Here is a 72,089-nt window from a genome sequence, read left to right as displayed (position 1 = left end):
ATTGAAGTATAAAAGAAATACTAACTATTGTCAGTGGGGAAAAATTACTTTTTGCAGCCACCAGATCCTATTCCCAATTACTTTGAACATTTTGCTTTACATTTGAGTTTCACAGTCCTTTGTGGGCAAGAGCCCTCTGTCTGTAGAGAAACAAAAGGCGTATTGCCACGTGGCTGTGGAAATATTCTCCTCTTCCAGGCCTATTTTTTGCTTCAATGAGAAGGCCAAGCACATTCATAGCTAGACTATTGCTAATGGCTTGTCCTTGTCAGTATGAGCTACTAGTAGAATTTCTAGATAAAATAATACTCTCTTGTCTGTCTGTCTGAAATAACGACACTTTTATATCTCTTAAATAGATGAGTCTCCTCTGGCTAGATAATCTAAATGGGCATTGCAGAAGGCCAATGAGGTCAGTTGCTAGCAAATATTATTTTTGAATGTTACAATAATTTCCTTTTGTCTAACTTCTGTTTTGAGTACTGAAATAGTTCCACAAATCATCTACCATCAAAATCAAAGAAAACCAAATTTCAGAGAAAATGAAGCAGCTGACCTTGATAGCTAAGTGATAGCTGCAAATGAAATTGTCCTCATCAGTTACTCTTTTCAATAACATCCCTTTAGGATGCCACTAAAAATATATATGTGATCTGATCTAATACTTCATCCTTCACATTTCTAAACACAATTTTTGTCTGCTATGTAACTCCGTTACAGACACACAAGTACACTGTGATTCAGCAATTGAATTTGGCTGGCCTACCAGTTTTCTGTTCAACATTCAATTTATTTTGTACTCTTGAACAAACGCCTGACCTGTTGGATTTGGCACTGGACTGCAAGAGGTAAACACAAGCTCCTTTTTTCATTATATTTAAACACAGTATGTTACAGATTTTCAAAAGGACTCCTGAAAAAGTAATAGCAACAAAAAGTTTTATCTCTTTTGAAGCAATTTCTTTTTTTCCTGGTAGAATTTAGTTTTCTTTTATTGAAATAAAGCCTTAATAGAGTTTCGTACTCTATTCCTGGTCCTTTCGGCTAAGAAGAAAATGGGAAGCACTGAATTGTGTAACTTGTTGATATGTTTAATGTGTCCCCTGAAAACAACAACTTTCATTCTTAATTATTTTTCATCATGCTGAATTTGTTCAGTTTAATTTTAACTGCAAGTATTTTAAGACAGGACATTTGTCTTTTTCTTTGTCAGTACAGAGCTTTAAAGAAGTTTGATCATTTTATTACAATCTCTCTATAGCCAAATATCTAACTACCTATAAATCTATAAGCAAAATGAGAAAATCCCTTGTTTAAAAACTGAATGCTGTTTTTAACCCTCTAAGTTATTACTATATTGCTAAACTATGATTTTCAAAAGTTAAAAATCATCATCGATAAATAGCATATCAAAAGACATTTTTAAGATGAATTCATAATTTTGGAAGTCTCAACTTTGTTTTAACATTCTTAAAGACAGCAATTATGAGTCAAGAGTGTGCAATGTTAACTCACCAATTACAAATCCAAAAGCTGAATGTTTGGCTTTTGACTGTTTATTCTTACAAAAATCCCATTTCAACTTAAGGTAATTCTGAGCTACAAAATATTTAAATGTTAATTTTAAAGACCTGAAAATTTTGGTCATGGAAATTGAAATGCTAGGAAGAAATATCTCTCTTACTATAGTCTTCTTTTATCTTATCTTCTAAAAATTTACTCTGTATTTCTTACTTTGTCATATAATTATGAAAGCACTGTATCAAAAGCATAAACTTTAGTGAAAGTTCTGATCTGAATAGGTTCACAACTACTATACTCCTTTTATGTGTTTGAAACACGTTTTTGTTATACCTAGACTAATTAACGCAATTCCCTGCATGTGATACACAGCCTGATTTTTTTACTGCTTTAAAAAAAAAAAAAAAAACCAGCCCCAATAACAGCTTACGCAACTCCAAGCTGATTAGTAGCTGCATTTAAAACAGCTGTTCCAAAATAACCCTAGAAAACTATAAAGTGTTTTAGTAAGACTAATCTATCCAACATGTCGGAGGTATACAAGAGCTTGTCTTCAGCTTTACGGATCTCAAACTTCAAAGTGATTTTCTTCTGGCTAATAAGTGCCCAGAATATGCATGTAATCCCTCCAAGAGTTTAGCTAATTGGGTCAGTCTTTGTGACTTTAAGTTGACCCTATATAGTGTTATACCGTAAGTTTTCCTGACATTAGTCAAGTTTATAAGGCAACCATGTTAACTAAGTAGAGTGAATTACATCAAAATCAACAGTCTATCTTTGTATAAAGTTCCCAGCACCAGTTAAACGATATTTTAAATGATAAATTGCTTATATTTCAGGGATCAAGAAAGCTTGTAAAAGACAATTACTATGAAGCATCTTTCCAATCATTAAGTTATAATAAAGCAATATACTAGGTCCAGTTCATTCACTGCAGAGTAAACTCAAGTCACCTGAATATCCAATGAGTCCTCAGAGGCTGGGCAAAATATTTGCAATGCTATTAGAATTTCCCAGAGCTGATAGGGAAGACTAGTGAGATGCACACTGTATTAGTGCATACTGTAATCAAACTGCAGATATTTGTCACAGGGTCTTTATAACGTATCTGTGTTAACGCATTTCCTAGTGAAAATACTAGGATCTTAGTATACTGTACTTATCTAGTGCAAAAACTGTTACTGGGAGAATTGTTGATGCTATAGAAGTTGCTTCTAATTCAGAGAGCACAACTAAACTGTTTTCATTAATTTTAATCAGAAGTATAATTAATATATTCATTAAAGAAGCTTTTAATTTTTTATGTCTCTTCAGAAAAGAATGAATGAAAAACCTCAGCAACCCAATCCTCCTCTTGTGAAGCCTTCATCTGCACAGCATCATACACAGAGCAAATACACACTTTCAAAGACGGAGAATATTTTCTTTCGAACGTATAGAAGTTATTTCCACCAAGCACGGTACATTTTTACCAAAATTATTATTATGTATCTGTTAAATAGTTTTCTGTTACTACTGAGTTATATTCTAGTATTACCTGAGATGCTTTCTATGATAGTTTAATAATTTAAAAAAGAAAACATAGGTAATTGAATTTATAGTATGGAAGACACAAGGTAAAAAGATTAATGGAAATGCTTGGAGGTTAAATTCTGAACCCCAAACTAGACATTTGAGCTCCTCATGTAATGCACAATATGAATTAAGAACATATGAAGACATCATAAGCTGATAAACAGCTGTGATTGAAAGGTAGCAAAGAGTAAGGTTTAGTTACGTAGCCTGACTGGAAATAACTACTTCCCTTCGGTTGTCGTTTTCATCAAAAATATCCTGAATCTGGTTTCCTAATGGTGGTCATCTGTTTAGAAGGTCTTTCTTTACGAGACAGGAACTATGAAGAACTCCCCAAATCACACAACTAGAGAACTTGCCTGGATGGAGAACAACAGGTTCAATGCTGCATTCTGTATAACGCCAAGCAGTAACTTGAACTGCTACCCTAGGCAGAAGCCTGGCTACCAATTTACTGAAGGGAAAAGGTTCTTAGTGTCTCCTACTGACAATACCACAATTTATAAACAATTAAATGATCCTCAAGATACAGGATGAACATATGAATGATCATATATCCCAGCTCACCCAGGATGCTGGAAAGCAACTGCATCATCTAGTTAATATATCTTAATTCTTTCTACTTTTATTTCTATTTCTTCTGACAAAAGTATCATTATTCTGGATGCGAAGAGTGGATCCTTTAGAAAAGCTCCTTTGTACTAAGAACACGAAGCAGGTCTCACACTCTTACAAGACAGTGTTTTACAGGCAACATCAGGACTAAATATAATTATGCAAAAGCCTAACAATTATTCATACGATGTTTTTCCTCAGGCATGTGGACTCTGGCTTTAATAAAATACAACAGGCTTGTCACCTTTTATTCTGCCAGGGGTTTTTAATGTCTTTTACATGTTTTTACCTCATTCTGAGCCTTTCTTCATGGTTCTTATTCTTGCTTTCTAATTGAATAATTAGAAATACCTTTTGTAAGGAAATATCAACAAAAAATATTACACTGTGAAAGGGACTGCAAAAACCCAACATCTACTTTACTTTATAATCTTGCGAGCAACTAATTTATATATAAATCAGAACATCAATATATGTATTTGTCTATTTATATATTCTGAACATGAAAAGATTACCTTATTAAAATGAAAACTCAATGATCTAGAAAATACTTTATATTCTATATCTTTATAGTCTATTTCTTAATTTGATTAAAACTTTTCTAATGGTCAGGGCTTTGACAATTGCAAAATGTTGTACAGACATTCATTGCTGACTAATAATAGTTAAAGGACATATTTATTATTAGGCCCACTTTGCCACGATAGAAATAGAGACAAGATGTGCTGTCAATATTTCAGTGAGAGTCTTGGACTATTTGTTTTCTGACCTATGACAAGTACTACATACCAAGGTGAGACAGAGTAAGAGAGGGAATCTATTAATTTACTTTTCCTATTTGTTGAAAAAGACTTTCTTACCTATAATGATGGACAAATAAAACTTACATACAATGTCTTACCTATAACTAGAGCAATATAATATATCTTTGTAAGCAAAATGTCACACATGTACAGGCAAAAGTACACGTTATAGATGGGAAAACACATCTTCCTATTATGCCCCTTCAGCCTTCTTGTTTTGTTTTCTTTGTTTTCTTTTCTTTGCTTTTTTGAGTGACAGCTGATATGTGGCACATGAATAATCTATTTACTTTCCAGTAATAATTTTTGAGCTGGAGTTATCTCAAGAATTGCTAAACAAGCATTATCCAGAGAGAACACAGAAATTGTTTTCTTGGAAATTAAGCCAGAAGTATTATGACAATCTTCTCTGACAGAACATTAAGAAATTATCCAAAGCTGCACATGGAGCTAGCAGTAAGAGTTAATTTATTTTTAAAGTGCATAGTTCCCAAGCCACATTGATTCATTAGGCAATGCTGCCTATCAACACTGTTTTTAATGAAGATTTAACATGGGCGGTATATCAGCAAAATACATTTTTGTTACCCTGAAAAAAATCAAATAACTACAGTAAAAAGCATTAAAGATGTCAAATAAACACATTACGCTTTTAAAAGGCTGTGTATGAGTCATATTCTATATGTACAAATCTTTGTTGCCAAAGGAATTAGAAAAAAATAGAGAAAGCAGCATATTACTCCCAAACAGTTGAATATGGCTGAGAAGAATATCTGATTTGAGCATATCTTTGGGCAAACATCCTGATTTTAAACAGATGGCTTGCACAAACAAATTGTATGTATCTTTCAGTATCCCATTACAGGTCACAATATGTCTGGATCTTAATTGATTGCTTTACCAGATAAAGATTAAGTTCTTACAAACAGTGTGTGTTCCATGTGCCTAAAACATTAGTAGGTTAGACAGTTGGATGTAAAGTGAGCTCTTAAATAACGAAAAATGGTTATAATTACAATAATGATACAATGCATTTATTATACTTTTCTTTACCAAACAAGCCTATAAAAATAAAAACAAAAACCAGATGGTGACATTTTACATTAAATCATAAATCTACATGAAAACTTGTATCTTTCACTTCTAAATATACTCTGCAAACGAAAATAAAATAAAGTCTTCTTTCATGATAAAATCTCACACTGAATGTCACACATTTGTCTAGCATCAGTCTGTATCTCTTCTCAAATAGTGCCTAGACCAGAAATGTTTGTATATGGAAATAGATGTACAGACAGATATAAATAGGACAGCTTATATAGGACCTTGCAATAATATGTTCTCTTTACTTTGCACTTTCATAAGTGTTAGAGTTTACAAATAGTGTATTGTAGTATTTTTGAAAGAATATTTCTAACTATTGTTATGTTAATGAAAACATAACTCAGTAGTAAGCAACTTGATTTAAATTTGGAGCAGATCTTAAAATATGCTTTAGAGACCTCAAAATTATTACTGATCACATATTAAACCCTTGGAGTGTTCATATGTAAAGACTTCCTTCAGAACCAATGTTTCATCTGGTCTAGGTAGTAATTTCTCACAAGTCTTAAACATTATTATATTAATACACTTCTTAAGTACATGTGCTCATGTCTCCCTCTAGTGTCTATATCTGTTCTGTGCATTTTTAACTGGAATTTAGAGGTTCCAGTCACTGCAGAAACTAAAGTTTGGTAAGGAAGGTCAAATTATTCAAGCAAGGAGAAATAGGTTTGAAGTGAGCTATTTGCTATGTGCCTATAAGTAGTTACTAGGGTGTTGTGGGTTTTTTTTATGGGAGTGGGTTAGGTAAGAGACAATTAAAGCAAACACAAACTTAATTCTCAAAGGGAGAGTTTAGCCTTGATGATTCTTTTGATCTCTCCTGTCTTTATTTTAGATTTACTTCTTTCTTCGATGCAAAAACATGCTATTACACTCTTTTATCTAAATCCTTTCAGTGTGCAAAAATACTATGTTACCATAAAATGTAAAGATGACTTGAAAAGTTCATGTTTGGATTTAACTCAAAAACTTGGTTTTGGTAGACTTTCCAAACAAGCGGCCTCCTGCAAAGGGACACGTGCAAGGATGGAAAGAAGTTTACAAGGAAACAGCTTTTTCCCTATTCCCTTTCATGACAATTTAAGATGGGAAAATAGGTAACCATGGTTGCAGTACATCATATCAGTCATATCTAAAGCTTACTGTTATCAGATACCACAGGTTCTCATTATCACTGTTCAATGTTGTATTATAAGACAACAGGAATTGGACAAATAAATTCCTTTGAATTAGACTGAAAAATCCTTTCAATATTCACTTTCTTCCAGTAAACTGCATTTGCAAATGTAACTGGATGCAGTTTCAGAACTTTTTTGTGTTCAAACACTGAAACATAAAAGAGTTCATGACTTGTACAGCCAGCATGGAATCACTTGTACTCTGACATCTTTTGTATTGAAAATGTTAGTATGCAGCTCATAATACTAGATCATTTTATCTCTGTGTCAGAATAAATAAAAGTGTATATGACTTCTGAATGTATGAATGTTCATTTTCTGAAGTTGTTTACCTCATCCAATAAAAGACGCTTCTTTTGTACCAGTTTTGAACTCTGCAGGACACTCTCTCCTAGATTTCATGCACAGAAAACCATCCTGTTTAGCAGTATCATTAAATCTTACTTTGTATACTTAAGAGTAAATAGAATTAGGTTAATTGTATTGGCTATTAATTCTGTTAAATTAAGTTGAAAACTGTTAAGTTCTTACTAGTCAAACATGAGGTAATACTTTTTAACCATATTTTGCGAGGTATATCTAAATCTGAAAAAGCCAGGATCTTCTGCTAGTTAACACTTCGCCCATTATTCCTTTGTTAGTCAGAGTAATTTTACAGTCTATACTCAACCTATTTACTTTATATGTCTACAAAATAAAATTACCAGACAGTATATTAGAAACCTAGGTACAAAACTGCCATGTAAACACAGGGAATGTCTAGGCATTCAAAGTCCTATCAAGTTTCCCACCCAGTGAGATGAGCAAATCTATTTTATTTGGAAAATATTTCTAATGTAACCTTCTGACTAGTTATTTTCCCATCAATGTCTTGTGGTTTGGATGAATTTTGGTCAGTTACAATTATGTACTTTTTCGTGTTCACTTTTGGAGAAGATTTGCATAAGCCATCTCTCAGGTAGAAACTAATTTCATGGAGTTGTCATCACTATTCCTATCAGAAGATATTAAATGAATCTGCACAGCGTCATTGGTGAGAACATGCAAGCATTCATCAAGTAAGGAAACCAGGACAGTTCCAATAGTGTGTAAATAATATTCAATATTTGTAGAGCTTCATGATTTTGAACTAAATGGAATAAATCAAGAGGAAAATACCATAAGTGGCTTTAAATGCAATACGATAAATAAGACTCTATAAAATTCCCATGCTTTTCATTACAGTTAGATCTACATATAAAGTTAATATCTTGGTTTTAAAAAACAGCTTCCCTATTTTTTAACGCAAGGTACATTTTAAATTGAAATACAGATATATGTGAATACAAGCAACAGAAGTAGCCTTATTTGGGACATTACTCAAAGCCTCTGTTTGCTAGGAAATGGGCAAGAGAACCTGAAGATTTATTACTCTATTGTCCAAATGAAGGTGTCTGTGCACTGTTAACAATCTCTGTGTCCTTCTGTCTCCAAACAGTTTGAGGACATGTGCTTTTGTGCCTGGAAGACCAAAAATATAAGAACTTAGTACAAAATTTGCTATGTTAAATAAGTGAACGTACAAAGATATTTCTGGCTAAAACTAGTCTATCATGATAAGAAAGCAACAATAGTACAAAGAATATTTGTATTCTGATGTTTCAGAATATCATACTTCATTGCTGAGAAACAGAAAGATAAATATTTTTATATTATTACCATCTCCTTCTCTCCAGTCATTCTTTCACCCTTCTTTCCCCTTTCACTTTAATGTAGGTTTTTCATTCTTTCATTTTTTATTCTTAGAAATAATCTAGAGGTATCCTCTGATTGAAATTCTGCCTCAGACTACATATCCAGTCAGTATGTATGTATACAAATTAATCTCAGCCATGAAAGCTAGGGAAAGGGCTGTTACATTATTCATTTCATTTCTCAACCAGAAAGATGATGCTTTGAAGAAAACTCCGTGGATGCTGAGAGTGTGCTAAATACGATGCGCAGTAACATGCTCTCGCGAGTCCAATACGACATTATTAGGGAAGTTAAAGTGGAGTGTTAGTTTAAGTGCCTTTTATATAGTAAAATCTATTTTTCACAATATGAAAATGGCTTCTTAGAATAAAGCTTCCAGGAGCAGGGGAGTTCTTATATCAAAATATTTCCATCAGGAATATGCATACTGACAAGCGAAATAGTGAGATGCAAGTCTCTATGCAGGAAGCCTTGTGTGTCTATGGGCTCTTTGAAGAGCTGGAAGTCTCTTCTGAGAGCCTTTCCCACTCAGAAGAATACAAAGAAAATTCAAAACTAGTATCCCCTCTGTGGGAGTAGCTGCTCAGATGTCCAGTTATGCTCTCATCACCTACAACAATCAAGCTCATAAGAACATTGGCAACCACACACTTCTCTGTATTTATTATTGGCCTTCCTTTGTTCACTTAATTCAGTTCTCTGCTTCCATCTGAGCTTCAAACAAAGGTTTGGGAAACAAGAACGAAAGCCAAAACCAAACTGAGTCCAAAGGGATAATCTCTCTTTCTTCATGTTAACTCTGATGGATGCGACAAAGGTCCTTCCTCAGCCCTCACGAAGTCAATAAAAGATTCCACTGACTAGAACTAATCAAACTTTACTAAAAAATCGTCAGTTAATTAGACCCTGAGTTTTTCTTCTAGTTCAAACTGGTTTTGCATTTTATTACAAAGAAGTCAGAAGATACAAGGCCAATTGTGCTTAACCACTGAAAGAAGGAAGAGGCTGATGTATCTCTGTCAATATGTTTCTTTGTTACTGGGTAATTAAAACCCCTGAAAGACATTATTATGACACTTGCTGCTCAGTTTATCAGCTCTTACACAGGCATTGGTAATCAGCCCTTAATTAGTACTTCCTTGGCATTCTCAAACATTTTTCTGGAAGTGGATATGCAGGCCGCATATTTGAATGCATACACACTGCATAAATGTGATCCTGACCTCACTATGATGTTGATTTGAGGTAATACTAGTCATATAAAGCAGACTTTGCCTATGTATTTGTTCCGTAAAAGAAAAAAAATGGTATTTTCCTCCCATGGAAATCAATCATCTTGCTTTCTGTTGCAAATTAGTATATGTAGGTGAGGATCTTAATAAACAAATCAGTGTAAATCTATGCCCAGACCTCCTTAGCACAGACATTATTTCCTTTAAGAATATTTATATTTAATTAGAAAAGCAAATCTTACTAGTAACCTTTTATTTTATATTGTATTGTTTAGAAAGGCCTAATTGTGTATATAAAATCACGTAACTCACACACACAGAACTTAGCTGTAGTTGCAGCACATTTATTTGTAGAATGGAAAGTTTTCTACCTGTTCTAATGTATATTTTGCTAAATCTTTAGAGATCACACTTAGAGTAAGCTTTTAAAAAAGCCCAGCAGATGAAAATCAGCTGTTCTCTTTTAAAATGTTTATTTTTCTGAATGAAGCATAATTTTCATGTCCAGTACAATGTGACATGCACCAAGGCAGGTATGTTTCTGAAGGTATTCACATGAGCTTAATGCTTTCCAACATGTAAGAAAGCAAACAAAAGGAACTACCTAATTTCACTTCATTTTGAAATATGGCCTTTAAAGACAGAGTAATCTGGGATTTTTTTAGACCTTTTGCCCAGCTTGGGTTGGCTGCAAGTAACTGTCAAAAAATGAAGGTTGTCTTCTACAGAACGTACTCTTTTGCTACTTTAGTTCTGGAATGTTTTTTCCTTGTGCTATTGGAGAAATGCTATGACCTTTTATTGACTGTGCTTACGGAGATAAAGAGAATGCTTAAGGAGATGTATGAAAGTGTTAGTTCTTATATTTAATTTAATTACAAAGAAAGTGATGTATTATTCAGGATCAAAATTGACATGACATGTTAGATAGTAAGAAACCATCTTCAATACATTTAGCTCCTAAGCAAGAAGAAATAATTTCAAGAGAAATGTTTTTCATGTTTCAGCTGCAGTCTTGCAAAATAAAGAATACCTGGATTGGGATATTGGATCATTGGAATGACAGCATGGAACACCAGATCAAAAGCAGGTTCTGTTACTATTAGTAAGTAACCATACTTTATAGATAATCTTATTGCCTCCACAAGTAGAATATTACTTTCAATGAATGAGCTTATTAGCAATATGACCTTTCATCAAGTGGAATATTCATTATTCTTCTTCCTCTATTTCCATGCTTGAGGCTGAGGTTTTGATACTTGCTAGCCAACGTACTTGGAGATTTAAACAATAGCAAGTAACCTACTCCGTACAAACCAGTGGGGTAGTCCCACACAACAGGAAAGGGAAAGCACAGGAGAAATTGTCATTCTGAATCATAATTCGTCTCCTGATGTGTTCATGGGCTGTGAAGCTTCTCATTATCCCCTTGCACAGGGAGTACCAGAGAAACACAATTCAGACAACAAATATTAGATCTTAAAATGTTATCGAATGAGTGCAGTGGCAGTCAGCTCTAACTGAAACAAATACAGCCTTCTGCATACAAATTTAAAGTCCATTCTTTGAACTCGACATAAGAAAATCCTACAAACATTTGCTTTAATTTTTTCTAAACCATCAAATTAAAAACACCTGGTGGAAGCACTTGACAAACTTCTGTCAGAATCATGTTTGTTCAGAAACCTCTGGTTTCCAATCAAAGTTATACAAATTTTTCTCCATTAGCCCTTACCACAAAAATCCCTAGGTTTCCTAAATTCATGGATTCAGAGAAGCCCATTTGTGGACTACATGGCAAGACAAAAGTGAAGTCTTCCAGTGTCCTGAAGAATCTACAGGAGCACACAATGTAAATTAAAGGTGAGAGCATTTGGGCTTTTTGGTCCTGCATTTCTTAAGTATGACTCCAGGAACTCTAAAATGACTGATTTTTTGTCCCACAGGAGGGGTCTGGGGTTTTTTACTAATAATTTAGATAGTTTCATTTGGGACTAGAAGTATATCAAATTTTGAAATCTCAAGCAAATGCAATTACATTTCTCTAAACAAAACAAAATTCTTATTTTAGAAAGACTTTTTTATTAGTGGGCAGTGAGTAGTTATGAAATTGCACACCCTGCTGATATGTTTCTAATAAGGAATTATGCCCTTCAGTTGAAAGCAGATAACTGCTAGATTGAAAGTGGTTTACATGGATGAGACAGGTATTAAAATTGTTCCAAATTATTTAATTTTTTAAATAGGAAAAAGTTTAGTAAGTAGTCTTAAAGGTTTCAACTTCAGCATTTCCTAAGAAATAAAACATGTTTAAAGCATCTTTTTAGCTGGATCAGATTTGACTGTGGTTGAATAACCAAAGAATAAAGACAAAATTACTGCAAAATATCCACTTACAATAAAACAATATTATCGTAATAAATTATGCTGTCAAGTGTTTTTCATTTTACCTACTATTCTGTCACAGATGATTGTAACTGGAAGATATCTATTAAGTTGTAAATGACACTTTACTACAAAGTTTTGAGCAAGGAGGAAATATAGGTGTTAGTTAAAGAGAACCAGCACGTGTTTTTTTCAATTATTAAGTGAAAGTCAAGTTAAAATAGTTTGGCTGGTAAGACAGCAGTACATAAGTTATCATAATCAAAGCAGAATTCTATTCAAAGTTCAGCGTTATTAGGATATAATAAAAAATAACTTGTGTGGGTTTTTTATGTCATCATTGTACCCTAGTGTAGAAAGGATCCCAGAAGACAGTTGTACACTATCATAGTAAAATAGTACATATGAAAAGACAAGATCAGGCCAGACAAGAAAACTCATCAGGCAAGCAAAGGTATAAAGTCATGCTGGACATGGTGCAATTTTAGCTCTACAAGTCCCAGGAAACTGTTATGGAATTCCAGATTGTAGAGGCCAGACAGTCAATCTTCCTAAAGGACACAGGATATCTTATTTCTGTACTGCATGAGATTCAAAAAAACCTTGCAATGTTAAATGCAAGCTGTCATATTCTAATGCAGGATCAGGCAAAAAAGAGAAGACATGCAGCGTATTCTTACACAGGATTATCATCAGGTACGTAGAGGAGCAAGGGCATTTCAGCCCTGTCTTCACAGTTCTCTCCTGCTTGTTGCACCAGTTCTCCATGTCATTTGATGCTGTAGTTCCTTCTCAAATATTAACACGTGAAGTAGATCATAAACTAAGACAGCTTGGATTGAAAATTCTCCTTGACATACAAAGGAGACATGCTTGCAATCATGTGACAGATTTTCCTATAGTCAACTCAGGTGAATAGATGTTTAGGTTTGAGGATGCTTTAAAGGTCAGGTTATTTTTCGACTAGTACCTTGACTTAATTCATGCTCTTGCATCCAGTTCTGTGTAAACTGCACTAGCAGTTACATTTCGGTACCGGATATCTGTACAATACACACAGTATTTACACTCTAAAAAGAGAAGTCTCAAAACAAAGGAATGCTGACAGATAGAAAATTAATGAAATATTTTTTTCCTGGCAAAAGAATTCTTTGTTTTGCTAAAAATACCTTAAATGATTAATGTATTTTTTTTCATATTCATATGATCTTCTACAGAGAAGAGAAAACAGAATGTCAATGAACAGGAATTAGTCATGTTTAATGAACATATCATAAAAACAGAAGTCGGAAATCAAATTGATATATATACATGTGATTCAGATCAGTCCACAAAAAGTGTTTTCAAAGATATTAGTCCTAAACTTTGTGTAATAAGTCTGTTGAAATGTATTTTCAAAATAAGAATTTAACAAAAAAACTCCAATATTTTTAATTTTTAAAGAGATTTACAAAATTTGTAGGAAGCATTTGAAAGAGAAACAAAACAGGTAATTTCAAACAAAACAGTTTAAAGAAAAAAATACTCTGATATGACAAAATAATAGTTTCTGCTTTCAGTTAGAGTCACTAGAACAATATTGAATTTACTAAGCTATGAATGATATCACAGCAGTTGTTACGCTCAGTAACAAGCCAGTTTTTTCCTTGCAAAGGGTTTTGGAGAAAGGATTTACATGTTCTCATCATCTCCAAACACTCATGAGAAAGCAGAGAGCGTGCAGACTGTCTCCACAGTTTACATGAGGAAAAGGTTTCTGTTTATCTTAACGATCTCTTGAATCTTTTTAATCCTCTGTTAAAAAGAGCAGGACAGCTGTATTTGAAGCCCTTCTTCCAGCTGTGCATTGCTTAGTTGTTTCTTTTTCACGGAATTCGAGGATTGGAGTAATTAGACTGAAGGGACATTGGGTCATGCTTAACGATTAACTGCTAATATATCTGATGTGTCCAAATGTTCCTTTTGGGTATCTGGGTAAACTTTTTCTCTTGATAATTTTCCACTCTCCACTTCTTACAATAATGAATTGGCAGCTTCTTCCACTATCTACAGGCCATGCTTAACAACTTTTAAGTTAAATATATGAGAATGTAATTTCTTTATCAATAAACAGAGCAAATAATGATATTACAAGTGACAGATAAGGTGACCTCAGAAAGCAGATTATGAACTTACATTAGTGCAGACTGGACAACGACATTTATAATAATTCATCAAGAAAGATTAGGAATTCTACACTGATGAATACTTCTACAATTGCAACTTGATTGACTTGTCAGTGAAATGTAATTCAACCATTGCATTACAGTCTTTAATTCAGATCATTTATGTTGCAGTTAGATGAGGTGTGATCCTGGAAGGAGCTAAGGCTTGAGTTAGTAGAGTTAACGGAACTCAGTACTTTACAGAATCAGGCCAGAGACAGCAAACTTCATAGCTGCCAAACAGGTAAGCACAAGAAGGGCCAGAATTGTTAGAAGAATTAAGAAACAAGTAAGTTACCAAAAAAAAAGCAAACAACATTCACAGAAGTTACACAATTAAATGATGCATCATGATACCATCACCATCACACAGCAGCAGCGAAGGGAATAAACAATTCTATTAGTAAGCATGGCAACATGTAGCTCAGTGCCATTAGACTAATGAGACAAATGTTCTTTTCCTTGTTCCACTACTGAAACAAAATGAGGTATTTCACCTCTTCTCTTTTTCTTCTGCCTTTCTGATATTATATTCTTCAGAGCTCTGTCCCTCATATTTTGCACAGTGCTTAACAGGACAGCTCCTTAATCATGATTAGAATCACCAGGAATGGTTCTAACACAAAATCACAAAATGTATGTTAGTTATAAATTCAGTTCTTCTTGAGAAAGCAATATCAGAGCATAGAAATAACCAAAATGTCTAAATTAAAAATCACAGTAAAAATCTGTTGCTGCCAAACACCAGAAGTGCCTGACTCACTGAGTACCACCCTTCTTGAGCTAGGCACAGAGCACTTCCATGGTAGGCTCTTGTTCAAAACCAGAACTGATATGCTTGGCAGAGAGTAGCACCTAATTTCCATGTAAGTCTGGTGTCATTCAGAAAACAAGCATCATGCAAATCCAGAGTCCAGATCTAGCAGGCATTTTCAGATCATACCTAGCACTCACTGACGGGAGTAACCTACTTCCAAGCTTCAATTGTGACTGCTTTGTTTCTGTGCAGAGAAACAAGGAATGTGGTCACAGCCCTCCTGTGAGAAGTGACGAAATCAGAGCCTGCAACTTTGACTGTCCAATTCATGATCCTCTGAGATCTCTTCCTCCTCCCTGATCTCCACTTTGGACTTTCTCCTGTCTCTGTAACACCACCAAGCTATTCTTCATAAGGCGTATCTGCATTACGGTTTTAGTTTAGACTTGTAGTACACTATTCATGTGAACCTCCCCATCAGCCCGACTTATTGTGCTTTGGATCAGATTAGAGAACTTCTCTCCTTTCAGAGAATGCCCAGCTGGAAGATTCAGCCCAATTGTCATCAAATGTGCTCTGTGGTAGGTTCTCACGGAAAGCAACTACTACTGGCAAGAGAATCACCACTCCCTCCCTCCCTGTTCCTTACCTCTTGTTTTGTAAATTTCAGTTAGTTCTAGAGAAAATCAAAACACACAACAAAGGGCACAACAAAGTTGATAATAGTTATTTAAATATTCAGTAAACATTATTCAATAACATATCAACCAATCAGAGTGCAACGTTTGTATCTATTTAGCATAGTCTGGTCATTGCTAATAGCACCAGAAATACAAATAACCAGCAGAGAGTTTGAGCAAATCCTCATGAAAAGTATATAGTACTAAAGGAACAGCATGGTGTAGAATTGTCATCACCATCATCTTCATCCTACACCACCACCACCACGTGCTGCACATTTTTTTTCCTGAATTAGCTTTCCCCATTAAAGGTGATGTATGCCATCAGCTGCAGACCCCACTAAGGGACCTTTGTGCCTGGCTTTGTAAGTCTGACTTAACACCCTCTTTGCAACAGCGTACTCTCTGCCTGGCAGCCCTGCCTTTCACATTGCTTTCTGCCGCTTTCTTTCCACCTACCAAGACATAGATGAGAGCTCTGGTTTAAAAAGAAAGTAGCAAGGGGGGGTGGGGGTGGGAGTGGATAGACAAGGCACCAGAGAGATCTTTTTGCTCTGCTAAAACAAAATTTTACAATTCATCCTCTATCAATGAATGCAGTTGTACATATTCATTAAGGACAAAAAATCCTTTCCTTGTAATGAAGGAGGCCCTGCCCATCCACAGTGTTCTCACAGTACATGGAATTTTCTTCAACTCTTGAATCTTTCTAGACATGCTGTGAATAGCTCTCTGTCTTCATGAACTAGAGGACAGACTTGTGACATAGAAGAGGAAGATAAGGCTCCTCTGGAATAGCTCAGATTCTGCCTGTCTGGCCCATAAAAGTCTAGGAACATTCATACTTCCTTTCCCATGGTCATAAACTCTGGAGAGAATGTGGAACTTGTGTCAAAGGGGAAGACCACTTATTTAATGAGTTATGTTGCTTATCCTTATCCCTATTTAAGAATTTGTCTGAATCAGAGGATTGCCATCAGAAACATCCTCCTCTGTTAAGAACTGTAGAGGTATTTTTGTCTTGTAGGCCTTGTTTGAGATGGGGAAAATCCTAATTTAAGACTTCCTGGACTCCATTTCTTCTTTGTCTCCCATATACAATCTTGGCTTTTGGGCAGTTGTGGTAACGGCTCATATTTTAGTGCTCAAAAGGACCAAACTCAAACTGAGCTGTGTCAAGATATTTCAAATAAGTTGATAAAGAGTTGTAAGTTGCAGCAAAATCAAATGAACAATGAGAAACTCACTGCTGGACAGAAAGGACAACATAAGAGCAAACTAGAAAATAAGGTAGTACAACAGATGAGTAGTAGAGAGTTAACACTTGCTCTGACTGATTCTTCTGCCTCTGCCTCTGAACCCTCAATTAGCAAGACAGTCCTCTCTTGGAGTCCATCGATTGCCACTAAACCACAATAAAATATGAAGAAAAAGCAATTCAACTTACCGAAGTCGGTTGTACAAACATTCTCTTCCCCTCTGTTCCTGGGAAAGTAGCTATTAGGGATGGCAATGTATGGGTCACTACTCCCTTAGGGACACTGAATACTAGCAAGAGAGACTGGTTTTATACTGGCAGCATACTGGCAGTATTTAGCATTTGTCTGCATTTGGATAGATTCCAGTCATTGTTCAGTTTTGAATAAGTGTTAGGGCATTGAGTATGTAACATTATTTTTATATTTTTTATGAATATGAGCCTACTTTTTTTTGGATTTGTTTATATTTTTATTTTTACTGACTGTAAAAGTCCCATCAATTTACAAAACATACTTCAATGAAAATTAAATTCAGCATGTAAAACAAAATTATACAAAATATTACAATTAGGTTCACTAAATCCAAGCATAGTGACAATATTTCCATGTGACTTTGTTCACTTGTTATTATTAGTTATATAAAAGTAGCTCAAATTATCACTCTTTTTCATCTGGAACAAGTTTGCATGACATAATTCATTGGCTATTCTTAACAAATGTCATAAGAAATGCCTGCTTCATGCCAAGAACTCTCCTGAAAGTGTGATTTGGCATCAGCTATTTCTGTTCTTTTCAAGACACAGAGTTGCAATGCGACTTGATCAACAATGGTTAAAAGTTATGCTTCAAAAGTGCTATTTCTCTAGCATGATTCTTTCTATCCCTTTCTAGACCCAGAACATTTTTATTTCACTTGCCACTCCCAGTGTGGATTTCTGTTTCAAGTCTTTTGGGCTTTGCTACTCCAAGGAGTACGTATGCACCAAATAAGACAGCGTTTACCAAAATATTCTGTCTACATGACTGGAATCTTAAACAAAAGCAAACCAATATCTTGGGATAATCAGAAATATCTCAATCCAGCATTTTGTGTTTTACTCTTCATGCAGACTAGTAAATTCAAGAGAGAACATTCAAAAGCTGGAACGAAAACTAAGTCAAGTCAGAGTTAAGCCTCATGGTATACACAAATAACTTCATAACTACTGTAGTGGAAATCCCGGGCCAGGGCAGTATTTTCAGGTCAGCAGCTGTCTATACTGTCCACCCAGGGCCCTTCTACATCCTGGAAGCTAACAGCCTTCACAGGGTAGAGTGCCCTGTATCTGTCTTCATAAGGCTGGCCTGCTAAAACATCTGCATTAAACAGGACAGTGTTTTGTGTCCCCATCCCAAGCTGACCCACATCCTGCAGAGGCAGGGCATGCCCAAATGCCTCACGTGCAGGCTCTCTTCATCACCTGACAGGTTGTATGAGCCTGTGCCTTAAAGAGAATCTACGACCCTAACCAGGACTCTACAGAACTTAACACCACAGAGGTACAGAGCAGGCCACCTGCAAGGAACAAGTAGAAAGAAATCCTTCTTCAGTTTACGTAAGAGAGGAAGAGCAGTTGAATCTAGGGACTGAGTCAGGAGACACACTTTTATTCCTGCTAAAAGCCAGGAATATGTTTTAGAGTTTCCCAGGCCAAAACATCCTTCCTCAGAGTTTACAAAGAACAGGACAATATAATAAGCCTCCAAATAATTGCTTTCCAATGAACACAATATACTGCAGTTCTCCCAAAAAAAACCAAACAAGGAACTGAATGAGGTGACCTTGTCTCCCTATACTAGGATATTATGGAATTAGGTGGCCCAGGAGTATGGGGCTCTTGTTCCCAAAAGACAATTTCTCAGACAAGCAACATCAAAAGGAGTCTCTTCAGCATTCAGCAATCAGTGAACAGCATTTGACCTTCAACAACATTGATACCTGCCACTGATTCTGCTTTACTGATGCTGCCGGATCAGTTAAAGCTTCAGATTGTGTCTATTACAGTAAACACCTACTTTCAGACCCATAAAATATTTTAAGATATGCAAGTGCAGACATCTTTACTGTAAACTTACGTAAACATGTAAAGTAGTGAATCTGAATCTACTTCCTAGGAGTTTTAAAAACATTAACATAACAAAAAATTCTGCTCTCTAAAGTATTTTGAAAGGTTTTACAACAGATTTTCACCTCTATAAACAAGAAGAACTTCATTGGCCTTACTGAAATTATCTTAACTTATTCTAGATGTGTGTTAAATACTTCATGCTCTACAGATTTATTGGAATAATTCGGACAGGGAGAATGGCAATGTGAGAGAATGCTATGCACCTGCGAGTCAAAACACAGCTAGCAGAACTTACTACAGCATCCTGTCTGAGCAGCCAACTTCTTTAGCCCTTCATGACGACAGTCAGCCAGCTCATGTAACTATTCTAGCTTATCAAACAAAAAAAAACAGCACACTGAGTTGCAAAGAATGTCAAAGCTTGTAGATATTATTCAACATCATTTCATAAGCTCTGCTGTATTTGGCACGTGTCATTTTCTAAAAAACTGCTGTGTAACTACTAGCTTTTAAAAATATTTCTTTGTCTAGCTTGCAGACTGTGAACAGCTGTAAGATGAATACAATGCTGTGTAGAAAATTGGTACGTAAGAGAGGTCAGCCACTTTTACAAAATCACACCCATAAGAGTATTTGGCTTGTTAGCACACACAGCCTAAGATTCTGGTTCAAGTTTCTCTATTCCTTGCACAGAACTCTGTCTGCCACCCTAAGGGCCTATGAAGCATGTTCTCCTCTCTGATTCCCTCCAAAAGAAAATGCTTTCACATATCTGTGATAAAAAATGAATCTTATAGTTCCCATATAAGTAACAGGGAAGGAAAGCTCATTCTTTCTAGTGTTTGTTTAGCAGCCAGACTTCAAACACTCTCTAAAAAGCAAACAACTCCAGGAAAAGGAAAATTGAAACACAACAAGCACACTGAGCAGATGAAAGGTTTTGAACTGCATCTGCAGATTAAATAACAGGTTAACAATAATGGGAACCAAATACAATTATAAATCCAAGACACAAGGAGGAATCAAACTCCATAAGGTTCGTGACAAGTATTAATTCTTGTACAGATAATTTTTTAGGGTTACTGTTCTTATTTTATACACCCTAGAAGGAGAAATTTCTGCTTTGAGCAATGGAGGATCATGAAGGTTCAATGTCACGCCGAATTTATTAATTTAACTTCTATATATGAAACAAATAGAAGCTGAAACTATCCACATTTTAAGGAAAACAAATTCTACTGTATCAGATAAAAGAGAAAGTCAGCAAATGCCACAATATTATTGGGTGCTATTGCTTTAGCCTATAACAAATAATCTTCATCCTGACTCAAAATGTGTTATTGCCCAGAAATATTTATTGCATTACTGCATTGGAAAAATGAAGCAAGAGCTCCCTCTGTGTACCTCCGGATGCATTACTTTGCTGTACTGTGCTACAGGTACGTTTGGTTTCTATTTTACAAGTCTTGCGGCGAATGTGAATGACGTATATAAGAAATCGCCAAAAACATTAAAAAAAAATCAGAGTTCTCAGCACTAGATGGAAATAGTTTTTTCAGTAAAATTACAGGGAATAATTACAGGCTAAAGATGTAAGATTGTTACACTAAATGAGTTGGTGGTAAAGGCCTACTGAAGGTACGGGGCTAGAATTTCAGACAAAGCATGCCTAGCTGCTGATACGCAAAGACCTCTGCTTGAAAGTAAGTTAAAGCAGACTAATAAGAAATATCTGAGGAGGCTTATTATGATTGCTACAGTCAGATGACCGTAGAATTTACCATTCTCAGCTGCCTTCCCTGCCTCTCTGCTGAAAGCTTCTGCTCCCACAGAAGGAATGACTCCTGAACCATCACGGATGGTTCACCATCTCACCCAGATCACTGTACCAAATCATACTGATGCTGCTTAGGGTTACTTTAATACCCTGGGTAGTAAACGGCAGTTGTTCGGAACTTGTTTCATGTGTGGTTGCTCCTGCTGCAGAAGCAATAATGTCCAAGAGAATGCTAGGCAGACAAACAATAATTGCTTCAGCCAAATGAACTACAATCATTCATGCTTGTAATTTAAAATTCTGAACACAAAGGTGATTCTTTAGCGATGCATTGTAGAAATGGGAACTGTTACATTTCTAGCTTATCTTCGTAAGGATACTCCTGACTTATGTAAACAATTCCTAGAGCTATTTGTAATTTTTCACTGAATGTTGGCAGACAACTCGGCAACTAAGGGGAAGAAAAATGCCTTTCTTCATGAAAAAGAATCAATAATGCATGATGGTAGTGAGCACTGTTAACATGTAGTCACTGTAGATACTACTTACTGCCTGGAAGCTGTATAAAATGATTCCAAATTTCATTGCTCTTCCTAAATAAGAAAAAGCCATCCCTTACCCATCCTTTCCTTTAAGAAACAACTTTTGCCAGCACATTTCAAATTTCAGGTGGAAAATTACCTTCTATCTTGAAGTTTGTGTGAGTTCTATTTTAAATTTCACAAGTCCTGGGATTTTTGTGATTAATGTTATAGGTAACTAACATGTTAACAGTATGAAAGTCTCACTGTTTATTTTAAGGTTTCCTCCCCTTCTCCTCAGCGGCTAGGCTGATGAGCATTTTGCACAGAGAAAGGAGAACAAAGAATACTGGCAGCACACTGTCTTCACAAATCCCTTCCTCATACCCTACGGATATAACAAATTTTCCTTAACTTCAGAATCACTAGTTATCTAGCAGAAATATTTATTGCCTCTACACCAAAACTTCCATCAAAATGCATCACTTTGGCCAGGATACTGTTTTCTCGTCAACCTGTGCTGTTGAGACAGTGGCAACCTAATTGCTGAAGAGATCCTCTAGGATTGCTGAAGACTACGCTAAGGGCTTACAGACACAGGGCATCCTAAGAAGGCTGCTTCAGAAGTCTTAGGATTTAATCATGAGAATGATGGTAACCAGCCTGGATCATTTGATTACAGACTTTGACGATGCAGCATATTCATCTCCCAAAGAACAGATTGTGAGAGGCTCGGTGCTTTTAGAATTAACAAATGTCTTATCCAGATCTTCACAGTAGCAGTTTATTGCTGGGGTATTAATGTGTCTCTGGTTTATACTCTAGCTTTGTGGAACTCTGTGTTGACATGTCCCCAGTACTGAATGCTGGTTCAATGATTGCTCATCTGAATAAGCCACTGTAAAACACTCACGTAGTGGGGTTTCTGGACAACTTAGAAATGTGTCGTAAGAACTCAGACGTTATGGCATGGAAGATATTTCTCTAGATAGCACTGACAACTCTGGAGTTGTAATGCTAATAAATCAGATTCCAGATACAGAGTTGTAGGGCATGATCCAGGTATGATTAGAAGACAGGTGGGCATACTTCTGATAATTATAATCCGCCCAGTATTAGTAGTTTGCTGGCAATCACAATATCAGACCTCTGGCAATTCTGCGCACGTTTCTGGCTGCTTGAGCCTGTACAATAGTATCTTCACTGCCTATGTGAAACTAACTAATTACACTTAATTTACCTGTGATGTGATCACAGTTATTTGGGCTGACAGGCCTAATAAAATTATATAAATCTTCCCAACCAATGGCAGAAGCAGCGTGGGGAGGGACAGCCAACATAATTGAATCTTCCTTGGCTGTCAGAATGGTGGGAGGTAGACCACTGGCAGCTGCTGCCTGTTAGAGGAAGTAGCCTTTCATTTTGAGTAAAAGATTAAGTATTTACTCCAGGATCTAAAAGCGTATACTGGGAAATTCTATTCAATAATGAAACTTTTAGGAGAAATATATTGTTTTGATTTGTCTCTACTGGAAAAGGACATCTTAATACTGAATTGTATCTGTTGTTAATATTTAAATATGGGTCAGCCCACACCAGTGTGAATTTGCATTCATAATTCCTTTCTGAAAAGATAATTTGACATGCTCTCCTTTTCCACTTTGCTGTGTATTCAGCTTTAGTTGCAAAGATAATTTACTGTGCTAATGCCTTTTCCCTTCAAAAATGTCTGCACATGCCATGTCTCATGATGAATAGCCATTTGTAAACAAAGTAGTGATTCATTATTATAGCTGAAGGGCATCGTTTTACCTGGATGTAAATTCATCATTTTTTAATGCCTCACAGCTTGATGCTTGAAATCTCATCAAGCACTCTGAAAGCTTCGTTGACACAGATTGATGATCCAAACAATTAACTTAATAATGGCATCAGCAACTGGAGGTTAGTATCAACCAGAGAAAGAGTGAGCCAAGTTCATCCCTAGTGCATGCCTAATAAAGTCAAAGGAGGTACGCTTGGGATCTATTTATTGTAAACAATATATTTGACCCCTTTTTTCCTTTTCTGAGCTAATTCTATGAGTCTAGCTATACTGCATTAAGTACTCTGTGGACAACAAATTGAAGCTTTTTTTTTAACAGGTTAGGTAGTGTTAAACACTATAAACAACACCCCTTCCTCAGAATGGTTTCAGAAAAGCTAATAATCTGTGAATATTCTGTTAGAGCTCAGCTGGAGATAGCCAATTCTCAGGTGTTAGTTACTACATCTCACCTGAGACACGGAGATGTGGTAACTGCCCATGTGTGTACTTCTGGTGTGCTCTAACACATAGTGGAATAGCATTCAGTAAAACCTTCACTCTTTGCTGTTTTTCTAGCTTGTGCAGCTAGAAAATCTTTCCTGTTTGTCTATCTCAATGCATCTCTACGTGACCTAGGAACTCACTGATGAACATATGGAATCATTTGAATTCAGACTGAACAAGTCACACTTGTCTTATGGAAGATCTTCTGCTATGGGCTTCGATGGATTCTAGAAGACTGCAACCCTTACAACCATCTCATTATTATATCCTTTGCTATCAATCTTTCTGTAGTAATAAACTCAGCATTTCAAGAAATCCAAAGTACTAACTCTTAAAACTAGGGAACGCAGTTCTCTAGAACTCTGTGATGGTTTAACAGTGAGCCTAATGTCTTGTGCCAATTGACATAACCGAGCCGGGCAAACAGTGCCTGGGAACTGCCAGTTTCAAGCTGGACACTGACAGATGAATCTTTTCTTTCTGAAGAGAGCCAGGTGCTTGGAATTAGATGTAAAGGGCTTAGGTACTGCCTTGAAGTTAAGCTGTTTCATCCTCTCTTTGATAGTAATAAATGGGAGAAATTCATGAGTCAGGTGACTATAAAAGTACTCTGGATCTAAAGACAACACCTGCCAGTGTCTGTCTGCTTCTTTTTTCTTTTTTCTTTTTTTTTTTAAAAATTTTTGTCCTTTTTATAATATTGATCATTTCTACAGCGTTGTCACTCCCTTCCTCTACCAGAGTTATTTTAACTCAGATTTGGAACAAATTTTTCAGATACTTCACAGCAGTTGATATGTCTTTAATGGTACAGTTAGGGTTCCCATGTTAACACTAATCTTCTTTCACTTGTACATCTGGCACCACAGAAAAAGCATGAGTGCTTAGCTAAGTAATTTTCCTACCTATAAGAATTCAGGCACAACTACACACAGACAGCTACTTGTATTTGCCAGGTCCACTGCACACATCAGTGACTTTGCAGTCGCAATTTAGTTGCAGGAGCAACAAAACCTTATATGTTAGATACGAAGATATCTACTTTAGGAATACTGATTTTAGTACAGTTATTAACAAAGACAAGCACTGTGTAACTGTACTGCACTTTCTTGCATTTAGATGCTGGGTATGTTCAATATGAGGCTTTTTTGAGAGAAGCAAGTCAGATTAAAATCATCCTGAAGAAACAGACTGTTAGAGACAACACAGCATACAAATAAAGATGATGATGCTCCATACATAAGTACACATTTGCTTGCTAAAGTCTAATGCATAAAAAATAATTACTGAGGCATGGAGGATGGTGACTGGTAGAGAACAGGAACAAAATGTAGAGGAAGTACCAAGGAGTTACGTACAGTCAGGTCATACGGAGGTCTAGTCATGCTCCTAAAGTATGATAAGCTGTACAGAAGACAAGAATGCATATACATGCATGTATTTTAAATTCATGTCTTCAAAATCTTTCAGTTCTAGATGAAATTCTTTGCTAGTGCTCATAATTTCTGAAGAGCAATGAATGTAAGTTGAACCTGAAGACGTAAATGTCAATATCTATTTAGCCTCTTTCATAACATAAGAGTAAGGAGCCATTCAACCAAATTGAAAGACAACAGGCTTGAAGTTAAAAGAGAATATTATTATAAAGCACATAATTAATGTGTTGAACTCTCCACCACAAGATAACAACTATGTGTTACCAGCAGACAGAAAAAGCGTACATTTAATGAAAATATTGTTACACTTGACAGAATATTAAAATACATTTTCATAGATGTAAAGACATTAGAGTATTGCCAGATATATCCGATGTTATGAGAAACCAATAAAACAAGGAAATGAAAGCAAAAAATGCTATACATCCCTTTATTCAAACCTGTTATCACAACTGTTATACAAAATAGATCATGTATCACAACTCAAATTCTGATGACTTTTAACTTTCTATCATGCATCTTTTAGTCAAGATCTCCCCCTCCCTTCAACTTTATTCCTTTGCTAAGGAAAACGTGTACATTTAGGGTTTTTTGTTCAGTTCTGCTGTGTAGATTAGTCTGGTGAAGATTTGTAAATAGAGAATGGATAACAGAAAGTGGTGTCTGACAGGCAAAATTGATGTAGCAGTGCATAGTCTGTAATGCACAACTGTTCTAAACACCAAAAAATATTTTCTTTAAACATTGTTCAAACTGGATGAAACAGAAGCATGGCAGCTAAATATTTTGTCCACCAGCATCTGCATGGGAATCTTTTCCTTTTGTTTGATGAAAATGTGTACTAGTTCCTCATAAAGAAGATTAAGCGTGCATGTACATGTGCCCAGCCCTCATTCAGCGGATTGGCACAGTCCAAGCACCACCAGTCAAGAGGGTATGCTTTACAGGCTTTACTGTAGAGCATCTCCTTTGTCCAGGAGGTTTGTGCAGAAAACTGTACATTACTTTAAAATGGCCTACAGGTAAAGTGACCTCATATTCATCACAAAAAATAATAAATTATACATGTATTAAAGTTCTTAAACTTGAGTTTTCTAGCACTGATACTTTTAAAGAGATACCAGACAATGTGAAAAGGTAATTTCAGCCTCAGCTCAACTGAAAATTTTTTTTTTTTTTTTTTTTTAAATGGATGGCCCCTTTGCACAATCTGTTTCGGCTCTCCTGGAGTATGTGATGCTGATCATTGTCAGCTCCTTTAAAATAATAGATAAATAGACTATTCATTTGGCTTGGCATACTAATTCCAATGACAGGCTAGCCTATTTTACCTCTGTAGCTTTCTCGTCTAAGATTAGTGTTGGTGTGATTATCAGGTTCTTAACAGATGCTCATTAGGCAACCTGTCTTTTCTGTGTACAGACTAAAGAAAAGTGAGTACGTGTAATGGTATCTACTTTTAGACTAACACAGTAAAGAACGTAGCTACTTCTTCATATCCAAAGAAACTAGGTCTAAATTTTAAAACAGAAGTGGATGTGTAGCTCATAGATTAGATATATGTTATTTTCATACTCAGTGATTTATATTAGCATAGAAATTGAAATTTCCAATATAGGACTATGCAGATGAAAAACACCACATTATTTTATTTTATATATTGTTCCAACTTCTAACAAGAAGTTGTAACTAAAATATCTGTTATTAGTTTGCACTGAGAATACAGAAAAGATCAGTAGTACAAAACATATTATGCCACTTTATAGACACAGCAATAACGAAAACATTGCTAAAGCAATGAGACTTGCCAACTACTGATGAGACTCAGGAGAAATTCTTTAACAGATGTTTCCTACATCAAATAGATACTTAGCCCTCTCTGGTTACCATGATCTTGAGAATTCATGACTTGATTCAATGATCAACACCTCTTTGGTAGTCCCATAAAAAACAAATTATTGCAATAGGTTTCCCTTCCACACAGCAGCTGGTAAAATATATTTATGGCCTTGAGTCCCTTATGGTGAAGTTATATTACAGCATTCTTGTGTTCATGACATAATTAGGGTTCTGTCAGCACATCAGTCATACACTGATGAATGCACATCCCATTTTCTTGGCCATTTTAAAAGCTACTATCCTCATAGTGACCAGTAACTACTGTATTACAAGCTGACCTGACCACTTGCTTACTTACTGAAAATTTCAACTGCTGTGCTCCAAGATTATTTATTATTAGGTACTGCAAACTTTCTTCAACAAGCTTCCTTTGACAGCTGTCGTTTATTATTTTTCAATGCCCAGGGATATACAATGCACTGAATACTATTCCCTTTCAAGAAGAGATCTCAAACTCATTCTAGAGTGAGAAGCCATCACCTAAAGTGAGGGCTTTAGCAATTTATACCTAGGACTGCAATTAGCAAGAAAATAACAGTTAAGCCTAGAAATATGGATGGTGAAATGAACATTGTTTCAACACAACATCCAGATCTATTTGTCTCATCTTTAATTCATTTTTAGAAGTCTTCAAGGCCAACCGCGTCCTGGGCTGCATCAAGAGGAGCGTGGACAGCAGGTCGAGGGAGGTGATTCTCCCCCTCTACTCTGCCCTCGTGAGACCTCACTTGGAGTATTGCGTCCAGTTCTGGAGTCCCCAACATAAGAAGGACATGGACCAGTTGGAGAGGGTCCAGAGGAGGGCCATGAAGATGATAAGAGGGCTGGAGCACCTTTCCTATGAGGACAGGCTGAAAGAGTTGGGGCTGTTCAGCCTGGAGAAGAGGAGACTCCGGGGTGACCTTATAGCGGTCTTCCAGTACCTCAAGGGGGCCTACAAGAAAGATGGGGAGAGGCTGTTCAGCAGGGCCAGTTGTGATAGGACAAGGGGTAATGGTTTTAAAATAGAGGGAGGTAGATTCAGGCTGGATATTAGGAAAAAATTTTTTACCATGAGAGTTGTAGAACACTGGAACAGGTTGCCCAGAGAGGTGGTGGATGCTCCATCCCTGGAGACGTTCAAGGCCCGGTTGGATGAGGCCCTGAGCAACCTGATCTAGTTGGAGATATCCCTGTTCCTTGCAGGGGGGTTGGACTAGATGACCTTTGAAGGTCCCTTCCAGCCCTAACGATTCTATGATTCTATGATTCAAATCTAGGTCACGCTAGTAATATTTTGTATCTATAACATAGGCTTCATCCCAACAATACTTGGTTAGCTCACAAAATACACATTGCACATATAACACCAATGAAGTACACTCATTTTTGAAAAAAAAAAACAAACCTTGAAACAAACTGTAGCAAACAGACACTGAAAAGAAATTCATGCCAAGGAAATGTGAGAAACCTTTTGATTTTTCACATTATTAGAAGATTTTCAGAATTACATTGTAGCTTTTTGCCAAAGTTATTCTTCAATTTTCACTGATTGTCATTAAGAAAATACCATAGCTCAGTTTAAGTTTGCTGCTGCTTTTCAATTCCTTTAGTATTTAACCTGTTAGCACGAATAAAAACTCAGGTACCTGGAATGGAAGGAATTATTGTTGCTGTCCAGCACATATTAAAGTTTCTTATGAGTAGGATGAAAATAACAGGCATCTTGGGTGAAGACAACTTCTTTTAAAAAATATATCTTTATAATAAGTATTTTTAATTCAGGTAAAGTTTTTTACTTTTAATAGGGTAAGTCAGGAGTAATAATTCAACTGAAACTAATGGACCTTTTTTAGCATATAACTGGCATAAGAAAAATAAAACCTTTGATTCTCAATAAATATTTCTTAATAGCTATTCATCTCATTTATGATGAGTTTTTATAATTATATCCTGAACAACAGTGAAGCTGAACATCTGAACTTAGCCTAGCAGCTTAAAACATACAGTTCAAAAAATATCACCTTGCCTACTTGCACATAAATCTTGGAGTGCCACCTTGCCTTTGCAGCCCTTGCCTTCTCAACTGCTAAAAATTGCTGGCATCATTAACTCACTTCATATTATGCTATTTCTCTTTCTGCCCAACCTGTCACCACCTCATTTTCTCCTGCATCCCCCAGTTTGACAGATGCACTTGCAGCAATACTTTCCTAGTTTTTGACTTATTCAGATTCTGCTATATTGCCAGCTTCCTCCTGAGAGCGCTGCTGTATCACGAGCTTGCTTTCTGTGCTTGCTAGCAGAACTAAAGTAGACTTCCAAGCACCACAAGAACTGCAATATTGTGTCCTAAAGATACACTGCTTATTTCCAACTTAACCCATGCTATGCGGATTTATCCATGATTTACAGAAACAACTGACTTTTCCGAGGGAAATGCATGCAGCCCACATTACTGTGGCCTAGACAGCTCTGTCTCACTAACACAGGCAGGGAACACACTCTATTTGTACACAGTCTACACAGAATATTACACATGAAATACATTCACAATTTCTGAAAAATCAAGCAGATTTGTATTCTGTGTTGTTTGATTGTATGTGCCTGATTTTCAGAGCTGCTGATCATAACTATTCTTCTGTGTCCTTTTTTGTATAAAATTGGCATATAACAAATAATGAGTTTCATTTTTCTTTTAGAAATAAATTTTAAAAGGGAAACTAGACTATAGTGGTGATTGCAGCATGGACAGATCAATAGAGAACACTACCAAAATCATGAAACTGCGATATAATATTAATTCAGTAAGGAACTGAAGAAAACTTAATTAAAAAAAAACCAACATTAGTTCTAGAAAATCTTATAATCAAACAAGTTTGGTGACATTATTAGACCATATACAATCTAATTAAAGCTACTTGTAAAAATATAAAATAAATTAAACCACCTGAAAGATCCAAAAAAGTAAAGTTACAAGTATTAAGTTGAAGGGTCTGTAGAAGAGTCTATCAAGTGCTACTTTTAGCCCAGTTCACTTCAATGTTTCAGAAATAGACAAAGATTACTGTATTGATAAAAGGTATACTGATATTGACAGGTAAACATGCAGGGTAGACAGGTTCACTTAAACTTTGTCTAATGATATGATGTAGTGCACTCTTTTGATCAAGTAAGAAACCAAAACATAGTGTTTCTACTACCTGACCCCTTTATCCCTACTAAAACCAAGGAAACCCTACATCTTACGTAGCTGTTACTTCTCTCAAGCTGCCAAGTGTTTAATTGTAAAATAAAGAGTGTTTAGATGTGCAAATGATACAAATGTACATGCAGTCACAATCTGTAAAATGACCCAGACGTGGCTGTGGGCAAAGATAAACTGTATTTCCAAATCACTCTTGTTTTCTTAATACTTGTCTTAGTTTTCAGTCGGTCTTTGCTTCTAGTCTAGCTAGGATCTTAGAATTATTTCTGTGTAGTATCTGCCAATTTAATTAATGGTCTGCTTACTCCCTCTTCCAGATCATTAATGAAGATGTTAAATAAGACCAGTTCTAACACTAATCCCATGGTGCCTTGGCAGACACCTCTCCTAACAACATAATTCATCATACCCGTTGCTTGGAGATTGTTTGGATGATACAGCTGATGTAAAAGGAGGCTGCCCACCTGCTTGGCTATGTTAACCACAGAGAACATATTTACACCAATTACTGGAAAACTTCACTGACTTTATTTGCTTCTTGCTGCAGAAAATGAAGAGTGTCAACAAGGTGCTAGAGAAGAACTCTAAACCTTTTGGTTCCTGACACCTGAGAGACAGTTCAGCAACCATATCACTGTAAATGCTCTAGACGACAGACAATTCATATAAGCAAATCCCTACTTTCTGTAAAGAAGCCCTTTATTAAGGGCCTTTTATTAAGGAATTAACTGAGAGATACAAACTCTTAGTTTTTAAAAAAAAAGAAACACTCAAAAACTTCAACTCCTAGAAGAAAGCAACCTATTTTTATTAAAGTGCTCCCAAATTAGAGCATAATAGGCTGAAAGTGACTTACAAGAAGTCAGCTTCCTCTGCATCTTTGAGGGCAACATCTATTTAGCAGTAGCTGAACTGTATTAAGTTACTTTGCACAGAGACTTCTACAGATGGAAGATTCTCAAGATAACTTTCCCCTCAGATTATGATCTAGGTAACGTTGTTCTCACCTACATGGTATAGCGAACTCTTTTTTTAGGGTTTGCATCCCTTCTTCTGTCATAGCTTGTTGGTATAGTTTTCCTTTCTGGTAAATCAGCCTACAGATGGTCAAAGCAAGGTCTATCTCCCTTTGAAAAAAAAAAAAAATAAGACATTTAGTGGTCACTGTGAGTTCCAACAGTTTTTATTCTGTGTGCGTAAATATTTTATATAATCTCTTGTAAGCCACAGTGGAAGCTTCGCATTATTACAAAAAGAGTCCAGGGGCCCTACTTTTCAAGACAGCAGTCTGGTCGAACTCAAGACTGCTGTAGTTGGTTATGTCTTTGGGCAGCTTCTTACTGTGTAGTTTCATTATTTAGATATTATTCATATTGTTTGTAGATGTAAATCCTATAAATCCTCATCCAGTGAGCTTCTGAAGCCGAGTTAGGGCCTGCCTTTGGTTTATTTTATGCAGTTCTTTTCTTGTTTTTGTTTTTGGGTTTTTTTTTCTTCACTAGGTTCTACTTATTAGTAACCAATCTTTCCCAAGTTACTCCAGTATCTAAATTATTTTACAGTGCTGACATTGTTATTCACTGTTTTACACAGCTTCTCTTTTCCTTAGATCTGACTTAAGATAGGTAGTAGAACAGGTACAGTTCACAACTATTTTCTCAACAACCGTCCTTAGCCTGTGGTGGGCCACACTCTATTAACACAAAATTCTCACAATTTATGAAATCTGCATAAGGCAACTGTCATGGTTTGATGTGGAGGGGGGGTGGTTCTGGTGGCAGGAGAGGGGTTTTGCTCCCTGCGACCTCCCCGGTTTTAGAACCGGGTTAGGCTTAGTTCTGGCCACCAGATCAGACTGCCATCCCCCTCGGGGTTGAGCCAATCATCGCCTCTGCGAATTGCCCTATTTAAGTCAGGACAAAGGAACCGGAAAAGGTGCTTCGCCCAGGATCGAGCAGAGAAGGGAGGAGGGCACTGCCCCCGCTCCCTGGCTCCCGGCCGGGCAGCTGCCTGTGCCGGGCCGGCGCCGCCCACAGAGGATGGCGGCGGCGGAGCCAGCTGGGGAACTCGGGGGCACCCCACTCCCGGGGTGCCCACTGGGCTGAGTTCACCTGGAGAGGACTGAGATCTGAGAGAAACAGCCGCATCGACAGCAGGTCAGTGAGGATGGAGCGGGAGGAGGTGTGCCGGAGCCGAGTTTCCCCTGCGGCTGATGGTGAGATAGCAGGCGGCCCCCCTGCAACCAGGACGGCCTCGGTGGAGCAGAGACCCACTCGCAGCCCGTGGGGAGAAGATGCCTGAGCCTGAGGATGGTCGTGTTGGGGTGCACGACAAGGCAGAGAGGCATCTGGAGTCTGCGTGACGACCCACGCCGGAGCGAGTGGCTACAGCTCCCTAAGTACCCGAGACTGTGGTAAAGCCCACACCGGAGCAATCTGTGGGGAAGGATTGTTTCCAGTGGGCTGGACTCACGCTGGAGAAGTTTGTGGATTTTTTCCTCGTGGGTAGGGGATCCATTGGAGCAGGGGAAAAGGGTGTAAGGACTCCTTCTCCTTTAAGAAAGAAGCAGCAGTAACAGCACGGAATGAACTGACCTGCACTCCCCCAGTCCCTGCCCCCTGTGCTGCTGGGGGGAGGAGGCAGAGCCGGGAGGAAAAAGGGGGGGGGGGAAGGTGTCGGTTTTAAGATCTGGTTTTGTTTCTTTCTGTCCTCTCAAGTAATCGGTTTTTGTTTCCCTTTGTCCTTCTAAGTAATCATTAATAAACTGTTATGCTTTGAGAAAAGCTCTGCCTGTTTTGCCCAGGACCATGGTTGGTGGGTGCTCCCTCTGTTCTTGTCTCAACCCTCAGTCCCTTTGTTTTTTTGGTTTTTTTTTCTTTTTCCTCTCCTCTCTACTTTACCGGAGAAGGAGAGACTGTGTGAGTTTTAGTTGCTGGATCAGCCTAAAACCACGACAGCAACTGAAGGTAAATGTTGAAATACAGTAAAAAGAGTTCAAAATATCTGAAAGCAAAAGGAATAAATCATTCCTAGTACTGAAGTGTTGCCAACCCTTAATTTGAAAAACTGCATCCAAAAGCAAGGGTTTGTCCTTTTTGAACTTTCCAGTACTCCTGGCAAATGTCTTCCTCATCAGCTTCCATCAGGTTATACCCTGCCAAATAACCTTGCTGCCAAATCAACATTCTCCCCACTTCAAAAATCATGAGAAACTTTACTGCACAGAAACCCACCTCTTACTGCTATAGCAGCTTAATCAGTGACCCTTTATTGACAGTCCTCTGCCAACACCTCTTAGATATAGCATTTTGTTATCAGAAGGAGAAAAAAATAGGTAAAGACTGCAGCATTTGCAAAATACAATTCGATATTTGTTTAAGGAACATGAAAAATTCCACACAGAACTCAAAAAAAACAGCCAGAGAAATCTGGCTGACAAACAGTGTGGATCTTAGACTCACAGAAACATGCAGCGTGGAAGAGGCCTCTGCAGTTCACCTAGTCCAACGTCCCACTCAAAGCAAGCCAATATTCAAAGTAAGACCAGGTTCCCCAGGGTTTTCCCCAGGAGTACTCTCCAAGCGTGGATATTTCACCTGCACTCTGGAAAACCTACTCCTGGGCTTAACGCCTCTTCATGAATTTTTACTTTTCTTCCATAGTAAAAATTTCCTGTCCTGAATGTGTTGCATGGCCTTGTGTCCATTTGTTGTGTGACTCTGAGAAAAGCCTTTGCATCCTTAATAACTTCCCCTTCCCTCAAGCAGTGAAGACAGCAATCAGAGAAGTGTAGAAAGCCTTGCTCTTCTCTTCTGCTAAGCAAACACTGCTCTCTCACCTTTTCGCTGTCCATCATGTGCTCCAGCCTCTTAAACACATAGGTAGAGCTCGGCTAGACTCTCTCTAGTTTGTCAATGTCTTCCTGCGCTGAGGAATCCAAAACTACACACAAGAGTCTGGATGTGGCTTCACTGTGCTAACTAAACAGAAATGATGGCTTCCCTTGACCTGACAGCTATATCCCACCTGCAGCAGTGATTCTACCTAGCCTCCACTGACACAAGGGTCCTCTGCTGGCTCATGTTCTGTGTGACTAACAGGACGCTTGCACAGGTCCCTCCTGTGTGGAGGAGTTCCTCTCCGAGACTGGCCATAATATTCTCTCAGGTATGGACAATCCCTGCTTGGGCCCCAGAACGCAAGGTTACCAACTAGATTACTTTTGTCCTTCAAGTTAACTTAATAGCCTTAAAAGGAAACGTAGATTGATTGCCTGCCAAGATGCACGCCTTCTGGATGCCTCTCCGATGACCGCAATGAGGAGACCTAAGGGATGAGCTTATTACCTGTGGTCTGCTAGCACTGCCCTATCACTATAACCCATGAGAGCGTGTTTACGCTAAGCAAGCCAATTGTAGAATGTAGTTGTGTCACACCATGTTCTGCTATATAACCTGTGTGTTGTTTGTAATAAACGAGCATGATTTCTAACCATATTGGTGTACGGTCATGACTCGGGTCCGTCCACAGAAGGGATCCTGCTACACTCCTGCATCGCGTCTTCTCCACCAGTCAGTCCCTGGGCCAGCGTTTGTTGCATGGGGTGATCTCACTCCAGTAGCTGGACTCTGAAAAAGAAGCATCTTCTTGCTTCTGTACAAGCCCAGGCTTCTTTGTTTCTAAGTTTCCTCACGTCCACAAAACACACTACATCTAGACACTCTGAAACCCAGCGAGTCATTAATCAATTCTGGTCTTTCAGGCCTACATTCGTTTTCTTCTTTGCTTCCTTCTGTTCCTTAGTACTCATTACCCCTTGAGGAAAAAAAAAATCTTGGCTGGTCCTTCCCTCCTTTCCAAAGCTCTTCCCGGCTTGAAAGCCAGGAACGAAATGAAAACCTCAGCTGCAGCAATGATAGGCTGCTTCCTTCCAGCCAGGACGAGAAATCTTTTTCCACTCTCCACAAGGAAAGGCAGAAATTCATAAAGAGCTAAAGCTTTTTATCCTACTTCAAAACTGTCTCGAGCCTTTACCAAACTCAGCAAGGTCTATCCTTTCCTTCCAGTCTGTTACCCTTGCCTGAGGTTCAGGCACAAAGTAGACATTGTAAGCAATTTGGGCCAGCGCTTGTATGGCTTCATCAGGAAGCTGGACACAGCTTTTGGACAAAATGAGTATTTTAGAAAACAAAAAACAGTAGTAAAGTTCATAAAAATGGACATTCACATTACTTTCACTAGCCAATTTCAGTTTTGTTATTACACTCTTAAATGACTTGCTGATAGGGGTGCAAGTAATAAATATACATATGGAAGGCATCCAGTTTTGTTTAATTTACCGGCATTGTTTGAGGAGCTATGAATCATGTCAGAGATTTAAAGGGATTACTGATAGAGAAGAGTGTAACCTTTCTTCCAGTACAACAGCTGTTCTGAGAAATTTCCATAATAACAGTTGCTTTTAATTATATAAAGAACTGCAAAGCCTTTTAAGCTTCATATCAATAATGCAGCTTTGATTCAAAAGTTGCTAAAGAGATAATCTTCAGTCTTTTTTTTTGTCAAGGCCAGTTTGTGAATAGCAATGATTTAAATCCCAATGTCATAAATTTTTTCAAAGGAAGGAAAGAATAGTCTTTATTTCCCTGGAGCATGGACTGAAAAATTATAAACAATGCTTGGGAAACATTATTCTCCTAAGAGTCTTTCAAGAAGTGCTTCTGATACCTAAACAAATCCATTTAAAATAAAAATATCAGAAATATGGCACAGACATGAGAAAAATATTTATCCTGAGATATCTAGTCCAACACTACTGTTAAGATTAAACCAAAAATCTCTATATCTAGAATTGGTGCATTCTACTAAAGAAGGATTATTTTCAGTAATTTTCAAGGTCCAGACTAGTCAGTGAAAATCACATTTCTTTATCTTCCATTCTTCCTGCTTCTCTCTGTGATTAAATACTGGCCTCTGACTGCTTAATGCTTATTCATTCCTCATTTTCTGGGCAGATTACTAGTTTGTGAAGATAATTAGAGAACCCTGCTATTCCTTCTAAGCCTTGAATCTTCAGGCTAATTAAAATGGAGTGCTGCATATACATATGCAGCTGATAAAGGCTTGCAGCAAGGTACTAAGAGTCGTACTATTTGTGTAACAGAAAAGCAAAAACTGAATGCAACTGCAAGGACAGCTTTTGCTACCTCCTTCACGGTATTTTGACCAGCAAACCTCACTTATTCCAGTCTGCTACTAGAGCTTCAGGGATCTTAGAATGTTATCAATGCTTCAACAAACATTATCCTAATGTTTTTCAGGACAGCATTCAAGTACAATATCTAAATCTGAAGGAAAGATGATCACAAAGATGATCTGAGGGTTGGAGCACCTCTACTATGAAGACAGGCTGAGACAGTTGGGATTGTTCAGCCTGGAGAAGAGAAGGCTCAGGGACACCTTCTAACAGTCTTCCAGTACCTAAAGGGGGCCTACAGGAAAGCTGGAGAGGGACTTTTTGCAAGGGCATGTAGTGATAGGACAAGGGGCAACGGCTTTAAATAGAAAGAAGGGAGATTTCTATTAGATCTAAGGAAGAAATTCTTCACTGTGAGGGCAGTGAAGCACTGGAATAGGTTACCCAGAGAAGCTGTGGATGCTCCGTCCTCAGCAGTGTTGAAGGACAGGTTGGATGAGGCTTTAAGCAACTTGGTCTAGTGGAAGGTGTCCCTGCCCATGGCAAGGGGGTTGGAACTAGGTGATCTTGAAGGTCCCTTCCAACTCAAACCATTCTATGATTCTATGATTCTACGATTAAGCGCTTCCTCCCAAGATTATCTTCTCCTAAATCCTCTTATTTTTCTTTAATCTTAAATATAAAACACCCAGTGTAAGAGAATACACCTCAGAGCACTGTATATATAAATGCAATATTGGCAAGAAGGCTACAAAGAATGTTTCTGCCTCTCTCCAGGTACTAATTTTCTCCTTTATCCTTTCATCTGTTTTAGCATGTAGATAGCCTAGAGGCACTGCTGGACACTTTTTCTTAAATATCTTCAAGGCTTTACCCTTTGAATAAACTACTGCAAGTTTTAAATATTTTCTTTTCTCCTCCAGACAAACGTAGTAACTTCTAATTATTTTGGGAGGAGCCAATATCCATCAACAAAACAAGGAAAACTACTGGCACTGAACTGTGTCTCAAGATGCAGTAAAGTTATGAGTGCTGTTCATAAGTTGCCAGGTAGGTTGTCTGTACTTATCCCAGGAATATCCAGCTCAGTAAGATCTGCTGTTCCCACCCCGAGGCAGATGCACATTGCTGTAAAACTTGTTTCTCCAAATGAAGTTAAACTACGACTCTAAATTAGATTATGCCGTTGTGAATGGGTAGAGGCATCTATGCAGATGGATCTGAGTATCTAAAAGCAAGCAGAGGATTTAACTGGGAAGGGAAAAAGAGCCGTTAAGGAGTCTATAGTTTTCAGTACAAATTTATAAAATAACTTTGTTTTTTTTCAATTATTTTCTAAACATTTTAGTTCTGAATTTAGGCTGGGTCTTAGTCAATTCTTCTCCAATATTACTCCATAATTTGAGAACTGCAAAAGATGTTTTCTCCTTTGGGCATATAATTTTGGAAAGAAATATTCAGGAATGAAGCTTGGTATTACTTAATATGATTATAGAACTTCGAAATGTTGTAATTTGTGTGCTACACTGAACATTTCTGAAGGAATCTATATATTTTCAGATCTCTCTTTTCCTCAAGTTTTGTTTTCTAACACAAAAAAAATACTTAGTCTGTAATAGTTTGATCTCAGAGGTCTGATACCAAGACGGAAGTAGTCAAAAAATAGGGCTTCCTTCAACTACAATGCTACCTAGTCTTGAAGATACCTATGTTCCCAGTAAGCTGTTTTTACTGTAGCCAATTTTCTGTTCCTAGGGTGTGCACAAGTGTCAAGACTTGAAGATACCAGCTTCTTTATGTCTCGTATGTAGACGGAATTGACTATCTCTACATGTCTTGCTTTTGGAGTCTGCTCCAAGAGATACCGTGTCTTGTAATGTTTACCAGGTCAATTCTTGAACAGAAGCATGGTGAGGAGAATACTCTAGTGATCTCTGTAACTCTCCTGCTGGCTTCAGATAGTCCCATAAGGAATAATGTATCTAGATTTAAAGCACTTGATCTGATTTGGAGCAGCATATGGACTGTTGATCTGCCATCAAAGGAACTGCCATTATCACTGGCTTATTAGTTACTCTGATGGAGAAAGGAAGAGGAATCTCTTTAGTAGTAAAACATTCAAATTAAATAAAATATTCAATTAAGTAAAATAAATAATGGGTGTAGATGGAGACTGAATACTTAATAATACAACTTAACAACTACGCCATTAAGATGTAGGTTCACTCCCAACAAGCCAAAATTAAATTCATGCTCTCCAAAGCTCCTGTTACAATTAACAGCAAGATCACAGCCCAAGAACAGAATATCCTTCCAGAGACAGCTATATTACAAAATATAGAGTCTGAGGTGGCTATGCTCAGCAGTCAGATGCTGAAAATTAGATTTGATAATTCCAGGTTAATCTAAATGACCTGGGTTCCAGTCATTCCTCTAGTTAAAAAACAAAATGCGTTATGCAAAGTAAAGGCACACTGGTAAGAAAGACGGAGTTGGCCTCAGTTCAGAACAGTGTCTATTCTAGTCTCTTGAGTACTTCCTCAGGAGTTAGAAACTGTCATCAATTGGTCTCCACTTCCCAGGGGAAGGACATATCACTGATTATCCAGGTATCAACGGATTGCTATAGAGGCTTAAAGCTGTCACATTCTCTTTTTTTGAAAAAATTGCTTTGCTTGGATATCTAACCAAAGGAGGTGGTTCACTGCTATGAATCCAGAGTGCAGAAAGGTATCCCAGCAACTCCATGGCACTTCCTGACAGCACCCAGCTCAGCATACAGGCGAGTCATGTTCTTAGACATAACTCTCCCCTTACACTGCATACGGAAAATAGGTGAGTGCTTGAAGTTACGCAGCGGGGTATCCAATAGCAAGAACTGGCATTGTTCCCTGTGTGGCTAATAGAGAGAAAGACCTAATGAGGCCTCTGCTCAAAATCCCTGTCTGGTGAGGTGCCCAACTTTTGCCATTGATTAGACAGCAAGTTCAGAGTTTCCATTACCTTACAAATATAGTATAGTCGATTGACCTCAGTTATTACTGTATTTTAGGGAGTGTGGATAGCTTGCTTCTATCCTTTTAAGTCTAATTCCCTCTTGTGGATTTAACCCTTTGGTCTGAACAGAAGAAAAATTCAGATTTAAGATTAGTTCGGCTTTTTCTTTTTTCTCTCCCCAGCAGAGGCCAAGAGATTAATACAGTACAAAGGTCTCTTAGGAAATAAGTATGATTTTCAGTGTTTGAAAGCAATCCACATCTAATTCCCGATTGAAAATGGCAAAATTACTCTGCTGAAAACTAACATGTCAAACTAGCTAAGATTTTTAAAGGTGGGTTTTTTTTTTTCATCTCTAGGGAAATCAAGAATTGATACTGAGATAAGAAGCTATTTTTACTAAAAGAGTGGTGACTTGCTTACAGTCAAACAGTCATTGATGAGTGAATCTGTCATACTATTAATCACTCCTCAGGAAATCCTGGCAATATTGTGACAATATTGAAATATTAGTAATTTTTTTTAACATAACTGTACATGTAATTAAGTGGTTTGGGGTTTTTTTGCATCCTCTATGTGTCTCACTCTAACTCATGTCCTGCTTTGGCAACTTAAAGTAAAATGTATAAAACTTCTAAATAAGAAATTGCTTTTCTTGTGTAGTATACGAATTGGAACCGTAGGAATATGCTTATCTGTGACTAGTTTTCAATTGGTATAAATTAGGATGGTACTATTAAGTTTAGCATCCCTTTTACTTCCAGTCCACTAATTATTTTCAATACATATGCTATGTTCAGTGAGAATAGTATGTAAGTTGTAGCATTTTGTTGTCGCCGCATCAATGAAATAAATGCAAGAAATTTCCACTAATAACTAAAACTGTTATTTACAACTTAGTTCATCATTTTATATTAATACTTTACTGCAATTTCCAAAGAACCTCCTTGGTCTATATCTTTACAATAACTGCATCTGTAAAAAACAAAGTTACAATGGTATGTTTTCTATAATGGAAAGTAAGAACTTTCCACCTGTAAAAGGATCCCAAAACTAGAGGCATTATTTATTCTGAGATAACCAACAAAAAATAATTTAACTATGCATCCGTATCAACTCTGCATGACCTTCACAATTCACTGGTGGACCAGGAATTCATAACCAGAACACATTCCCTAAACAGTGCAACTATTTAGATTAATTGTATTACCAGACTTAATTTAGAAGGATTTGGGAATGTTTTTACAAGGTTTAGGAAGGATTTCATTAGGATTACATGATGAGCAATTTTGAGTGTGCTTAACTGTTCACATTAACTCTCTAGGCAACCATGAAACAGATCAGTCATCCATTGTTTATTACTTCTATCCAAGATTTTGTCACCATAAAGAGAATGTCTTTGTAGTTCACCATATATTTCAACCATCCAGAAGAAAAAAATTATGCCTTAGCGAGAATCTCAATGCTGACATTGTTCTTCAGACTGTTGCATTAGAAGAACAGGCTGTGCTGTATATTTCTGTTCCCTTGTGTTGCCTTCAGAGAAATGTAACCTTATTCCTTGGTCTAAAATGATATTCCATTTAAATTAGTCTCTGTATTTGCCATATGATAATACTCTTTGCCATCTTTTTTCAAAGTTTTGTTAATTGCAAATTTAACTTACGTATTTAAACGGCTCAACAATGTTCTCACATTAATTCAAGGGAGAAAATACGCATAAAACAAAGAGCTTGAGCAACCGGATCTTGGTAGCTCTAAGCTTGTAAATCAACCACATTGATTTTATGTCAAATGTCCTGCAACATGTGCTGGTACAACAAGGCAGGGAATCAGGGTTTCTGTGTAAATTCTGGAAAACAGAATTAAAAAAAAAAAAAAGATTGTATGCTTTTCAAAATTCTGAGAAACCTGAATTTTTTGAAAGAAATGTACGTTTTTTTTTTTCCAATGAGATCATAACTTCAATAATATACCAGCTATGTCAGCAAATGTATGTGTCCAGTTCTGAGCACGCTGTTCTACTGTATGATAGTATCTGAATGTAAATACTGCAAATGCACAAACAAATCAAGAAATGGTGCTTGAGAACACTACTGGGAAAAGTAACAGAGGTAGCTGTGCACACAGCCACAATAGCAGGGGACAAATTTATGAGCACATGTAGATTTACTCAATTTCTGTTTTAAAAATAGATTTTACCTTTCACTGTAGGTGACTTGCCATTATTTGCTATATCAATTATCATAGTACAGTAGAATGCTCTGACTTTGTTCATGTAACAGCAGATAGGAAGTAAAAAATAGTCAAATGTTAAACTTACACTCGAGTGAGATTTATTTGCTTGTTTGTTCTTGAAATTTGCACATTTAATTACCTATGGGAGAAATAATTTCCTGTGGACATTGAATTTTTCAAAGTCGAAATAAGATGTGAACAACTATTGATGGAATTACCTGCCAAGAAGTGTTACATTCTAATAAAGAACCCTGAAAGAAATGTAATGAAAGCTTTTATTTTGCAAACAATCCATCAGCCTGCTTTTAAAACTTGCACCTTACAAAATATGTGCCCTCGTAGCCTGGGAACTGCCGTGTTGAAATTGAATGGCAGCAACTGAAATTTACAGACTCGAGGAATTACTGTTACAAAAGCAGCGAAGATTATTCTACTTGGAATGCTATAAAATACAGTTATATGTTTCTGTCCTGGCTGCACTACTACGTCATTAAAAAACTGCATCAGCCCAACAACTGTCCTTCATTCAGCTCCTCCATTTAGGTACTTTTTCCTAAAACACATCCTGATTTAGAGTTCACCATCGGGCATTTGTTTCTAACTATAAAACTATCAGAGTGGTATCTCCTACAGTGCTATTACCTCTCTTCCCTTTGTTGCAAATGTATTCTTAAACTCTTTCCTCAGAACAAAGAAACTCCCAAATGTTTATCAACCACCACCAAACACTTCAATATAAAGCTCACCAATGACAGTTTGTACGTACCTGGAATTCAACTTCTAGTGGAATAAAAGCACATCTAAAAGATGAGCTACTGAAGAATCTCTAGTTGAAATTCAGTTTACATGCATGGAAAAAGGAGTGGAGAACCTTAAGAAAGGTAGTATTTCAGCTTCTGATGCACCTGCAGAATTAGATGTGGAATTGACACCTAACCTGCTGTAACACTGCACAGGCCATCTCCTGAAAAATACCCAGTTATAAAATCCCCTGGTTTTGATTATAAAATGAAAAACATTATGTTTGATAGCCAAGTAACAGGAATTGTTATTGTCTGTACTTTTAAGGTGCTTACATATGAATACAGAAACCCAAGTTACGTATCAATTTTGAACTGCCGTGGAAGAACAGTAAGGCAGGACTCGGAGCAGAAAAATCAGTTTGAGTTTCACATACCATTTTGGAACATTGGTGATTTCTGCTCTCTGACTGGTAAGCTTAATTCTCTCGCTAACGACTGCCTTGTTGTTTTAATTTAGAATGATCACAGCAAAAACATCACTGTAAAAAAGAAGAAAGAATACATTTGCAACAAAGGCTAGCATACCCTAACTTTAGTAGCACACCTGAATTCACATTTTTATTGCAGCAAGCATAATTACTTTAACCTGATTTAGTCACTTCCTTTCAGGGGGAAAAAAAAACCACAATTCTTTTAGGAATTAGACACATTTTGATTGAACCTAGATAGAAGACTGGATATGGACTCTTTGTATGAGCAATACTAATTAAGAGATTTTGACCAGTATGAGCATGCCTTACGAGGTGGACATGAGGAAAGGGTGTCTAACATTCTACCTTCAAATGCAAGTTTCCTCAATTTTCTCTAAACTCATGGAGTTTATTACGCCCATTCTTACTTCAAACAGCAGCAGGGAAAGGAGTATTTCCTTGTGTAAACTTGGACTGACTGCAAAAACCTATTAAATATTGACTTTTTCAAGGCTGAAATTAACTTCCAGTTGTGCATTAAGTCTTAAAAGAAGACGTACTTGCAAGGGTGTTCCAGACAGTAACAGGAAGCCTGCGACAGCTAATGAGGTATTTGAAGCTCACACTTAAGAGCAAAATAAATAGGATACACCGTGTTTTCCCTGAAGGGAACGTTTTGATTAACGTTCCCGACCACGCAAAAGGCAATCGCAGTTTAAACACCAGCCGACGCGCACGGAAGAGCACCAAGATGCGGGTGAGGCCCAGCCCGCCTCTCCGGCCTCCCGCAGGCTGCCGGCGGCCGCCCCTCCCCGCCCCCGGGAATGACACCCGCCCCGGACACCCCTCGCCCAGCCCCGCGGCTGCACTTCGGCCGCCCGCGGAGCCCGTAGGGGCAGACCAGGAGCGCCCGTGGGGTTTCTGTCAGTCTCGGCCCGAACTCCCCCACAGGCCGCCATGACGGCCCCGCGCTAACGGCCCGGCACTCACCGGGGCGGCCGAGCGGCGGCGGGGCGGCCCCCGGCGCGGCGGCGCCGCCCCCAAGAGAGCGGCAGATTTGAACGGAGGAGGCGGGCGGGCGCGCAGCGCTCGGCGGTGCTCCGCGGCCATGGTGGAGGGTCCGGGCTGCGCGCTGTGCGGAGAGAGGCTGCGCGCCCGGGTGCGGCGGGGACAGGCGGTGCGGAGCGCCCGGGGCAGCGCTGCCTCCGGCGGAGCCGGCGGCGCGGTGAGGGGCCGGGGCGGGGTTGGCGTGGGGGCCGCCGCCTCTCCTCAGAGGCCGCGCAGGGCTTGGGGGGGGGGTAGACCTGAAGCTCCCGAGTGTGCGCGGTGGTAAACGCCGCCAGGTTTGAGGGAGAGAAGATGGATTTGGGCCGCCAGGAGCCGCTGGGGTGCGAGGACGCGGGGCTGGCGGGCCTGAGCCCGGAGCAGGGTGGCTGGTGCGGCCGACGCGGCCTCCCCTGCCCGCCCCTCCCGCCCCGCCGCTGCGGCGGAGCTCCTGCGCCCCGGCTGCCCTCGTCTAGGGGGGCCGTCCGTGGAGAGTGTCTCTATTCTTCCTTTAAATTATAAAATATTCTTGTCATCAGCGTACTAAATACGCCTTAGCAGGTCGGGTGTGTGAAGCGGTGCTGCAGTTGTAGAAACACAGCGGCTTTTGGAAATAATGAGAAAGGTTTAAAGGTGCTCTTGTGCACTTAGGGTAGACTTTTAAATATTTAGCTTAAGTAAACCTACAGTACTTGGAAAATTATAGTAACAGTTCCTAATTTTATTTTTTTAATAATTTCGTAAGTCTTAACAACTCTGAATTAAATATGATGCAGAAAGGTACGTGTTGGCCTGCAGAAAGGGAGCTTTTACTTCTACAACTGTTTTTAAAAAAGAATTTTAATTAGACCAACTGTTTCAATAACTAAAGAGTGTATATCTGCTCTCAGTGTACACAGTATGTCATTTTTCTACTATCTGTTGGCAGCAGAAAATAATTCACCAGTATGAAACTCTGCCGGTGCTCACGAGACCTTCTGGTAGAAGTAGTTGAGATGTCAGTAAGCAGGCCTAGATGATGAGCTGTGAAGATATTGGAGTGGGTTCAGAGGAGAGCCACGAAGATAATCCAGGGCCTGGAGCACCTGTCCTATGAAGACAGGCTGAGAGAGTTGGGGCTGTTCAGCCTGGAGAAAAGAAGGCTCCAGGGAGACCTTCTAACAGCCTTCCAGTACCTAAAGGGGGCCTATAAGAAAGCTGGAGAAGGACTTTTTGCAAGGGCGTGTAGTGATAGGACAAGGGGCAAAGGATTTAACCTAAAAGAGGGTAGATTTAGATTAGATCTAAGGAAGAAATTCTTCACTGTGAGAGTGGTGAGGCACTGGAACAGGTTGCCCAGAGAAGTTGCGGATGCCCCATCCCTGGCAGTGTTGAAGGCCAGGTTGGATGAGGCTTGGAGGAATCTGACCTAGTCAAAGGTGTCCCTGCCCATGGCAGGGGGATTGGAACTAGGTGATCTTGAAGGTCCCTTCCAACTCAAACCATTCTATGATTCTATATGATCCTCTGGTTTTGATTACAGAGATGAGTAGGGTATTTTTTTTCATGCTGATTTTGCTCAGCTGTGAGAAATTGTGCATTGCTTGTGTCCCCAGTAAGTGTACTGGATGCTTCCAGACAGAAAGTTGGGGATTTTTCCCCACCTTCAGTGTATACAAGACAGTGTAGGAGAGTTTGTGATTAAGGATCAATAAGATAGTACTTCAATGAAAGAACGATTTAAGGAAGAATGTGGTTCAAGATACATCTAAGATACGCAGTCAACAGATCAGTCTTTATAGGTTTATATCTTTCAGGACTAAGCTTTTTGAAGTAAGGATTTATGCTCCTATGGTTTCAAAAATAAATTTAATTCTCTGAAATAGACTGATGTTCATAACTTTGTATAGTAAAAGTCACCTCGGGGCAGACTCTATTCATTGGCAAATGACCATCATAACGGTCTTGAGCTTTTTAGATCTCTCAGTGGCTGCTAACCATGGCCAAAGCCTTGGCCGCTGCTGAAAACTACACTGTTTAAGAGAGTTTGTACTATGTTGACTGTAAGGGCTTGTCTGATACCAAAGTTGTATGAATTTGACTTAAAATATTTTGAAAACACAAGTTAGTTTTCCATCTTGGTCACTTCTTAATTTGGTTTAGTTTAAACAAACCTGAGTGGCTTAAAACTAAAATAAGCTTTGTTGCATGCCAACTTATTTTAATACTTTATTGGAAGAGAGCAACTGTTTATGTGAGAGCAAAATTTTGCTTTCTTCATGTTTTGATAATAGGCAAAGTAAATGATGTTGATATGCAAAAAAAAATTTTATTTTTCTACCTGACAGAATAATAACCATAAAAACTCTCTAAATATGTATAATTTCAAGGTAATAATACAGTGAGAGAGTGTATAGAGAGTAGCTCTGAAATTTCACTGATAGCTGAAGCCTTGCTGATTTGCCAGAGTCACTTTCATACATATTTGCATTGCAATTGAATGTTGTGATTGAAGCACTGGTGCACATATCTGTGCCTTACAGTTAGGGCCATGGTGACAGTGAATATACTGCTTGCAGGTTTCAGCAGGTTCTGGGGAACTTGGGGTGCTGGTCAGGAGGACCTTGATGGGCTGAGAGAAACGGATGGGCAGAAACTTTAGTTCAGCATTTGCAGGACTTAGAGTCCTGCACTTGGAACAGAATAATGTCATGCGAAGGCACAGGCCCAGCTACTGGTCAGATGGAAAACGGCTCCACTGGAAAAAAGGGACCTAGGTTCCTATACCAGCTGATTCCAAGCCACTAGCGTGCCCTTGCAAGGAAGAGGGCCAGCCCCATACTGGGCTGTGTGAACCACCATGTATCCAGCAGCCTGAGGAGCGTGATTCTTATCTCTGTTCAGCACTTGCAAGGCTGCATCCGGATTACTGTGTCCAGTTTTCAACTCAGTAGGAAAAAGATAACATACTAGGGTGAGTCCCCTGCTATGATTAGCAGGCTGAAGCGCATGATGCACAAGGAGAATCTGATAGAACTGGGGTTTTATCACTGTCTTCAGCTACCTGAAGGACGAGGCCCTGAGCAACCCGATCTAGTTGGAGATATCCCTGTTCCTTGCAGGGGGGTTGGACTAGATGACCTCTGAAGGTCCCTTCCAGCCCTAACCATTCTATGATTCAGCTACCTAAAAGGGAAGGTCTGGACAAGGGAGAGCTGGACTCTTGTCAGAGGTGCGTGATAAGATGAGAGGCAGCAGATGATGGACCACTCGGTGGATAAGGAATTGGCTCAATGGCCGCACTCAGAGAGTAGTGGTCAACAGCTCGATGTCCAAGTGGAGACCGGTCACGAGTGGCGTCCCTCAGGGATCTGTATTGGGCCCAGCCCTCTTCAACATCTTTGTCGGTGATATGGACAGTGGCATGGAGTGCACCCTCAGCAAGTTTGCCGATGACACCAAGCTGTGTGGTGCTGTCGACACGCTGGAAGGGAGGGATGCCATCCAGAGGGACCTCTACAGGCTGGAGAGGTGGGCCTGTGTCAACCTCATGAAGTTCAACCAGGCCAAATGCAAGGTCCTACATCTGGGTCGTGGCAATCCCAGGCACAAATACAGACTGGGTGGTAAATGGATCGAGAGCAGCCCTGAGGAGAAGTTCTTGGGAGTGCTGGTGGATGAGAAGCTCAATATGAGCCGGCAATGTGCTCTTGCGGCCCAGAAGGCCAACCGCATCCTGGGCTGCATCAAGAGGAGCGTGGCCAGCAGGTCGAGAGAGGTGATTCTTCCCCTCTACTCTGCCCTCGTGAGACCTCACCTGGAGTACTGCGTCCAGTTCTGGAGCCCCCAACATAAGAAGGACATGGACCAGTTGGAGAGGGTCCAGAGGAGGGCCACGAAGATGATAAGAGGGCTGGAGCACCTTTCCTATGAGGACAGGCTGAAACAGTTGGGGTTGTTCAGCCTGGAGAAGAGGAGGCTCCGGGGTGACCTTATAGCGGTCTTCCAGTACCTCAAGGGGGCCTACAAGAAAGATGGGGAGAGGCTGTTCAGGAGGGCTTGTTGTGATAGGACAAGGGGTAATGGTTTTAAAATAGAGGGAGGTAGATTCAGATTGGATATTAGGAAAAAATTTTTTACCATGAGAGTTGTAGAACACTGGAACAGGTTGCCCAGAGAGGTGGTGGATGCTCCATCCCTGGAGACGTTCAAAGCCAGGTTGGACGAGGCCCTGAGCAACCTGATCTAGTTGGAGATATTCCTGTTCCTTGCAGGGGGGTTGGACTAGATGACCTTTGAAGGTCCCTTCCAGCCCTAACCATTCTATGATTCTATGATTAATTTTTGATTAGGTATTAGGAAAATTTTCCCACCACAATAGTTAAACAAATCCCATACTAAATCCCTAAACTACAGTGCTATTGTAGCTACTAAAAAGAAAACCAACTCGGTCCCAGCTGGAACCAGGACACCCTGGAACAAGGGCCCAGAGAGATGAGAGTCCATCCCTGGAGCTACTCTGAAGTTGACTGGATTGGGTCCAGAGCTGCCTGACCTGTCAGTCCTGCTTCAAGCAGGTGTTTGGACCAGATAACCTGTAGAGGTCCCTTCTTATAATTTCAGTGGAGTTTCATGTGCTAAGTGAGCAAATATTATTGCTTCAATCTCACAATTATCTTTTTCTTGTCCTCTAGTAGTGTTCCACCTGATGTTCAACATCTTCTGAGATTAGATTTTCAACTAGTAGGAAAGAGTGAGATATCTCTGTGGGCTCAGTGGAGGCGTTTCTGGAATACACAATGCCTCATGAGAAACACTGAAGGCAAATTATTAGCATGGGTGGAAACTCCAGCAAGAGGCATTTGGAGAAGGATGGAGGTCTGCAAATGGCAGGACTGACACTGTCAAGTATTTAGTATTCAAACTGTACCTGTTAGTTTACACCAGCCTGAAACTCTGTGAATTCATGACTTGAAGGAAAAGGCATAAAATACCCTGATAAAAAGATGTATTGTTTCAATTTGGAAAAGAATGAGCTAAGTTGTGATAGCATTAGCAATAGTGGCTGTCTGCTCTGTGGGTTAACAGTCTCATTGGTTTCGGTAGAGCTGCTTAAGGAGAAAAGGTTTACTATTGCCCCAGTTGGAAAATTAGTTCATGCAACTACTTGCTGAATGTGTGCTGGTGCTAGAATCAAAGTACTATAAATTGTGTTCTAATGTTTGTGATGTACTCGTTTGCAGACTGCTGCAAGTGAGGAGAGGACCTCTGGTCACGAATTCCTTGTCGGACATGTTTACAGGGGTGTGGAGACATTGGGAAAGGAACTTTTTATGTATTTTGATCAGAAAGCTTTGAGGTAAGAGGGGAGAAAAAGGTTTCCTATGCGTTCAGACTGTATCTATTCGGGGGGGTCATCTTGTTCTTGGTAATAACAGTTTCAGAGATTTCAAAGTTAGCGTTACTGGTAATCATCTCACCAGCCTCTCTGCAGTGCTGGAAATACTGGATATAGTCACGTTTTCAAACAATTTACTGCTTTATTCTTAGTCTAAGATTCCATGTAAAGGTATCTGAAAAGGACAGTTATTCCTTGAAACGCTTCGTTTCAAACAGGAAGTTGCATTTTCTAGGGACAAAGTTCGGAGAAGTGCATGCAGTTACAGTTACTTCATGTCTTCCACTACAAACTGGACTTGCAATTTCTTTGAACTTAAGAAATTTAAACTGAAATTCTGTACTTAATTTTTAATGATTCAATTGCTCTGATGATAAACTCATGTAAAAAAATTGCCAAACTTAAAATATTCTGTGTGTATACATATATTTATGCTGTCTGTCTGTTTTTCTTCAAGCAATATTATCAACTTGATTTGGAACTGTGGTTTGAAATTTGGTGGGTTTTGGTATCACAAATGTAACTCTTAACTTTCTAGTGAAACCGTGTCTCCTAGACAAATGGTAGAACTGCCAAATCATTGTTCATGCTTTGCAGAGCTTATTAGAGGTTTGTTGACATTTTCAGGATTTTGTCACATGCCTTAACCCCTTGGATATCTTCTTGTACTAGCCATCTAAAGTTATACTTGGAATCTAGTTTACTTTTTCTAGTTCAATATGTTCTGTACTGCAAAGTCAACTAAAAATAAATCTAACCAAATGCACAGTACAATGGATTATTTAAAAAAACTTTCTTTTTATGTTAATTAGTATAGAATACATAAGTAAGGCCCTTATATTAATAGGTAAGGCTTGCATTTGATGCTTTAACCCTTCTACTTGCAACATAATATTTCTATAGGGAAAACAATATCACTTCTACATTTAGCGTAGTCTTTATCCCTAGTGACTGATCTTGAACAAAGGTGTAACATCATGATTTTGTTTGTTTAAAACTGGTAATATCAGCAAATACCTTACAATTCTGTGACATAATATTTTGCCAGTGGCACCGCTGTTATAAGAGGGAGATGGAACTGAAAATGCTTGGCTGCAAGTACAACGCTTTACAGTGGTTGCATGCTCGATAAATAAAGGCAGTGATATATTAGTGGTTACCTGGGATGATGTGCTATGTGCTCGTTTCTTCTAGCATTAAAGAAATGCAACTAGTCTTACAAGCACATACTAGTCTTTACATGACCATCATACGGGTAACTAGTAGGACAGAACTGCATATGTGTTTAAAGCTGTCTGTATTTGTGAAGGATAGGATTAAGGTCCTAACCAGTCTCTCCTGCTTCATATTGTGCTTTAATAAATAGAAGCAGAGAAGAAAAAGCAGTTTTTAAAAAGAAAAAGGTAAGTCAGTTATAAAGGAAGATTTAAAAAAAAAAAAAAAAGGCCAGGGAGGTAACTGATACAGATGATAGCCTTTCTTTAAATGAATGTTGCGTGTATTACAAATTAATTGGATAAGCAAGGGAGTAAATTATACAATAAGGAAACATTGTTTCAACAGACTGAATTATATTATCAGAAGAAAAAGCTATTACTAAGAAATGTTAAGTAAGTATTTTGCAAAAGTTCTCTTCAAAGAGAAAGAAAAAGTGGCCGAGTTCTGGTATGAAAAATATAATCCTTTGACCCTGAAAGATCTTAAATAATCTAACTAATGCAATAACTTATTGTACTTAATGAAAACAACCTTCACTTATCGTTTGATAGTAAGCTTAAAAGTTTCATCAGTTCATCAGTTATCGTAGCTCTAGAAACTGTATTTAAGAAGTCCCTTTAGTCATGTTGCATATTTGATTGGAAACATTGTAGAAGTTATGTACAGGAAAGGCCACCTCACACAGGAGGCAGAAGTTACTTATTATCTGATAATGAAGATTTTCATTCTCTTGTTTTAAAAATGTATGTTGTGTATCTTAAAGATACTGAGGAGAGGTGGAGGAAGGCTTCAGAAAATGTATCTTACAGCAGTCTAAGATTGACCGGATTGTTACTGGGAGAGGAAATAATAAGCCCTTCAGAGGGTGTATTATTTCTTTATTAAAGTTAACTCTCACATAGAGGATTTTCTTGTCACGAGAAGGGTTACTGATATACAGATTCTGTATCTGTTCATAGTTTCTCAGCATAACACCACCAGCTTTTCTTGTCTGCTAAGATTACCTGTGAAGAGCTGGTAGTCATGCTGAAATAATGTTAGCCAGACATGTCTTGTGAAAGACTGGGCCATGATGCTCCTGCATTTTCTCAAGTGGGGAATGACTGCCTGGTAGAAGATAACCTGGCTGTGAAATTGTTTTGTATAGTTTGGCTGCTACTTGCCTGACTTGCAAATAAGAAGGATACTTCTGAGGTGTTGCCGTGTTGGGGATAGCAATTAGCAAATGAAGTTCAGTTCAGTATATTTGCAGTCCTTGGTGGGCAGTAGAAGCTTTTTTGTTTTTAGGGAGTACAAATGAGCAATGACACCTTCTGAAGCAATTAGTACTGCTACTTTTTGATGTCCATTTAAACAAGGATGTTAAAGTCACTGAAGAAAGTTAAGATTTTTTTGAAAATCTGAGGATTTTTTTTTTCTTTTTCAGTTTTGTCTTTAAAGTTGCTTAAATAATCCATGAAAGTTGAAAAAAATTCTCTGATACTTGCAAATTGTGTGGGAGAGACTTGCATAGCCTGCATGTTTTGCCATGGAAATGGATACAGTTATGTGAGAGAGGTTGTCCTGGGTTTAGTTTCTGTAGTGTGCTATTAATGTTAATTTGGAGTAATAAATGGTTTAGAAAAGTTTCTGAAAATTGATAATGCACATCTGTTTTTGCATAACTGAAAATAGACAAAAATGTTCTTAGAAAAGAGAGAATTGTTGACTCTTAATCCTTTAAAGGAAAAACATCCACTCTCTTGACTGGAAATTACATCTTGGCCCTCAGAACTTGATAATGTGAATTGTCACTGTTTTTCACATCTCCATATAATAGTTTGACTGTACTGCTACTAATCTTTTATTTTTTATAGGGAAAATAAATACTTCCAATAAAAGCAGATCCTTACAATATTGTGTAGCTCTAGATAATTCTAAAACCTCAACTTTTTCCGTTAAAAGAACAACAAAAATCATCAGCTCCTTACTACTAGCTATCATTGAGTAACAGATCCTAGGTTTAATTAGTGTGGCTTTTCTGTTTGTAACTGAAATGGGAAGATTTGTGTTTTGCCCTGTTTCAGGACATCAAAGGTAATGAAACACATGGGAGTGAAATTTTGTAAGTTTCTTAAGGCTTTTGAATGTAAATGTGTAACCATGACTTAATTATTTTTTCTAGTCATGAACTGACAACTCACGAAGGTAGCTAATAGTTGTGATTCTTAGTGCTCCTTTTCAACAGTGCATTGGAGCTTGGTAAATGAAACCGTCAGCTATTAATGTGAATGCTATTTCTTTAGAATGAATTTTCTGGAAACGTTTAGTGCATTACCATTTGGTAACAAGATACAAGAGTTAGTTTTAAAAAGAAATTTGACTAGTTAAGCCTGTGCAGTACTAGTCATGGCACTTGAGAATTTGAAAGAGCTATTGAAAATAAAAGTGGCTGAAATAACTATATCAACTGAACTGACTTGTAAGAAGAGTGTTTTGGAAAGACACAGGTTTTTAAAAATTGAAAAATATTAATGAATAAATGCTATCAGGAAGTTACATAAAGAGTTGACTTTAAGACCATGCTTAATGAAATGTTGTCTCAACCTATCTGTAAGTATTGAAAATGCCTATCCTTCCTGAATTGTAACAAAGAGGGCTTGAAGGTAAATAAGTACGCACCTGATGTTGCATTTCTTTGGCCATTTGTGTACTTTGATCTGTTAAATCTTTTTGTAGCTAATCCACCTTTTCTGATATAAAATATGTAGAAGTAGAGCACTCCCTCTGTCTTACATTTTTTTTAGGACTCAAATGTACCAGGTGAATTTGTAATAAATAATATATATGAGACTACAGTCAAACTTGTCCTTTGCTCAAGTATAGTAGCTCCCAGTAGAATATATTATAAAATGTAAGACCTCTTAAAGCATTAGTGATCTGTAAAAGGAATGCTTGAAAGAATCTGTTCTACTACTTTGCCATCTGTGCATTTTTCAGTTTGTTTCTTTTATTAATTTTTAATTGACCTACCTGCAGATTTTGCCTTAGTTGTAGGTAAAAAAAAAAAAGGCAGAAAACAACGTATGGCAGATGCTAATTACTTTATGGCATTATTGGAAGTAGCTTTGATATGATAACAATGTTGGCAGTGGGAGGACTGAAATTTTTCCTTTCATGCCAGGTGACTTCTGCCTGATGTAACAGCAAATTGTCTGGTAAAGTAGCCTCATTTCTTTCAGCTTCCCTGAGGACTTACGAACCGATGTTGGAAGACCAGTGTGTCTTCTAAGTGTGATACACCACGAAAGTGTGTGGTGAGGTTTGACTTGTCTCTAATGAATTATGAAGACCACTGGAAAACTGCTATGTTTTAGAGTGTTTCTGACTTGGGGAGGGTTCTTCCCTGGCAATTGAGCAGTATATAAGCAAGTAGCTTGTTGCCACATTACTCTTAATGACTAGAATTAATGTACATGCAGACTGACTTGGTTAGGTAAGAATAGTTCGTAACTTCAAAAAATAAATTACTGTAATGCCTGGAAACATTGTTAAGATAAAATACCCATAAGAACTCTCTTTCTCTCCAAGGATTCACTTCGGTATGAATGGTTACATGCACATTAATCCTGATGGAAGCAAAGACAGAAATGGAGCACTACCGGTTTTGGAGATACAGCTTACAGAGGATACTGTGTGTTTTTTTGAGGTGACAGTAGAGTATAGGTAAAGCAGAAACTAACCAAATTAAACACAACTTGGTTTATTTGTTTTTATAACATTCTTTTAAGAACATAGTGAAAAATCACACAGAAATTGTTCAGTGCTTGGATGAAAGCCATCATAGACACAAAGAAACAAAACTTTCTAAACATATCATAATTATTGGGATAGTAATTTAATTTTGTTACTTTTACATCAGAGTTTACATAACATTAAAGTAGTTCCATGCCATAGCCTCATTAGACAGTGTTAATACTGGGAATGAAAGTTAGATTTAATTCCGTCCTTAGATCTGAATGCTAAACCCCATTGCTCCTTTAATTTTCACACAAGTCTCACTTCCTTAAAAAGGTTGAAGACCTGTGATGATTATTGATTTCAGGTTTTTTTGCTCCCAAGGTTGTGTTTTTATTTTTGTTTGCTTTTTGGAAGCAAATAGGTGTAATTGTTCAAATTGACATTAAGTGGATGTTTTTATTCATCAGCATTGTAATTCTCACTACTCATAAAAATAACAGCCTGATTTGGAAGCATTTTAGGCTCTTGGGTGAAAAGGAGCATGTAAATTTGAGTAACGTATATGCATATTTAATATTACAGGACATAAAAGCTCATGTAAGCCTGAGACTTCTTGTACTGTATTGTTTTCAAACTATTTGTTCTTCAATTTACAGTTATGCTTAACCTAATAAAATCAAGGTTCAAGAAAATCTATCTTTTATTGTCCTAACTACTGGATCATGTAACCATACAGTTCGTTATGGCTGATGGTCCAAACACATGGTCTTTCCATGTTGGAAGTAGTCTCAAAGCAAGGACCTGTCAATTATTTTTCAAACTAATATGAACAAAATGAGGATGATTTCTTGTATGTTGAACCAGATGCATGTTCCATGCATGTGTCATTGACTTGTTTTGGGGAGGGGTGCTTAATGTAATTTCTGTGCCTCTTCCTGTCACTGGTATTTTCATGGTTTCTGTTATCTGTTGTTTTTAAAACCATACTGCTATATTAGCATATAATTAAAACAAAAATAAATCTTAATGTATTTTTCTGTTCCAGAAATGCAGCTGAGTGTGAGCGGAAAGTGAGAATGATGGAAAGTTTGGATGTCTGTTCTCCAAAGTTTAGCTTCTTAAGAGCAGAAAGTGAGATTAAGCAGCAGAAAACCCGCATGTTGTGTGATGTGTTACTGGATCAAGCAGTATTACCTGGAGTGGGAAATATCATAAAAAATGAAGCACTGTTTGACAGTGGTCTCCATCCAGCTGTTAAGGTGGGTGAAATGTCTCAAGATTGTTTTTAATGATACCAAAGTATTAAGAATGTAAATACATATTTATATCACATTTTGTCATCTTCTTTCCTTTGTTTTGTCATTTCGTTTCTTAAGTTAGATTCTGAGACACTAAATGAATGTTTTATCGTTATAACCGGAGATATTTGTCATGTCATTCCTTGGAACCTGTTGCTGCTACACCTGCCTCACAGAGTGGCCATGTTTTTTGAAGCTAAGCCTTCTCTCTCACAACTTGAAACCTCTTCTTAGTACCTGACTTTATCTGGCAGCCTGTTGTGCCACCATTAAATTGTCAACCTATAAATAAAGGAAAGTGAAGAATGCCCAGGTTTTCATTGTTTAGTTACTACCTAAAATAGTGTATGTCGTAGAATCGATTATTTTTGCAGCTGCTTTTTCCACTTCTTGTCCTGCTACCTGGCATCGTTTGCTTTTCTACCATTGTTTACCATACTTAAGTCAGTATAAAGGAAGACAACTGAAATTTATACGTAATGTTTTGCACGGATGAGGCGTAGTGTATAGTTTTGTATTCACAACGAGTTTGTATAGTATAGAATGTGAAAATGTACTGTTTTACTGAGATGCTTTACAGAGATACATATACTGTGAAGTCAGAGAATTATCATAACGGGAAGCAATGCAATTGCACATCAGCTGAAGGTGTTCAAAGCACCCCTGCATTATAGATCTTTCTGCTGTTGTCCCGTAGCATCGTTACAGCATAAAAACAATTCTTGTCTGTCTTACAGGTTTGCCAACTGACAGATGAACATATACGTCACTTGGTGAAAATGACACGTGATTTTACCCTGCTTTTTTATAAGGTATTGGCACATGCTTTCAAGAAACCCCCAAAACTTGACTCCGGCATGTTAGCTGTATGTGATCATCTAGTGAAAACAGTAAAAAGATGCAACAGGACAAGTGTTTCCATGAATAGGAATGTTGGTTTGTGTGCTCTTTATTAATTGTGAATTGTCAAATGATGGAAAGGTGGGGGAGTCTGGACTGTAAGAGTGTGCACAGCTTGGCCCAGTTGCAGCAGAAGAGTTTGACAGATGATGCCTGAGGGCCAGTTCAGTGTTGCTCTGCATGTGCTGTAACGTCACTCTGAACGTGTCAGAATTGATGGAGGTTTAGCACACGCTTATATATAAGATAACATAAAGGTCACTCTTCAAACTGGCACCTAAAGATGGCCCCAGGGTAGTATGAAGGTAATTCATGTGGCTTACTTTATGAAACTTGAAATAGCAAGTACATTTATTTGACTAAAAAGATTCTAACAATTTTTTTTTAATAACTGAAACAACTTTTTTGGTTGCTAAAGTGAAATAAATTCCAGCTTCTCCCTACTGCCGCAACCTCAGTAGGATTTGATTTCTTCTCTTGTAAACTCTGTAATTCCTGGTTGCTCTTTAACTTTTCAAAATAGAAAAAGAGATAAATTGTCCTAGTTCTTGTATGTTTTTGTTCTTTAAGATGCACGCAGAGAAATCAGCAGCAGTAAAATTCTTGTCTGTTTCCTCTTGGTATTCATGAAAGGCAAGGAGCTAGTGCTGCTGAAGAGTGTTTTTTTGGTAGGCTGGAGGAGGACACCTAACTTTCCTAATACTCTTTTTCGAACATAGTCTGCTTAAATGTCTGCTTTCCTCCACCCCACTGAGGAGTAGCTAGTCTGTTGGCTAGGGAAATCTTTTCATTCTCCAGACTTCATAGTGAAGTCTACCGGTAAAGGGATAGCATCCAGTTCTGAAACAACTATAGTACAAGGAGATTTAAATGTGTCATGGGCTTTTAGATTGACAATAAACAAACAAGTTAAACTTTCTGCAGCTCAGTTTAGCCATTTTCAACACTTTTATAGTCTATACTTAGCAAATATTCAGCAGTCAAGTGCTTTTAAAGGAGAACTAGACCCTCCCTCAAGTCTCTCTCAGGTAAAACCATAACAAAAATAGGTTAGTAAGACGGATAGTCCATCTGTTTTTTTTTTATAGACTCATAGAATGTTTGTGGTAATCATACCATATCATTTGTAGTAATGGTTTACAGATGCAAGTTGAGGGAACTTGTTTGTGTAAAAAGCTGTTGCTTTTGTTTCGTTTTTTAAAAAAAATGGATGAGAGGAAGCTACTAATAAGAAACTAACGGTAAACTTTGAGGAGAAAGCAAACTGCTTGTGAATATTCATGCAAATATATATTAGTAATTCCTTCTGACTGAATTACTGGATTGTATCGGGAAAAACATCCTCATTCAGTGAGGCTGATGAATGTATTTTGGGAAAACTTGAAAGGTCTTCATGCGCTATGGAGCTAGAGCTACTGAACCCTGCTGGAGCTGGGCTGGTATTGCTGGGCCAGCTGTGGTATCATTTGAACAGTGCCCAAGGAACTGCAATTGTAGTGCAGAAACTTGTGTGGTTCTGCAGAGCTGGCTGCATCTCTACTGGGCTTTTCTTGTTTGGTTTTTTTTGTTTGTTTGTTTTGTTTTTCTGCCAGTTCTAGCTTGGGGTATGTCTGTGCTGGCTCCATGTGAACTGTCTCATGAAATGTTCCTGCTCGTCAGCTCTCTGGAGACTCTTTAGGTTACTGCGCCCTTTGGGCTTCTACTGTGCTTAATTTAATTTGACTTGCTGCCAGGATCTGGGGAGTTTGCCATAGTGCCAAGTGGCTTTTGTGAGCCAACTTGTCTGGTGTGGCCAGGGCTAAGATGAATCTGAGCAACTTTATTGGGCGCTACCCAACTCTCACAGAATCTTTGGAATATATCTGCATTGCTCAGTCCTTTAGGTTTTAGGAAGGTTGATTAACTCAGATTGTAGTGTCAGGTCTGAGCTGGCTCTGCGGTGTATTTGTGGTTTTTTTGGGGGTGAGAGAAGATGGTGTTGGTTTTGTGTTTTATGTATGTTTTATTTTTGTTTTTAATGCTACGTTGATTGGAGCTTATCAGCTCTGTAAGAACACTCCTGCAGGTGCCAGGTCTAAGATGACTGATGCTGAATCAGAGCTAGCTGGTCCAGCTGAAGTCAGAGAGTCCCTAGCATATATTTTCTTGCACCATGCTAGTATTTTTTTTGACAGTCTTTTATTCCATTATGTGGAGAATGCCAGACACATTATACCTGATTTAAAGTCAATTGTTTCCATAAAAGAACATGAAATACAGATGATAAGCCCTTATGAGTGTGCCTTAAATATCTTTATGTAGTCATTGAGCTGTCAGTTTATGTAGGTGTTTTTTTTATTTTATTTTAGCTTCAGTTTAACTGTAGAAGGACTGAAATAAAATTTATACTGGGTCTGTAACTTGGGTTTTAAACATGTTCTGTTTTAGTGCCGCAAAACTGGGTCTCCACTCTGCAAACACTACAAAGTATACAAGCGCCCAGCCTGCGGTCAGTGCAATGGGAAGATCACTGTGTGTCGTTTAGGAGAGAATAACAGGATGACTTACTTCTGCTCCCGATGTCAAAAGGCGGATCTGCAGCTTGTCAGTGTTAGGTATGATGGTAGGTTTGTAACGCTTTTAAGCATCAAAGTGCTTAAGAACCTCAAAGTGCTGTTGCAGTAAGAGGACATCACTTCTCAAATAGAGTAGATCCTTGTGCATTTTATATCTAAATTCACTTCAAGAAGGAAAAATGTTTTGGTCGTTGGTATTTAAAAATGGTTAAAAGTTTTGATTCTTTGATGCTATTTCTTTCAAAGGCCCCATCTGTTATGAAATAGCTATTACTCTAATCAAATGTAGGAAACAATTCGGAGTACTCAGAATTATTCACTGCTTCTGGAAAAATTGCCCCTTCTTCTTGGTGTTATCAATATAATAGGCTTGGATGTTTACACACAATTGAGTTGAATGGCATAAGGAAGGTAGGAATTTGTGTGTCTGTTTCTTTTCAGAAACATTCCTTCAGTCCTGGAATATCTAGATAGCTGTGCATCTATGCAGTTCTGTTCTGGCTGTAGACTTACACTGAGGATAACTAAAACTTCAGTAAATTCAGAGTACAGCAAATATTGTAGGGCTTAGGATTTTTTTTTCCTCTTCCTCCTCATCAGATTTGGAAAGCTTTTACTACAGGTGTGCCACAGAGACACTTCGAGTTCCACATAAATTGTGCTAGCAGCAGCTTTCTTCCCTTTATTTTAGAAAAGAACAAAATGCATTTGGTATCACAAAGGGTCAAAAGGTAAAAGTTCCAAAAGCACCTTATTCAGACGCTTACATATCCAAGTTATTCTTGAAAATTTTCATCTGACGTTTCACAATCTTGCCTTTTTATACTGAGCTCTGTCAATCTAATAAAAGATACTGCTTCTCTTTGCAAACTTTGCCTTCATTAGTGTGTGTGTTTGTATATATTTTTTGGTTTTAGATAAGATTTAAAGAACACACAAATCCCTCTTCCACCTCCAACCTTCTTGGTTGATGAAGATTCAGATGGCTGAAGGGATTTTGGTTAAAGCTTAAAAATCACCTTTAAGTACAGATCAAATATAGAAAATTCCAGTATAGAAGACAAATATTTCACATGCTGATAACCTAATCCACTGTATTTTCAGAAAGTAATAATGAGAAATGTTTTGCAGAAAGGTAGGAAGAAAGCAGTGTTCCGTGGAGTCAGATAACTAGAAAATGATGCAAGGAAAAAAAGTATCTCTTTCTCTGGTCTAGAACAAGCAGTGGTTTGTTTGGGTTTTTTTTGTTGTGGTGGTGGTGTGGTTTTTTTTTGTTTGTTTGTTTAAACAAATAATTAAACAGTGGTATATTTCAGTGAAAAACATGGTAATGGTAGCTGTAAAATAAAAAGGTCATTTCTTGTGCTGTCCTGGTCCTAATGGTCAGGTCTTTGTGTTCTGTTGCTCTGTTTTCTATTATGCAGTAAGTGTTACCAAATAAAAGTATGTGTAGCTCAAGTTGTTTATCTGCCATTCCAAGCTTTTTATGTTTGAAGACTGCCAAGAGCCCCTGTGATCAGACTGACTTGCTACAGATCCTGAACTGTAGAATTGAACCCACTGGTTCTGGGGTCAAGTCAAGTAGCTTATGATTTTGCTCAACTGAAAAAGTGAAGAAAATACCCATTATAAGCTTACCTCATCAAATTCCAATGTACCTTGAATCTTAAAAATACACTTTCCCCCTCATATTTCATGTTCTGAAATGGGGAGAGGGATGGGGAACGACACAACAGATGGACCAGGGGGATGACGTGGAATTAAACTCCAAAACCTGACATGCTGAATATATTCAGTCTAATAATGCATCTTTGACAGTTGAGTGGAACAGCTGATGTAATAATGTGAAAATACCCATTTTTAACACTTATAATTTGGCTGTTTTGTTATCTAGCCACAGTATTTTAGTGAACGCTACTGTCATGTCTGTTCTGCCTCTTGAGAGTACAGGATCTCTGGTACCTCAGCAGTTCTCATTATCCTTCTTAGTTTTCTTGTTGTGGAAGAGATGTGGTATGCAGTGGATATCCCTACCATTATCTTAGAAATCTAGCCTGTTAAGGACAGTGATAATTACAGAATAAGTGATAGGTCTAAGGAGTGTCACAACAGTTCCAAAGTACAGCATTTGCATTGTTAATTGAAGAAGTGCTTAAATTCTTAGGATTAAAAAAAAGTCTCCAAAAAGTGCATAGTTCCACAAAAGCTATGGAGAAAACTCTTGATGACTTATCAACCATAGCACTTAAAAATTTACATACCTATCTTACTGAGCAGGTAAGTTCAAGATACATTTAACATGCTAACAGTGTTCGGATACTATGACAAAATCAGTCCTTGGTAACATGTAGTGACTGGAAAATACTAACTATGATTATAAATCAGTGTATCAATGTAGGAGGTATTATCATTTACAGGAAAATAAATAAATCTATAGAGGTGTCTGGAGTACAGCTTTAGCTCACCAGTCACAGCCAAGGCATTCCTGAATTCTTTCTGATGAGGAGAAAAAAAAACAACAAACAAAAAACCCAAAAAGATAATCTCCGATTCTGAACAAGCTGCTAAATGTTAAAAGGTTTTCCAGCAAATGGTAACACACAAGAAAGACTTTCTAACTTTTAAGGTTTTCAGTTCTGTTGGCTGTTACGATAACAAAGTGGTCTGATGGGTACCATTTAAATCAGAGGAAAAAAAAAACGTTTGCTAGATTGTGTGACCTTACGTAGTTTGGCCTCTGAACAGTTCTTCATCCAGTAATGCATTTGTTAGTAAGTGTTCTGCACAAGGGATGGGGAAAAGTATTGAAACGGTTTCCCTTTCTCACCAAGTTTCTTGCTGCACTACTTGAAAATGGTGGGGAATTTGAGAGAAGCTGGGGCATTGTGTTGGAGAGCACATCAGCTTAATTATTAACTTTCTGTCCGTTTGCATTTAAATATTTTTCTTCTGCAGCACTGGCAAAGATTTGCCCTTGAGGCAAAGAAAAAAAAAAATCAAAGTGGAACCATGACATGCTGTCCAAGCTGTGATGGGCAGGCATAACACTGTGTACCACTCGTTCTCCAGTCCTGTGCCTCCCTGCACATGCTGGTGTAAGGCAATTTGTAGGAGAAACGTCACAAAAGACTAACATCATTCTTTTGTTCCACAGCAAGCTGCCAACTAGAAATAGCGTAATTGGCTGGGCGTATGGCAGGGGATCATGTCCTGATGAACACGTAGCTCGGAAATCTGAAGAGGAGTGGACGTGTATGCACTGTACCCTAATAAACAAGCCTTCTGCTGAAATTTGTGATGCCTGTTTGACTTCAAGGCCTGAAGGTATTGAAAGGTTGTCTGGAACCTCTACTGGGAAAGAGAGGAGGATTGTTGTTTTGATGCAGTTTTTAGAACTATAGAACTGTACAAGTGTCTCATTGTGAATTGTATTTATATAACTTTAGCTAACTTAAAGTCAGATTTTGGGGAAATCTTGCATGGATAATCACGGAAACTATCTTGTCTTCAACTGTGAAAGTGTCTTGTTTTCCAGCTTTATGTGCAGGTAGGATTCTGTAGACAATCCTTTGCATTGACCTTCTGTTTTTATTGGGGCAAGAAGCGAGACAAAATGCCATTCTTTCAACTCTCCGTAAAACCATTAGAAGTTTGCAGCATGTATCTGATACAGAAATCACCAGGGGAGTGGAAAAGTAGTTATTATTCTTTCATGTGAACAAAAGCAGTGTATTTTGGTATCCTTTCCAAAGGATGTCTAGTTTTTTAGGGACTACGTTTTCTCTTCCAAGTTCAGAGTAAGGATGATTCTGGACTTCTTACCTAAATTTGTTTTTTGTCTCTTACTGGAGATGTAATGCTGCTATCTAGATCTGGTGGGCGAAGCAGCTGTGAATGAGACCCAGAAAGGGAGAGGAAGATGGAATGAGTAACATGCTAGATTCTATCCAGATTTCTGTATAGAAATTTAAGCGTTAAGAAGGGATGAGTGAGGTAATGGACAGACTTTCCTCTGAGACTTGTTTTCTGTGTGAAGAGAAGCTTCATATTCTTTTTTACTTTCTGTAGAAAAAGCGAGTAAATTTTGCATAATTCTCCTGCAAAGTCGGCACCAGATACCTGACAGTTTTAATCTGTCCACAGACTTGGATTAACTATCTAACATTTATCGTGGAATTAATACTGTCAGATGGACATTAAGATGTATAACGGCTCGTGCACAAATGCTTTTTTTTAAGCTTTGTAACAAAGTCCTGTTCCTTCTCCTGTACTTCTAAGTTTTACATGTTTAGCAATGTGCCATTACTGAAAACAGGCCTGGGATTTGAAGATGTGTTAGGTTTGGTGGAATACTGTTACAAAAATCTTTTTTTAAAAAAAGCCTTATTTTTGCATCATGGTAGTGATATTTGAGAATTATTATATTTTTAAAAAAACATGGTTTTGCTTATCTCTCTCTTTTCAGACTTTAAGATTCCTTGCCTTCTCACTTTGTTTTTTTGCCTTTTGTTGTTTCTAAAATTAACTACTGTCAGCAGAAATGTTTGAATTTTTGAGGGCACAATACTTGGTATGTAAAGTTAGCTGCTGGCCACACAGCTGAAATAATTCAGTCTGTAGACAGAGATAACTATTTACCATTACATCTCAATTTCCTTGATTCTTTGCTAAGTACAAGGCCAAGCTCTTTTTTTCAACAAATCTGAATGCACTGGAACCAGTATGTATCACTGTGCAGCAGTGACAAAATGGAAGGAGCCTGGAAATGAATATTGTTCAGAGTAAACTGTAGGAATTCTTCTTTTGTTTCTGAGTGAGAAGGCCTTCAGAGAGAGTGTGCCATTGTGTATGCCTTATCTCTACCCATTTTTGTTCTGCTTAATTCCCTCTTCCTTGTATGGAGGGAAGATGTAGGAGGGAGCCACTCGCTGGATATGATAGAAAAGAAAGGACTCCATTCTTGAACACTGTATTTTCACAGCTACTTAACAAAGATTGCACATAGGGACCCCATAAAGTTTTTCTTTTCACCCTTTTCTCAGGAAAGATTACCTACAGTCTCCTTATTTATTAAACCGGCATTAATAAATTATGCCCACTTTTTTTGAATGATTATTGACCAGTAGGCAGGCCTCATGTTCTGTGAAGTAAAATACTATTGTTCATGTCAGGAAATAAATGCAAAGTAAATGTCTGAACTGCTTGCTTCTAAAGCCTTTTACAGAAAGAAATCAATAAGTTTGGACACACTCAGTGTTTACAAAAGATGGGAACCCTGAAAGCACTAGAAAACCCAACAAATGAATATTCCTTTCTGTGTCAGTAGTAAACCAATACTTTAAAAATGGATAATGTATTGCTGGAGGCAGCATACCCTGTTTATCTCCCAGTGCTGGGGTTAAAAAAGGTTATTTTGAAAAATTTAAATATGCATTTGGGCCAAATTCATTTTTGTATGGTTAATTCTCCAATAGCTTTCATTTGCAGAGTACCATTCACGTCTGGTCCTATTCAAGCAATAGTTAGATTATCCTGAAAGTCATGTTGTATGTGACTCCAAAACTGCATAAGCTTTTTTTACTGTAAAAAATTTGATACTACATCTAATCTGTGACAGGTTTTGAGATCTTTCAAGATGGTATGATAAATTTACTCTTTCACTCCCTGTATGATGACTTTATGAATACAGATCAGAAATATGATGTATCATTCTACACAGATGGATTATAACCAATAATTTATTTTTCTTTAGTTCCAAAGACAGAGAATGTTGAAGATTCTGCAGCCTTTAACATAAATTTAATGAAGTACCCTTGTAATGATTTCAGAAAACCAAGTACAGAAATAAAGATCAATAGAAGAGCTGCGTTTGGAACTACAACTCTTGTCTTAACAGATCTTGGTAACAAAGCTGTTTTGAGAAATGATACCCAAATATCTGATGGACACTCCCAGTGTGTTGCTCCAAAAAATGATTGTAATCAAATCCAAAACAATGTCTGCCAGTCAGGGGGAAGCACAGACAAGGATTGCTCAACACACGTAACTACTATGGCTTTGTCTCCCTGTCAGCAACCTCTCTCTTTCAAACATGTACCAAAGAAACAGAAAACTGATCATGTACCCTCAGTTCATCAATTTAATGTAGCAATCAGGTATGTATTCTGAAATGTAAACAAGTCTTTTTATAGTCCCATAAACCAGCTTTATCCCTGATTAATGGAATACTGTGCTGTTGGGTTCAAACACTGCTGTCTTTGGATTTCTGCCAGAGATAACTTATTCTTGGGTAACTAATATTACACTCAGATTTCAAAAGCACTGAATGACCTAGGCTGTCACTGGAAAAGTCCTGATTTTGGAATCTGGCCAGCACTGCTGTTAACTAAGCAGCTGTTGGTAGTTCAGCTGTTCTCGTGGAATAGACAGTATAGCACTAATGGGTTAACAAGCACAGTTCTACCTAAGGAGTTGTCTGATCTTAGCACTGTAGTTGCTATTGCTTATAGAGATTTTGAAGATGACAAAAGGAAAGTAGTTGAATGAATATATTCTAATTAAAGTTATTTGTCAGCTAGCACTTTTCAACATTCTTGCATGATACAAAACTCTGTATAGGCACATTGGTGAAACTCCCATCGCTATTTTCCCTTAATTTTTCTCCCCATCCTATATGCCACTACTTCAACACTTTATCCATCCTGAATTGTTATTTACACAGCCCTATTCGGACACATCCATTGCCTAGTAAAGAGAAATGTTAGAACCTCTTAGGGTTGTCCAGGACAAGTTGGGCAGACATACACAACAGTAATGGGAGTGCGAGGTAGATGGCACTCACCGTGGTAAATTATGCAGGGTGAATGAGAAATGTTAATGACACGCTACTAAATTCTCATGTGTCATGGTCACGTGTCTCTTCTGAAATACAGAAATTATTTCTTGCATTGTTGAAGTGCTAGTTTTGAAACAGGATCTCACTGGTACACCCAAGTTAAGCTGTATGAATAAACTTTCTCCTTGCTGTCTCAGTAGAGGACCACAGAGAACTGAGGATGTAGGCAGGATGATTAATTGAGAATACAGAGGAGTGCAAAGAAGAAATGAGACAGTATCAATCATGGTAACAGGTAGTTATAGCAAGTTATCAACTTAAACATTTAAAAAACCTGAAAAACCCAACAAAAAACAAAAATCAATAACTTCGTAACAAAAAATTTGTTGCTTTTTTTTTCTTCTTTTGTTTTAATGAGGTGTTGGAATGAACTGCTGATGTCTGTAGGGCTACCATCTTCCAGCCATAAAAGAGAACATAAAATTCCTAAGCTGATAACAAGAATGAATTAATAAATCTTTTCTTTTTTCACTAAGGTTTCATCACTGCTTTTCTGCTCTATAAATATATTAGACAGATGCATTTCAGAGTGTTAATCTTTTCATGTTACCATTTTTAAATAAAGCCTTGTGTATTGCACTCGGATGCTCTCTGACTATCTCAATCATGAGGAAGAAAGAAAGAAAATTTATCCTATTCAGAGAACACTGTTCCATCCCCTCAGCTGGATTACTTCTTGCCGAATATGATTTGGAGCATTACTCTAACTTTTTAGTAAAGAGCGTGGGAGTCTGTACTGTGAAGCATACAAATACCTTCAACCTGGAGTAATTCCTTGGAATTGGTCTTTTTCCCACTAAGAACAGAATACTTTTTTACAGTATGTTGGAATTTCAGATGGGCAGTATAATAGCATAGATAATATTAATTTCATTTTATTTTTGAGTATTTTGAAATAATTTAAAACAAGGGCTAATGCTGGGGAAGACTGGTATAATGCCTGCAAGAAAAGCACCCAGTCAGTCTGTTCACTACTAGCAATCATTTACCTTTAAAGGTGCAGAAGAAAGCAGCGAGTTCTCTGACTGTCATGGTGTGTAGAAGTACACTGAGTGAGCTGTTGTAATGGTAGGAGAGCGTTCTTTGGCTGTGGTGTTGGTCATCCCTCTAATATTGCACAGGAGTTATTTGTAACCTGTCATTACAGCAAGCCTCAAGCTAATGCGACAGATGATACTCGTATTTTAAGCACGGGCCATCCTCACTGCAGTGAACACAGCCGTCTCTGCAGCCTCAGAGTTGTGAGAAAGGATGGAGAAAACAAGGGCAGGCAGTTTTATACCTGTCCTCTACCCAGAGAAACTCGGTGTGGCTACTTCCAAGTACGTGTAAGACTTCAGGGCCTGTTTTCTAACAACCACTTGTTCCTGCAGCCTCCTTTCACTAGTAATCTGTAATTGTGGACACATATGATCCATTTAAAGTTTGAGGTAATTTTAAGTACTTTTGCACACTGAATTGAAACTAAGAGCATCGTAGTAGTTATAAACTTAAAGTTACTTCGCTTACTGCTGAGAAGGCACCTGCTTGTGCAAATGCTCTTAATCTGCTTCTGTGTGATGCAAAACAGATACATAGCAGAAATGTTGGTTTGAAGGGACTTGTACAAGTTGGTTAGTTCAGTCTCTTCCTTGAAGAAGGACTATGGCAAATTCTGGATCTAGACATGAGCCATGTTTCTGTCCAGCCAAAATCTTGAAAACCTCCAAGGATAAAGATTCTGTAGTCTGTCTGGGCAACTGCTCCCTCTGCTGCACTAATACCTAACCCAGCCCTCCTAGCTGCAACTTTCGCAGCTATTTTTTCCATTTGTGCTTGCTATGAGTGCATGTGACAGAAGAGTTCGACGTGGTCACCTACCGCCAGGTAGTTAACAGATGAACTCAAGACAGTAATGACTATAATGCCTTAATTCAAAGAAAACTATGTAGTACCATCAATTAAAGTCACATCAGTTAAAGTGCATGCAGTTGCAATTAAAGAAAAATCTAAAATCAGCGATCAGAGAAGAGATCAAGTTATCTTAACTACTAGGAAGAGTTTCCACTAGGGCCTCCCCTGTAGATGTTTCTGTTGCCAATATTAAAATAATGGATTCATAGCTATCACCTATGCTAAAACTATGTCTAAAACCTGTTTCTTTTGGCAGTGGGCTGACCTGAATTTTCCATTTTGTAACCATGGCAAACGATGTGTTATGAAGACTGTGTTGAAGATTGGTCCCAATAATGGAAAGAACTTTTTTGTGTGCCCTCTTGGGAAGGAAAAACAGTGTGGCTTTTTTCAATGGGCAGAAAATGGGCCAGGTATGCAGGTTATTCCTTGAGGTCAACGTTCTCGTTATCTCTTCCTCAGTATGTTTAAGTGCATACAACTTTCTTCGTCGTTTTTGTCTTTTTCCCTGTTTGCTGGTTAATTAGTAAAACAGCTCCGACAATGTGAAGAACTACAGATTTGGAAAGAGTAATTTTTACATAGTCCTATAAAAATTAAACACTGCTTGTATGCTGCATACTGTTTTGAAATAAATATCTAGCTTGCAATATATTGTGACATACTGTTATATTTCTAATAAAAGAATTGAACTGTTTTCTTTTTTTCATATAAGTGTCACTGAAGTTTGGCAGCACTGCATACTTCCAAGCATATGTGATTTATACAATGGTTAACTTAATCTAAATTAGCAAACTGGTAGACTTTTTCATAAATGTAAACATGTATTTAATAAAGTGAATAAAAAGTCAATATAATTTTTTTAATACCACTTCATGCTTTATTTACTTAAAGCTTAAAATGAAACAGCAATGGACTGCACACTTTGAATGTTGGACCTTGCTAGGTTTGGAAAAAAAAGACAAAATTGCCTTAAAATTAATAACATGACTCTGCAGTTTTCTTAATTGTATATCTTAAATCCAGGTCTTAACACTTTATTCTAGTTGCTACTGATTTTTTCCCCCCAGTCAATGTGTAACACATAATAAAATCATACTTTTTAGGTGGTTAGAACTCAGTTTACATTTGCTTACCTTACCACTATTTGATGAAGCAAGGGGAAGAGTAAATAGGATATGTTGAGGTATCAAGCGTGAAGTAAAGCAGAAACAGAACTCTTCAAATCTTTGGAGCACGTACTATGGATAACAAGGAAGATGGAACTAGTGAAGATATGGCCATACCTTCATAAATTATTGAATGACAATCAGTTTTTAAAGAAAATAATGGGAAGTAGTGTTGCTTCCCACCAAAAATGTGTGAGAAGAAACAGGTTTAAAAACTGCCATGAATAGCCCTTCAGTCTATGTAAATACTTCAGAATCAACTGTCATTTCTGAGAGCTAACTGCTTTTTTGCCCCTCTTTTTTTGTTGTTGTTGAGGGGGAAGGACTACTTAATCTTCCTGAGAAAGTTGTGGAACATCAGTCCAATATAAATCTTCCATGCCATGGTGTGAGTGAAGAAAAACAATTAGATCTTGTCCTAACCAACACAAATTCAGAGGCTTTTTTCTTCTTCTTTTAAGTAGCCTTTGATACCTTTGAAATCTTTTAAAACTTCTGTTATGTGAAGGAAGTCTTTTCTAATCAGATTGTAGAAACTATAATCCTGATGTTGCTCAAGGGGCTCTTTCCAAATAATATAAATAATAGGCTTCATGAAAGACATAAAGTGGGGTACAGAACTCCCCGAGAACAAATCAAGCTACTTCACATGGTGAAGGCTGACTTTCCCTTGCCATCTTTTTATATGATGCTTGTTACAATGATATGTCACTGCTAGCTTGTGCTTACACATCTAAATCTTTAAAATCACTACCTAACCAGTTCCTCACTTGTATTTATACAATTGATTACTGTGATAAAGGGTCCAATTATTTTTAAATTGTACATGCTTTTGGATGTCTTGCACAGGGATAAATCTTCAGTAGTTCAGCTAAAAATGAAAAAATCAAAAAGAAATACAACCATTTGTGATCACTTGCCTTCAACAAATGTTAAGATCTCACTGAAGCTGGAAGTTAAATGACTTTTTCCAAACTTTGACGCTTCAAAGTAGCAGTTGGGCTGTTAGGTCTTTTTTTTTTATCTTAAAAGCCAGACAAGAAGTGATTATCTGTTTACATATAACACACACAAGTTTTAAAAGCGTAGCTGCTTTTATTAGCTACTGCGATCACTTTCCTTTTTCTGTTCTTATATTTCTAGAACTTGTATGTTTTTCAAAAAAAAAAAAGGCATAAGCAATATGAAAAGTTAACCTGGATAGTGGAACAGTGATGTACAAAGTGCATTTACCCTCTGAGGATGCAAAATCTGAATTCTTTATTAAAATGAGTAGTATGTCTTGCTTAAACTAAGGACTAAACTACGGAAAGGTGTTTATTAAAATAAAGTATTTTGTCCTGATCATTGGTTCATCTATTTAACAAGTCATTTCTTCCAAAGTTTGCATAATGTAAAAGCATAAGAAATAATCCACATTAAAAAATCTTACTGTTAAAATTAGAAGTTTCATCTTAAATAAGATTTGTGTTTTATTTTTAAGAAGTGACTTTCTGTATTGCCTCATTTCTGCTACTTTCAGCCCGACTACAAATGTTAGCATGCAATAAATTGTATTTGTCATTGTCATGGGTTAGGCCGCTCCGGCAACCAAACCCTACACAGTCGCTCACTCACCCTCCCCCAGCCCCAGGGATGAGGGAGAGAATTAAAGGAGAAACGGGAAACCCGTGGGTTGAGATAAGAACAATTTAATGCAGATGATTTAATACACAGGGTAGATGCTCACCACCCCCTCGTGTGCGAAGCCCGTCTCATCCCAAAGCTGCAATCCCGGACAAACGTGAGGCCCCGAAATAGAGAGGGGCAGAGAGAGAGAGACAGTACTCCGAGAGTGGGAGTACTGGAATAGGGAGAAAAAAAAGGCAATAGAGCAAAAGCGCAGAAGCGCAAAGGAGCAAAAGCGGCGAAAGAGCCAAAGCCCTTCCTTCCGGCTGTCCCTCACTTTTATACTGGGCATGACGCTGCATGATATGGAATACTAATTGGCCAGTTTTGCCCTTAATCTTAAATTCCACCACAAATCACAAGGGGAATCGTGTCCCCCTTGTCCCAGCTATGCTTCCCCCTTATCCCGCCGTGCCTCAGCACTCTGGCCAGAACATGGCACACTGAAAAGTCCTTGGAGTTTCACTTCCAACCACAAACATCAGCTTGCTAGCAACATTCTTCTCAGAGCGAGCCTCTGAGTAAAACCAAAACACGGAGCTCTTCTCGCTGCTAAGAAGAAGAGCTAACACTGTCTCAGCTAAAACCGGGACAGTCCTCTCAAAGACAATGCAATACGCTAGCACAGGCTAGCCAGTTGAAGTAACCAGAGCTGGCTGCAAGTAGCCTGAACAGCTGCACTTCACTGTTTACCAATGAGATTGCAAATTAGGAATTTTATAAAGTCTCTGATTGTGCATGAAGTTGCAATAAACAGATTAAGAATTCTAAGCATTTATGTCTCTATAAAGATACATCAGAACGGTTATATTACTGATCGATGGTATCACTGTTGTGGACAAACAGTTGTTTCAGGAAATTCATATTTAGCTCATAAATTCAGGGAAGAGACATTATCTAGCAGATAAAATCTAGATATCTTTGAGAGGAATTCTGAAATGTATACAAATAATTTTAAGAAGTTTAAACAGGAAATAAGGCAGAAGCCACAGGGCGAGGTATGGCTATTAAAGAAGTGCAACATGATTTTTTTTATTGAATAAATGTTTATGGAGAAATGTTTATTTCATAAACAAAACTTAATATTTAGAAATTAGATTACCACCTAAACACTCAAACAACTTTGGGACTAGTACCTCTTCCCTAAACCTCATGAGAGTAGGGTATGCTAATATCAAGGGGAACTTCACTGCTCTTTCATATTGCTGAGGCTAACTACGCTATACATTAAATAGCAAGATTACAAATTATTTAATTCTAATCTCATATCTCCCCTATAAATGCCACCTATTAAAGCTATAGCCTTCAAAAGTTTGTAGTGTGCCTCATGCATCCATTTTGAAGGGGTGATGTATTTGTATCACCCTAGATTTGCTTATGATCCATCCCGGTTGTATAATATCACAAAGTGAGGAAAGG

At 37.9% G+C, this 72,089-nt stretch overlaps 1 protein-coding gene across 1 annotated transcript; it reads left to right on the top strand.

Annotated features, from left to right (window-relative positions):
• The first annotated feature begins 44,041 nt into the window (after positions 1–44,041).
• Positions 44,042–68,266, top strand: NEIL3 (nei like DNA glycosylase 3). The gene is made up of 10 exons (XM_086612279.1): positions 44,042–44,158; positions 49,200–49,315; positions 54,143–54,277; positions 55,338–55,551; positions 56,328–56,402; positions 58,918–59,084; positions 62,200–62,369; positions 64,798–65,200; positions 67,088–67,262; positions 68,090–68,266. The coding sequence occupies exons 1-10, from the start codon at positions 44,042–44,044 to the stop codon at positions 68,264–68,266; spliced, it is 1,749 nt and encodes a 582-aa protein (XP_086468405.1).
• The last annotated feature ends 3,823 nt before the right edge of the window (positions 68,267–72,089 follow it).

The sequence above is a fragment of the Tauraco erythrolophus genome, chromosome 5 (assembly GCF_009769465.1).
Source record: "Tauraco erythrolophus isolate bTauEry1 chromosome 5, bTauEry1.pri, whole genome shotgun sequence".
Taxonomy (NCBI): domain Eukaryota; kingdom Metazoa; phylum Chordata; class Aves; order Musophagiformes; family Musophagidae; genus Tauraco; species Tauraco erythrolophus.
The sequence above is the reverse complement of the archived record's forward strand: the minus strand, read 5'-3'. Positions and strand labels throughout refer to the sequence as shown.

Bases quoted from the DNA above. Each gene is read 5' to 3' on its own strand.
- NEIL3 (XM_086612279.1), top strand. From the start codon at position 44,042: ATGGTGGAGGGTCCGGGCTGCGCGCTGTGCGGAGAGAGGCTGCGCGCC. The intron at 55,552-56,327 runs GTGGGTGAAATG...TCTGTCTTACAG, and splicing joins GTCTCCATCCAGCTGTTAAG to GTTTGCCAACTGACAGATGA. The intron at 62,370-64,797 runs GTATTGAAAGGT...ATTTTTCTTTAG, and splicing joins TTTGACTTCAAGGCCTGAAG to TTCCAAAGACAGAGAATGTT.